The sequence below is a fragment of the Triturus cristatus genome, chromosome 1_2 (genome assembly GCF_964204655.1).
Source record: "Triturus cristatus chromosome 1_2, aTriCri1.1, whole genome shotgun sequence".
Classification (NCBI taxonomy): domain Eukaryota; kingdom Metazoa; phylum Chordata; class Amphibia; order Caudata; family Salamandridae; genus Triturus; species Triturus cristatus.
In genome coordinates this window covers 798,745,576-798,816,424 of record NC_140580.1, presented here as the reverse complement: position 1 = coordinate 798,816,424, position 70,849 = coordinate 798,745,576, and positions in this window count along the sequence as shown.

Here is a 70,849-nt window from a genome sequence, read left to right as displayed (position 1 = left end):
ATAGAGGATGACTGGCCCTAGAGCATCGGCAAACACAGGTAAAAACAAATACAAATAGTGAACAAGTATTTCTGTGCAAATGAGCATAAAAGGTTAAAAGTTAACAAAGTCAACACCCCCGGCTTCCGGCTCAAGGGTAGCTTGTAGTAACACCGGCTCGTGAATCAGCAGCGGCGTTTAAATGCGTCGGGAAGGGGGCGTGGCTAACTAAAAGGGGCGTGGCCAGGCGATTCGTGGCCGGCAATGGCGGGAAAGGACTCGCCCTCCTCGTCCCAGCACTGGCTCTGCTAAAATAGAGGATGACTGGCCCTAGAGCACCGGCAAACACAGGTAAAAACAAATACAAATAGTGAACAAGTAATTCTGTGCAAATGAGCATAAAAGGTTAAAAGTTAACAAAGTCAACACCCCCGGCTTCCGCCTCAAGGGTAGCTTGTAGTAACAGCGGCTCGTGAATCAGCAGCGGCGTTTAAATGCGTCGGGAAGGGGGCGTGGCTAACTAAAAGGGGCGTGGCCAGGCGATTCGTGGCCGGCAATGGCGGGAAAGGACTCGCCCTCCTCGTCCCAGCACTGGCTCTGCTAAAATAGAGGATGACTGGCCCTAGAGCACCGGCAAACACAGGTAAAAACAAATACAAATAGTGAACAAGTAATTCTGTGCAAATGAGCATAAAAGGTTAAAAGTTAACAAAGTCAACACCCCCGGCTTCCGCCTCAAGGGTAGCTTGTAGTAACACCGGCTCGTGAATCAGCAGCGGCGTTTAAATGCGTCGGGAAGGGGGCGTGGCTAACTAAAAGGGGCGTGGCCAGGCGATTCGTGGCCGGCAATGGCGGGAAAGGACTCGCCCTCCTCGTCCCAGCACTGGCTCTGCTAAAATAGAGGATGACTGGCCCTAGAGCACCGGCAAACACAGGTAAAAACAAATACAAATAGTGAACAAGTAATTCTGTGCAAATGAGCATAAAAGGTTAAAAGTTAACAAAGTCAACACCCCCGGCTTCCGCCTCAAGGGTAGCTTGTAGTAACAGCGGCTCGTGAATCAGCAGCGGCGTTTAAATGCGTCGGCAACGGGGCGTGGCTAACTAAAAGGGGCGTGGCCAGGCGATTGGTGGCCGGCAATGGCAGGAAAGGACTCGCCCTCCTCGTCCCAGCACTGGCTCTGCTAAAATAGAGGATGACTGGCCCTAGAGCACCGGCAAACACAGGTAAAAACAAATACAAATAGTGAACAAGTAATTCTGTGCAAATGAGCATAAAAGGTTAAAAGTTAACAAAGTCAACACCCCCGGCTTCCGCCTCAAGGGTAGCTTGTAGTAACACCGGCTCGTGAATCAGCAGCGGCGTTTAAATGCGTCGGGAAGGGGGCGTGGCTAACTAAAAGGGGCGTGGCCAGGCGATTCGGGGCCGGCAATGGTGGGAAAGGACTCGCCCTCCTCGTCCCAGCACTGGCTCTGCTAAAATAGAGGATGACTGGCCCTAGAGCACCAGCAAACACAGGTAAAAACAAATACAAATAGTGAACAAGTAATTCTGTGCAAATGAGCATAAAAGGTTAAAAGTTAACAAAGTCAACACCCCCGGCTTCCGCCTCAAGGGTAGCTTGTAGTAACACCGGCTCGTAAATCAGCAGCGGCGTTTAAATGCGTCAGGAAGGGGGCGTGGCTAACTAAAAGGGGCGTGGCCAGGCGATTCGTGGCCGGCAATGGCGGGAAAGGACGCGCCCTCCTCGTCCCAGGACTGGCTCTGCTAAAATAGAGGATGACTGGCCCTAGAGCACCGGCAAACACAGGTAAAAACAAATGCAAATAGTGAACAAGTAATTCTGTGCAAATGAGCATAAAAGGTTAAAAGTTAACAAAGTCAACACCCCCGGCTTCCGCCTCAAGGGTAGCTTGTAGTAACACCGGCTCGTGAATCAGCAGCGGCGTTTAAATGCGTCGGGAAGGGGGCGTGGCTAACTAAAAGGGGCGTGGCCAGGCGATTCGGTGGCAGCAATGGCGGGAAAGGACTTGCCCTCCTCGTCCCAGCACTGGCTCTGCTAAAATAGAGGATGACTGGCCCTAGAGCACCGGCAAACACAGGTAAAAACAAATACAAATAGTGAACAAGTAATTCTGTGCAAATGAGCATAAAAGGTTAAAAGTTAACAAAGTCAACACCCCCGGCTTCCGCCTCAAGGGTAGCTTGTAGTAACACCGGCTCATGAATCAGCAGCGGCGTTTAAATGCGTCGGGAAGGGGGCTTGGCTAACTAAAAGGGGCGTGGCCAGGCGATTCGTGGCCGGCAATGGCGGGAAAGGACTCGCCCTCCTCGTCCCAGCACTGGCTCTGCTAAAATAGAGGATGACTGGCCCTAGAGCACCGGCAAACACAGGTAAAAACAAATACAAATAGTGAACAAGTAATTCTGTGCAAATGAGCATAAAAGGTTAAAAGTTAACAAAGTCAACACCCCCGGCTTCCGGCTCAAGGGTAGCTTGTAGTAACACCGGCTCGTGAATCAGCAGCGGCGTTTAAATGCGTCGGGAAGGGGGCGTGGCTAACTAAAAGGGGCGTGGCCAGGCGATTCGTGGCCGGCAATGGCGGGAAAGGACTCGCCCTCCTCGTCCCAGCACTGGCTCTGCTAAAATAGAGGATGACTGGCCCTAGAGCACCGGCAAACACAGGTAAAAACAAATACAAATAGTGAACAAGTAATTCTGTGCAAATGAGCATAAAAGGTTAAAAGTTAACAAAGTCAACACCCCCGGCTTCCGCCTCAAGGGTAGCTTGTAGTAACAGCGGCTCGTGAATCAGCAGCGGCGTTTAAATGCGTCGGGAACGGGGCGTGGCTAACTAAAAGGGGCGTGGCCAGGCGATTCGTGGCCGGCAATGGCGGGAAAGGACTCGCCCTCCTCGTCCCAGCACTGGCTCTGCTAAAATAGAGGATGACTGGCCCTAGAGCACCGGCAAACACAGGTAAAAACAAATACAAATAGTGAACAAGTAATTCTGTGCAAATGAGCATAAAAGGTTAAAAGTTAACAAAGTCAACACCCCCGGCTTCCGCCTCAAGGGTAGCTTGTAGTAACACCGGCTCGTGAATCAGCAGCGGCGTTTAAATGCGTCGGGAAGGGGGCGTGGCTAACTAAAAGGGGCGTGGCCAGGCGATTCGTGGCCGGCAATGGCGGGAAAGGACTCGCCCTCCTCGTCCCAGCACTGGCTCTGCTAAAATAGAGGATGACTGGCCCTAGAGCACCGGCAAACACAGGTAAAAACAAATACAAATAGTGAACAAGTAATTCTGTGCAAATGAGCATAAAAGGTTAAAAGTTAACAAAGTCAACACCCCCGGCTTCCGCCTCAAGGGTAGCTTGTAGTAACACCGGCTCGTGAATCAGCAGCGGCGTTTAAATGCGTCGGGAAGGGGGCGTGGCTAACTAAGAGGGGCGTGGCCAGGCGATTCGTGGCCGGCAATGGCGGGAAAGGACTCGCCCTCCTCGTCCCAGCACTGGCTCTGCTAAAATAGAGGATGACTGGCCCTAGAGCACCGGCAAACACAGGTAAAAACAAATACAAATAGTGAACAAGTAATTCTGTGCAAATGAGCATAAAAGGTTAAAAGTTAACAAAGTCAACACCCCCGGCTTCCGCCTCAAGGGTAGCTTGTAGTAACAGCGGCTCGTGAATCAGCAGCGGCGTTTAAATGCGTCGGGAACGGGGCGTGGCTAACTAAAAGGGGCGTGGCCAGGCGATTCGTGGCCGGCAATGGCGGGAAAGGACTCGCCCTCCTCGTCCCAGCACTGGCTCTGCTAAAATAGAGGATGACTGGCCCTAGAGCACCGGCAAACACAGGTAAAAACAAATACAAATAGTGAACAAGTAATTCTGTGCAAATGAGCATAAAAGGTTAAAAGTTAACAAAGTCAACACCCCCGGCTTCAGCCTCAAGGGTAGCTTGTAGTAACACCGGCTCGTGAATCAGCAGCAGCGTTTAAATGCGTCGGGAAGGGGGCGTGGCTAACTAAAAGGGGCGTGGCCAGGCGATTCGTGGCCGGCAATGGCGGGAAAGGACTCGCCCTCCTCGTCCCAGCACTGGCTCTGCTAAAATAGAGGATGACTGGCCCTAGAGCATCGGCAAACACAGGTAAAAACAAATACAAATAGTGAACAAGTATTTCTGTGCAAATGAGCATAAAAGGTTAAAAGTTAACAAAGTCAACACCCCCGGCTTCCGCCTCAAGGGTAGCTTGTAGTAACACCGGCTCGTGAATCAGCAGCGGCGTTTAAATGCGTCGGGAAGGGGGCGTGGCTAACTAAGAGGGGCGTGGCCAGGCGATTCGGGGCCGGCAATGGCGGGAAAGGACTCGCCCTCCTCGTCCCAGCACTGGCTCTGCTAAAATAGAGGATGACTGGCCCTAGAGCACCGGCAAACACAGGTAAAAACAAATACAAATAGTGAACAAGTAATTCTGTGCAAATGAGCATAAAAGGTTAAAAGTTAACAAAGTCAACACCCCCGGCTTCCGCCTCAAGGGTAGCTTGTAGTAACAGCGGCTCGTGAATCAGCAGCGGCGTTTAAATGCGTCGGGAACGGGGCGTGGCTAACTAAAAGGGGCGTGGCCAGGCGATTCGTGGCCGGCAATGGCGGGAAAGGACTCGCCCTCCTCGTCCCAGCACTGGCTCTGCTAAAATAGAGGATGACTGGCCCTAGAGCACCGGCAAACACAGGTAAAAACAAATACAAATAGTGAACAAGTAATTCTGTGCAAATGAGCATAAAAGGTTAAAAGTTAACAAAGTCAACACCCCCGGCTTCCGCCTCAAGGGTAGCTTGTAGTAACACCGGCTCGTGAATCAGCAGCGGCGTTTAAATGCGTCGGGAAGGGGGCGTGGCTAACTAAAAGGGGCGTGGCCAGGCGATTCGTGGCCGGCAATGGCGGGAAAGGACTCGCCCTCCTCGTCCCAGCACTGGCTCTGCTAAAATAGAGGATGACTGGCCCTAGAGCACCGGCAAACACAGGTAAAAACAAATACAAATAGTGAACAAGTAATTCTGTGCAAATGAGCATAAAAGGTTAAAAGTTAACAAAGTCAACACCCCCGGCTTCCGCCTCAAGGGTAGCTTGTAGTAACACCGGCTCGTGAATCAGCAGCGGCGTTTAAATGCGTCGGGAAGGGGGCGTGGCTAACTAAAAGGGGCGTGGCCAGGCGATTCGGGGCCGGCAATGGCGGGAAAGGACTCGCCCTCCTCGTCCCAGCACTGGCTCTGCTAAAATAGAGGATGACTGGCCCTAGAGCACCGGCAAACACAGGTAAAAACAAATACAAATAGTGAACAAGTAATTCTGTGCAAATGAGCATAAAAGGTTAAAAGTTAACAAAGTCAACACCCCCGGCTTCCGCCTCAAGGGTAGCTTGTAGTAACACCGGCTCGTGAATCAGCAGCGGTGTTTAAATGCGTCGGGAAGGGGGCGTGGCTAACGAAAAGGGGCGTGGCCAGGCGATTCGTGGCCGGCAATGGCGGGAAAGGACGCGCCCTCCTCGTCCCAGCACTGGCTCTTCTAAAATAGAGGATGACTGGCCCTAGAGCACCGGCAAACAGAGGTAAAAACAAATACAAATAGTGGACAAGTAATTCTGTGCAAATGAGCATAAAAGGTTAAAAGTTAACAAAGTCAACACCCCCGGCTTCCGCCTCAAGGGTAGCTTGTAGTAACACCGGTTCGTGAATCAGCAGCGGCGTTTAAATGCGTCGGGAAGGGGGCGTGGCTAACTAAAAGGGGCGTGGCCAGGCGATTCGTGGGCGGCAATGGCGGGAAAGGACTCGCCCTCCTCGTCCCAGCACTAGCTCTGCTAAAATAGAGGATGACTGGCCCTAGAGCACCGGCAAACACAGGTAAAAACAAATACAAATAGTGAACAAGTAATTCTGTGCAAATGAGCATAAAAGGTTAAAAGTTAACAAAGTCAACACCCCCGGCTTCCGCCTCAAGGGTAGCTTGTAGTAACACCGGCTCGTGAATCAGCAGCAGCGTTTAAATGCGTCGGGAAGGGGGCGTGGCTAACTAAAAGGGGCGTGGCCAGGCGATTCGTGGCCGGCAATGGCGGGAAAGGACTCGCCCTCCTCGTCCCAGCACTGGCTCTGCTAAAATAGAGGATGACTGGCCCTAGAGCATCGGCAAACACAGGTAAAAACAAATACAAATAGTGAACAAGTATTTCTGTGCAAATGAGCATAAAAGGTTAAAAGTTAACAAAGTCAACACCCCCGGCTTCCGGCTCAAGGGTAGCTTGTAATAACACCGGCTCGTGAATCAGCAGCGGCGTTTAAATGCGTCGGGAAGGGGGCGTGGCTAACTAAAAGGGGCGTGGCCAGGCGATTCGTGGCCGGCAATGGCGGGAAAGGACTCGCCCTCCTCGTCCCAGCACTGGCTCTGCTAAAATAGAGGATGACTGGCCCTAGAGCACCGGCAAACACAGGTAAAAACAAATACAAATAGTGAACAAGTAATTCTGTGCAAATGAGCATAAAAGGTTAAAAGTTAACAAAGTCAACACCCCCGGCTTCCGCCTCAAGGGTAGCTTGTAGTAACAGCGGCTCGTGAATCAGCAGCGGCGTTTAAATGCGTCGGGAACGGGGCGTGGCTAACTAAAAGGGGCGTGGCCAGGCGATTCGTGGCCGGCAATGGCGGGAAAGGACTCGCCCTCCTCGTCCCAGCACTGGCTCTGCTAAAATAGAGGATGACTGGCCCTAGAGCACCGGCAAACACAGGTAAAAACAAATACAAATAGTGAACAAGTAATTCTGTGCAAATGAGCATAAAAGGTTAAAAGTTAACAAAGTCAACACCCCCGGCTTCCGCCTCAAGGGTAGCTTGTAGTAACACCGGCTCGTGAATCAGCAGCGGCGTTTAAATGCGTCGGGAAGGGGGCGTGGCTAACTAAAAGGGGCGTGGCCAGGCGATTCGTGGCCGGCAATGGCGGGAAAGGACTCGCCCTCCTCGTCCCAGCACTGGCTCTGCTAAAATAGAGGATGACTGGCCCTAGAGCACCGGCAAACACAGGTAAAAACAAATACAAATAGTGAACAAGTAATTCTGTGCAAATGAGCATAAAAGGTTAAAAGTTAACAAAGTCAACACCCCCGGCTTCCGCCTCAAGGGTAGCTTGTAGTAACACCGGCTCGTGAATCAGCAGCGGCGTTTAAATGCGTCGGGAAGGGGGCGTGGCTAACTAAAAGGGGCGTGGCCAGGCGATTCGTGGCCGGCAATGGCGGGAAAGGACTCGCCCTCCTCGTCCCAGCACTGGCTCTGCTAAAATAGAGGATGACTGGCCCTAGAGCACCGGCAAACACAGGTAAAAACAAATACAAATAGTGAACAAGTAATTCTGTGCAAATGAGCATAAAAGGTTAAAAGTTAACAAAGTCAACACCCCCGGCTTCCGCCTCAAGGGTAGCTTGTAGTAACAGCGGCTCGTGAATCAGCAGCGGCGTTTAAATGCGTCGGCAACGGGGCGTGGCTAACTAAAAGGGGCGTGGCCAGGCGATTGGTGGCCGGCAATGGCAGGAAAGGACTCGCCCTCCTCGTCCCAGCACTGGCTCTGCTAAAATAGAGGATGACTGGCCCTAGAGCACCGGCAAACACAGGTAAAAACAAATACAAATAGTGAACAAGTAATTCTGTGCAAATGAGCATAAAAGGTTAAAAGTTAACAAAGTCAACACCCCCGGCTTCCGCCTCAAGGGTAGCTTGTAGTAACACCGGCTCGTGAATCAGCAGCGGCGTTTAAATGCGTCGGGAAGGGGGCGTGGCTAACTAAAAGGGGCGTGGCCAGGCGATTCGGGGCCGGCAATGGCGGGAAAGGACTCGCCCTCCTCGTCCCAGCACTGGCTCTGCTAAAATAGAGGATGACTGGCCCTAGAGCACCAGCAAACACAGGTAAAAACAAATACAAATAGTGAACAAGTAATTCTGTGCAAATGAGCATAAAAGGTTAAAAGTTAACAAAGTCAACACCCCCGGCTTCCGCCTCAAGGGTAGCTTGTAGTAACACCGGCTCGTAAATCAGCAGCGGCGTTTAAATGCGTCAGGAAGGGGGCGTGGCTAACTAAAAGGGGCGTGGCCAGGCGATTCGTGGCCGGCAATGGCGGGAAAGGACGCGCCCTCCTCGTCCCAGGACTGGCTCTGCTAAAATAGAGGATGACTGGCCCTAGAGCACCGGCAAACACAGGTAAAAACAAATACAAATAGTGAACAAGTAATTCTGTGCAAATGAGCATAAAAGGTTAAAAGTTAACAAAGTCAACACCCCCGGCTTCCGCCTCAAGGGTAGCTTGTAGTAACACCGGCTCGTGAATCAGCAGCGGCGTTTAAATGCGTCGGGAAGGGGGTGTGGCTAACTAAAAGGGGCGTGGCCAGGCGATTCGGTGGCGGCAATGGCGGGAAAGGACTTGCCCTCCTCGTCCCAGCACTGGCTCTGCTAAAATAGAGGATGACTGGCCCTAGAGCACCGGCAAACACAGGTAAAAACAAATACAAATAGTGAACAAGTAATTCTGTGCAAATGAGCATAAAAGGTTAAAAGTTAACAAAGTCAACACCCCCGGCTTCCGCCTCAAGGGTAGCTTGTAGTAACACCGGCTCATGAATCAGCAGCGGCGTTTAAATGCGTCGGGAAGGGGGCGTGGCTAACTAAAAGGGGCGTGGCCAGGCGATTCGTGGCCGGCAATGGCGGGAAAGGACTCGCCCTCCTCGTCCCAGCACTGGCTCTGCTAAAATAGAGGATGACTGGCCCTAGAGCACCGGCAAACACAGGTAAAAACAAATACAAATAGTGAACAAGTAATTCTGTGCAAATGAGCATAAAAGGTTAAAAGTTAACAAAGTCAACACCCCCGGCTTCCGGCTCAAGGGTAGCTTGTAGTAACACCGGCTCGTGAATCAGCAGCGGCGTTTAAATGCGTCGGGAAGGGGGCGTGGCTAACTAAAAGGGGCGTGGCCAGGCGATTCGTGGCCGGCAATGGCGGGAAAGGACTCGCCCTCCTCGTCCCAGCACTGGCTCTGCTAAAATAGAGGATGACTGGCCCTAGAGCACCGGCAAACACAGGTAAAAACAAATACAAATAGTGAACAAGTAATTCTGTGCAAATGAGCATAAAAGGTTAAAAGTTAACAAAGTCAACACCCCCGGCTTCCGCCTCAAGGGTAGCTTGTAGTAACAGCGGCTCGTGAATCAGCAGCGGCGTTTAAATGCGTCGGGAACGGGGCGTGGCTAACTAAAAGGGGCGTGGCCAGGCGATTCGTGGCCGGCAATGGCGGGAAAGGACTCGCCCTCCTCGTCCCAGCACTGGCTCTGCTAAAATAGAGGATGACTGGCCCTAGAGCACCGGCAAACACAGGTAAAAACAAATACAAATAGTGAACAAGTAATTCTGTGCAAATGAGCATAAAAGGTTAAAAGTTAACAAAGTCAACACCCCCGGCTTCCGCCTCAAGGGTAGCTTGTAGTAACACCGGCTCGTGAATCAGCAGCGGCGTTTAAATGCGTCGGGAAGGGGGCGTGGCTAACTAAAAGGGGCGTGGCCAGGCGATTCGTGGCCGGCAATGGCGGGAAAGGACTCGCCCTCCTCGTCCCAGCACTGGCTCTGCTAAAATAGAGGATGACTGGCCCTAGAGCACCGGCAAACACAGGTAAAAACAAATACAAATAGTGAACAAGTAATTCTGTGCAAATGAGCATAAAAGGTTAAAAGTTAACAAAGTCAACACCCCCGGCTTCCGCCTCAAGGGTAGCTTGTAGTAACACCGGCTCGTGAATCAGCAGCGGCGTTTAAATGCGTCGGGAAGGGGGCGTGGCTAACTAAGAGGGGCGTGGCCAGGCAATTCGGGGCCGGCAATGGCGGGAAAGGACTCGCCCTCCTCGTCCCAGCACTGGCTCTGCTAAAATAGAGGATGACTGGCCCTAGAGCACCGGCAAACACAGGTAAAAACAAATACAAATAGTGAACAAGTAATTCTGTGCAAATGAGCATAAAAGGTTAAAAGTTAACAAAGTCAACACCCCCGGCTTCCGCCTCAAGGGTAGCTTGTAGTAACAGCGGCTCGTGAATCAGCAGCGGCGTTTAAATGCGTCGGGAACGGGGCGTGGCTAACTAAAAGGGGCGTGGCCAGGCGATTCGTGGCCGGCAATGGCAGGAAAGGACTCGCCCTCCTCGTCCCAGCACTGGCTCTGCTAAAATAGAGGATGACTGGCCCTAGAGCACCGGCAAACACAGGTAAAAACAAATACAAATAGTGAACAAGTAATTCTGTGCAAATGAGCATAAAAGGTTAAAAGTTAACAAAGTCAACACCCCCGGCTTCCGCCTCAAGGGTAGCTTGTAGTAACACCGGCTCGTGAATCAGCAGCGGCGTTTAAATGCGTCGGGAAGGGGGCATGGCTAACTAAAAGGGGCGTGGCCAGGCGATTCGTGGCCGGCAATGGCGGGAAAGGACTCGACCTCCTCGTCCCAGCACTGGCTCTGCTAAAATAGAGGATGACTGGCCCTAGAGCACCGGCAAACACAGGTAAAAACAAATACAAATAGTGAACAAGTAATTCTGTGCAAATGAGCATAAAAGGTTAAAAGTTAACAAAGTCAACACCCCCGGCTTCCACCTCAAGGGTAGCTTGTAGTAACACCGGCTCGTTAATCAGCAGCGGCGTTTAAATGCGTCGGGAAGGGGGTGTGGCTAACTAAAAGGGGCGTGGCCAGGCGATTCGTGGCCGGCAATGGCGGGAAAGGACGCGCCCTCCTCGTCCCAGCACTGGCTCTGCTAAAATAGAGGATGACTGGCCCTAGAGCACCGGCAAACACAGGTAAAAACAAATACAAATAGTGAACAAGTAATTCTGTGCAAATGAGCATAAAAGGTTAAAAGTTAACAAAGTCAACACCCCCGGCTTCCGCCTCAAGGGTAGCTTGTAGTAACACCGGCTCGTGAATCAGCAGCGGCGTTTAAATGCGTCGGGAAGGGGGCATGGCTAACTAAAAGGGGCGTGGCCAGGCGAGACGTGGCCGGCAATGGCGGGAAAGGACTCGCCCTCCTCGTCCCAGCACTGGCTCTGCTAAAATAGAGGATGACTGGCCCTAGAGCACCGGCAAACACAGGTAAAAACAAATACAAATAGTGAACAAGTAATTCTGTGCAAATGAGCATAAAAGGTTAAAAGTTAACAAAGTCAACACCCCCGACTTCCGCCTCAAGTGTAGCTTGTAGTAACACCGGCTCGTGAATCAGCAGCGGCGTTTAAATGCGTCGGGAAGGGGTCGTGGCTAACTAAAAGGGGCGTGGCCAGGCGATTCGTGGCCGGCAATGGCGGGAAAGGACTCGCCCTCCTCGTCCCAGCACTGGCTCTGCTAAAATAGAGGATGACTGGCCCTAGAGCACCGGCAAACACAGGTAAAAACAAATACAAATAGTGAACAAGTAATTCTGTGCAAATGAGCATAAAAGTTTAAAAGTTAACAAAGTCAACACCCCCGGCTTCCGCCTCAAGGGTAGCTTGTAGTAACACCGGCTCGTGAATCAGCAGCGGCGTTTAAATGCGTCGGGAAGGGGGCGTGGCTAACTAAAAGGGGCGTGGCCAGGCGATTCGTGGCCGGCAATGGCGGGAAAGGACTCGCCCTCCTCGTCCCAGCACTGGCTCTGCTAAAATAGAGGATGACTGGCCCTAGAGCACCGGCAAACACAGGTAAAAACAAATACAAATAGTGAACAAGTAATTCTGTGCAAATGAGCATAAAAGGTTAAAAGTTAATAAAGTCAACACCCCCGGCTTCCGCCTCAAGGGTAGCTTGTAGTAACACCGGCTCGTGAATCAGCAGCGGCGTTTAAATGCGTCGGGAAGGGGGCGTGGCTAACTAAAAGGGGCGTGGCCAGGCGATTCGTGGCCGGCAATGGCGGGAAAGGACTCGACCTCCTCGTCCCAGCACTGGCTCTGCTAAAATAGAGGATGACTGGCCCTAGAGCACCGGCAAACACAGGTAAAAACAAATACAAATAGTGAACAAGTAATTCTGTGCAAATGAGCATAAAAGGTTAAAAGTTAACAAAGTCAACACCCCCGGCTTCCGCCTCAAGGGTAGCTTGTAGTAACACCGGCTCGTGAATCAGCAGCGGCGTTTAAATGCGTCGGGGAAGGGGGCGTGGCTAACTAAAAGGGGCGTGGCCAGGCGATTCGTGGCCGGCAATGGCGGGAAAGGACTCGCCCTTTTCGTCCCAGCACTGGCTCTGCTAAAATAGAGGATGACTGGCCCTAGAGCACCGGCAAACACAGGTAAAAACAAATACAAATAGTGAACAAGTAATTCTGTGCAAATGAGCATTACAGGTTAAAAGTTAACAAAGTCAACACCCCCGGCTTCCACCTCAAGGGTAGCTTGTAGTAACACCGGCTCGTGAATCAGCAGCGGTGTTTAAATGCGTCGGGAAGGGGGCGTGGCTAACGAAAAGGGGCGTGGCCAGGCGATTCGTGGCCGGCAATGGCGGGAAAGGACGCGCCCTCCTCGTCCCAGCACTGGCTCTTCTAAAATAGAGGATGACTGGCCCTAGAGCACCGGCAAACACAGGTAAAAACAAATACAAATAGTGGACAAGTAATTCTGTGCAAATGAGCATAAAAGGTTAAAAGTTAACAAAGTCAACACCCCCGGCTTCCGCCTCAAGGGTAGCTTGTAGTAACACCGGTTCGTGAATCAGCAGCGGCGTTTAAATGCGTCGGGAAGGGGGCGTGGCTAACTAAAAGGGGCGTGGCCAGGCGATTCGTGGGCGGCAATGGCGGGAAAGGACTCGCCCTCCTCGTCCCAGCACTGGCTCTGCTAAAATAGAGGATGACTGGCCCTAGAGCACCGGCAAACACAGGTAAAAACAAATACAAATAGTGAACAAGTAATTCTGTGCAAATGAGCATAAAAGGTTAAAAGTTAAAAAAGTCAACACCCCCGGCTTCCGCCTCAAGGGTAGCTTGTAGTAACACCGGCTCGTGAATCAGCAGCGGCGTTTAAATGCGTCGGGAAGGGGGCGTGGCTAACTAAAAGGGGCGTGGCCAGGCGATTCGTGGCCGGCAATGGCGGGAAAGGACTCGCCCTCCTCGTCCCATCACTGGCTCTGCTAAAATAGAGGATGACTGGCCCTAGAGCACCGGCAAACACAGGTAAAAACAAATACAAATAGTGAACAAGTAATTCTGTGCAAATGAGCATAAAAGGTTAAAAGTTAACAAAGTCAACACCCCCGGCTTCCGCCTCAAGGGTAGCTTGTAGTAACAGCGGCTCGTGAATCAGCAGCGGCGTTTAAATGCGTCGGTAACGGGGCGTGGCTAACTAAAAGGGGCGTGGCCAGGCGATTCGTGGCCGGCAATGGCGGGAAAGGACTCGCCCTCCTCGTCCCAACACTGGCTCTGCTAAAATAGAGGATGACTGGCCCTAGAGCACCGGCAAACACAGGTAAAAACAAATACAAATAGTGAACAAGTAATTCTGTGCAAATGAGCATAAAAGGTTAAAAGTTAACAAAGTCAACACCCCCGGCTTCCGCCTCAAGGGTAGCTTGTAGTAACACCGGCTCGTGAATCAGCAGCAGCGTTTAAATGCGTCGGGAAGGGGGCGTGGCTAACTAAAAGGGGCGTGGCCAGGCGATTCGTGGCCGGCAATGGCGGGAAAGGACTCGCCCTCCTCGTCCCAGCACTGGCTCTGCTAAAATAGAGGATGACTGGCCCTAGAGCACCGGCAAACACAGGTAAAAACAAATACAAATAGTGAACAAGTAATTCTGTGCAAATGAGCATAAAAGGTTAAAAGTTAACAAAGTCAACACCCCCGGCTTCCGCCTCAAGGGTAGCTTGTAGTAACACCGGCTCGTGAATCAGCAGCGGCGTTTAAATGCGTCGGGAAGGGGGCGTGGCTAACTAAAAGGGGCGTGGCCAGGCGATTCGTGGCCGGCAATGGCGGGAAAGGACTCGCCCTCCTCGTCCCAGCACTGGCTCTGCTAAAATAGAGGATGACTGGCCCTAGAGCACCGGCAAACACAGGTAAAAACAAATACAAATAGTTAACAAGTAATTCTGTGCAAATGAGCATAAAAGGTTAAAAGTTAACAAAGTCAACACCCCCGGCTTCCGCCTCAAGGGTAGCTTGTAGTAACAGCGGCTCGTGAATCAGCAGCGGCGTTTAAATGCGTCGGGAACGGGGCGTGGCTAACTAAAAGGGGCGTGGCCAGGCGATTCGTGGCCGGCAATGGCAGGAAAGGACTCGCCCTCCTCGTCCCAGCACTGGCTCTGCTAAAATAGAGGATGACTGGCCCTAGAGCACCGGCAAACACAGGTAAAAACAAATACAAATAGTGAACAAGTAATTCTGTGCAAATGAGCATAAATGGTTAAAAGTTAACAAAGTCAACACCCCCGGCTTCCGCCTCAAGGGTAGCTTGTAGTAACACCGGCTCGTGAATCAGCAGCGGCGTTTAAATGCGTCAGGAAGGGGGCGTGGCTAACTAAAAGGGGCGTGGCCAGGCGATTCGGGGCCGGCAATGGCGGGAAAGGACTCGCCCTCCTCGTCCCAGCACTGGCTCTGCTAAAATAGAGGATGACTGGCCCTAGAGCACCAGCAAACACAGGTAAAAACAAATACAAATAGTGAACAAGTAATTCTGTGCAAATGAGCATAAAAGGTTAAAAGTTAACAAAGTCAACACCCCCGGCTTCCGCCTCAAGGGTAGCTTGTAGTAACACCGGCTCGTGAATCAGCAGCGGCGTTTAAATGCGTCAGGAAGGGGGCGTGGCTAACTAAAAGGGGCGTGGCCAGGCGATTCGTGGCCGGCAATGGCGGGAAAGGACGCGCCCTCCTCGTCCCAGGACTGGCTCTGCTAAAATAGAGGATGACTGGCCCTAGAGCACCGGCAAACACAGGTAAAAACAAATACAAATAGTGAACAAGTAATTCTGTGCAAATGAGCATAAAAGGTTAAAAGTTAACAAAGTCAACACCCCCGGCTTCCGCCTCAAGGGTAGCTTGTAGTAACACCGGCTCGTGAATCAGCAGCGGCGTTTAAATGCGTCGGGAAGGGGGCGTGGCTAACTAAAAGGGGCGTGGCCAGGCGATTCGGTGGCGGCAATGGCGGGAAAGGACTCGCCCTCCTCGTCCCAGCACTGGCTCTGCTAAAATAGAGGATGACTGGCCCTAGAGCACCGGCAAACACAGGTAAAAACAAATACAAATAGTGAACAAGTAATTCTGTGCAAATGAGCATAAAAGGTTAAAAGTTAACAAAGTCAACACCCCCGGCTTCCGCCTCAAGGGTAGCTTGTAGTAACACCGGCTCATGAGTCAGCAGCGGCGTTTAAATGCGTCGGGAAGGGGGCGTGGCTAACTAAAAGGGGCGTGGCCAGGCGATTCGTGGCCGGCAATGGCGGGAAAGGACTCGCCCTCCTCGTCCCAGCACTGGCTCTGCTAAAATAGAGGATGACTGGCCCTAGAGCACCGGCAAACACAGGTAAAAACAAATACAAATAGTGAACAAGTAATTCTGTGCAAATGAGCATAAAAGGTTAAAAGTTAACAAAGTCAACACCCCCGGCTTCCGGCTCAAGGGTAGCTTGTAGTAACACCGGCTCGTGAATCAGCAGCGGCGTTTAAATGCGTCGGGAAGGGGGCGTGGCTAACTAAAAGGGGCGTGGCCAGGCGATTCGTGGCTGGCAATGGCGGGAAAGGACTCGCCCTCCTCGTCCCAGCACTGGCTCTGCTAAAATAGAGGATGACTGGCCCTAGAGCACCGGCAAACACAGGTAAAAACAAATACAAATAGTGAACAAGTAATTCTGTGCAAATGAGCATAAAAGGTTAAAAGTTAACAAAGTCAACACCCCCGGCTTCCGCCTCAAGGGTAGCTTGTAGTAACAGCGGCTCGTGAATCAGCAGCGGCGTTTAAATGCGTCGGGAACGGGGCGTGGCTAACTAAAAGGGGCGTGGCCAGGCGATTCGTGGCCGGCAATGGCGGGAAAGGACTCGCCCTCCTCGTCCCAGCACTGGCTCTGCTAAAATAGAGGATGACTGGCCCTAGAGCACCGGCAAACACAGGTAAAAACAAATACAAATAGTGAACAAGTAATTCTGTGCAAATGAGCATAAAAGGTTAAAAGTTAACAAAGTCAACACCCCCGGCTTCCGCCTCAAGGGTAGCTTGTAGTAACACCGGCTCGTGAATCAGCAGCGGCGTTTAAATGCGTCGGGAAGGGGGCGTGGCTAACTAAAAGGGGCGTGGCCAGGCGATTCGTGGCCGGCAATGGCGGGAAAGGACTCGCCCTCCTCGTCCCAGCACTGGCTCTGCTAAAATAGAGGATGACTGGCCCTAGAGCACCGGCAAACACAGGTAAAAACAAATACAAATAGTGAACAAGTAATTCTGTGCAAATGAGCATAAAAGGTTAAAAGTTAACAAAGTCAACACCCCCGGCTTCCGCCTCAAGGGTAGCTTGTAGTAACACCGGCTCGTGAATCAGCAGCGGCGTTTAAATGCGTCGGGAAGGGGGCGTGGCTAACTAAAAGGGGCGTGGCCAGGCGATTCGTGGCCGGCAATGGCGGGAAAGGACTCGCCCTCCTCGTCCCAGCACTGGCTCTGCTAAAATAGAGGATGACTGGCCCTAGAGCACCGGCAAACACAGGTAAAAACAAATACAAATAGTGAACAAGTAATTCTGTGCAAATGAGCATAAAAGGTTAAAAGTTAACAAAGTCAACACCCCCGGCTTCCGCCTCAAGGGTAGCTTGTAGTAACAGCGGCTCGTGAATCAGCAGCGGCGTTTAAATGCGTCGGCAACGGGGCGTGGCTAACTAAAAGGGGCGTGGCCAGGCGATTGGTGGCCGGCAATGGCAGGAAAGGACTCGCCCTCCTCGTCCCAGCACTGGCTCTGCTAAAATAGAGGATGACTGGCCCTAGAGCACCGGCAAACACAGGTAAAAACAAATACAAATAGTGAACAAGTAATTCTGTGCAAATGAGCATAAAAGGTTAAAAGTTAACAAAGTCAACACCCCCGGCTTCCGCCTCAAGGGTAGCTTGTAGTAACACCGGCTCGTGAATCAGCAGCGGCGTTTAAATGCGTCGGGAAGGGGGCGTGGCTAACTAAAAGGGGCGTGGCCAGGCGATTCGGGGCCGGCAATGGCAGGAAAGGACTCGCCCTCCTCGTCCCAGCACTGGCTCTGCTAAAATAGAGGATGACTGGCCCTAGAGCACCAGCAAACACAGGTAAAAACAAATACAAATAGTGAACAAGTAATTCTGTGCAAATGAGCATAAAAGGTTAAAAGTTAACAAAGTCAACACCCCCGGCTTCCGCCTCAAGGGTAGCTTGTAGTAACACCGGCTCGTAAATCAGCAGCGGCGTTTAAATGCGTCAGGAAGGGGGCGTGGCTAACTAAAAGGGGCGTGGCCAGGCGATTCGTGGCCGGCAATGGCGGGAAAGGACGCGCCCTCCTCGTCCCAGGACTGGCTCTGCTAAAATAGAGGATGACTGGCCCTAGAGCACCGGCAAACACAGGTAAAAACAAATACAAATAGTGAACAAGTAATTCTGTGCAAATGAGCATAAAAGGTTAAAAGTTAACAAAGTCAACACCCCCGGCTTCCGCCTCAAGGGTAGCTTGTAGTAACACCGGCTCGTGAATCAGCAGCGGCGTTTAAATGCGTCGGGAAGGGGGCGTGGCTAACTAAAAGGGGCGTGGCCAGGCGATTCGGTGGCGGCAATGGCGGGAAAGGACTCGCCCTCCTCGTCCCAGCACTGGCTCTGCTAAAATAGAGGATGACTGGCCCTAGAGCACCGGCAAACACAGGTAAAAACAAATACAAATAGTGAACAAGTAATTCTGTGCAAATGAGCATAAAAGGTTAAAAGTTAACAAAGTCAACACCCCCGGCTTCCGCCTCAAGGGTAGCTTGTAGTAACACCGGCTCATGAATCAGCAGCGGCGTTTAAATGCGTCGGGAAGGGGGCGTGGCTAACTAAAAGGGGCGTGGCCAGGCAATTCGTGGCCGGCAATGGTGGGAAAGGACTCGCCCTCCTCGTCCCAGCACTGGCTCTGCTAAAATAGAGGATGACTGGCCCTAGAGCACCGGCAAACACAGGTAAAAACAAATACAAATAGTGAACAAGTAATTCTGTGCAAATGAGCATAAAAGGTTAAAAGTTAACAAAGTCAACACCCCCGGCTTCCGGCTCAAGGGTAGCTTGTAGTAACACCGGCTCGTGAATCAGCAGCGGCGTTTAAATGCGTCCGGAAGGGGGCGTGGCTAACTAAAAGGGGCGTGGCCAGGTGATTCGTGGCCGGCAATGGCGGGAAAGGACTCGCCCTCCTCGTCCCAGCACTGGCTCTGCTAAAATAGAGGATGACTGGCCCTAGAGCACCGGCAAACACAGGTAAAAACAAATACAAATAGTGAACAAGTAATTCTGTGCAAATGAGCATAAAAGGTTAAAAGTTAACAAAGTCAACACCCCCGGCTTCCGCCTCAAGGGTAGCTTGTAGTAACAGCGGCTCGTGAATCAGCAGCGGCGTTTAAATGCGTCGGGAACGGGGCGTGGCTAACTAAAAGGGGCGTGGCCAGGCGATTCGTGGCCGGCAATGGCGGGAAAGGACTCGCCCTCCTCGTCCCAGCACTGGCTCTGCTAAAATAGAGGATGACTGGCCCTAGAGCACCGGCAAACACAGGTAAAAACAAATACAAATAGTGAACAAGTAATTCTGTGCAAATGAGCATAAAAGGTTAAAAGTTAACAAAGTCAACACCCCCGGCTTCCGCCTCAAGGGTAGCTTGTAGTAACACCGGCTCGTGAATCAGCAGCGGCGTTTAAATGCGTCGGGAAGGGGGCGTGGCTAACTAAAAGGGGCGTGGCCAGGCGATTCGTGGCCGGCAATGGCGGGAAAGGACTCGCCCTCCTCGTCCCAGCACTGGCTCTGCTAAAATAGAGGATGACTGGCCCTAGAGCACCGGCAAACACAGGTAAAAACAAATACAAATAGTGAACAAGTAATTCTGTGCAAATGAGCATAAAAGGTTATAAGTTAACAAAGTCAACACCCCCGGCTTCCGCCTCAAGGGTAGCTTGTAGTAACACCGGCTCGTGAATCAGCAGCGGCGTTTAAATGCGTCGGGAAGGGGGCGTGGCTAACTAAAAGGGGCGTGGCCAGGCGATTCGGGGCCGGCAATGGCGGGAAAGGACTCGCCCTCCTCGTCCCAGCACTGGCTCTGCTAAAATAGAGGATGACTGGCCCTAGAGCACCGGCAAACACAGGTAAAAACAAATACAAATAGTGAACAAGTAATTCTGTGCAAATGAGCATAAAAGGTTAAAAGTTAACAAAGTCAACACCCCCGGCTTCCGCCTCAAGGGTAGCTTGTAGTAACAGCGGCTCGTGAATCAGCAGCGGCGTTTAAATGCGTCGGGAACGGGGCGTGGCTAACTAAAAGGGGCGTGGCCAGGCGATTCGTGGCCGGCAATGGCAGGAAAGGACTCGCCCTCCTCGTCCCAGCACTGGCTCTGCTAAAATAGAGGATGACTGGCCCTAGAGCACCGGCAAACACAGGTAAAAACAAATACAAATAGTGAACAAGTAATTCTGTGCAAATGAGCATAAAAGGTTAAAAGTTAACAAAGTCAACACCCCCGGCTTCCGCCTCAAGGGTAGCTTGTAGTAACACCGGCTCGTGAATCAGCAGCGGCGTTTAAATGCGTCGGGAAGGGGGCATGGCTAACTAAAAGGGGCGTGGCCAGGCGATTCGTGGCCGGCAATGGCGGGAAAGGACTCGACCTCCTCGTCCCAGCACTGGCTCTGCTAAAATAGAGGATGACTGGCCCTAGAGCACCGGCAAACACAGGTAAAAACAAATACAAATAGTGAACAAGTAATTCTGTGCAAATGAGCATAAAAGGTTAAAAGTTAACAAAGTCAACACCCCCGGCTTCCACCTCAAGGGTAGCTTGTAGTAACACCGGCTCGTTAATCAGCAGCGGCGTTTAAATGCGTCGGGAAGGGGGTGTGGCTAACTAAAAGGGGCGTGGCCAGGCGATTCGTGGCCGGCAATGGCGGGAAAGGACGCGCCCTCCTCGTCCCAGCACTGGCTCCGCTAAAATAGAGGATGACTGGCCCTAGAGCACCGGCAAACACAGGTAAAAACAAATACAAATAGTGAACAAGTAATTCTGTGCAAATGAGCATAAAAGGTTAAAAGTTAACAAAGTCAACACCCCCGGCTTCCGCCTCAAGGGTAGCTTGTAGTAACACCGGCTCGTGAATCAGCAGCGGCGTTTAAATGCGTCGGGAAGGGGGCATGGCTAACTAAAAGGGGCGTGGCCAGGCGATTCGTGGCCGGCAATGGCGGGAAAGGACTCGCCCTCCTCGTCCCAGCACTGGCTCTGCTAAAATAGAGGATGACTGGCCCTAGAGCACCGGCAAACACAGGTAAAAACAAATACAAATAGTGAACAAGTAATTCTGTGCAAATGAGCATAAAAGGTTAAAAGTTAACAAAGTCAACACCCCCGGCTTCCGCCTCAAGTGTAGCTTGTAGTAACACCGGCTCGTGAATCAGCAGCGGCGTTTAAATGCGTCGGGAAGGGGTCGTGGCTAACTAAAAGGGGCGTGGCCAGGCGATTCGTGGCCGGCAATGGCGGGAAAGGACTCGCCCTCCTCGTCCCAGCACTGGCTCTGCTAAAATAGAGGATGACTGGCCCTAGAGCACCGGCAAACACAGGTAAAAACAAATACAAATAGTGAACAAGTAATTCTGTGCAAATGAGCATAAAAGTTTAAAAGTTAACAAAGTCAACACCCCCGGCTTCCGCCTCAAGGGTAGCTTGTAGTAACACCGGCTCGTGAATCAGCAGCGGCGTTTAAATGCGTCGGGAAGGGGGCGTGGCTAACTAAAAGGGGCATGGCCAGGCGATTCGTGGCCGGCAATGGCGGGAAAGGACTCGCCCTCCTCGTCCCAGCACTGGCTCTGCTAAAATAGAGGATGACTGGCCCTAGAGCACCGGCAAACACAGGTAAAAACAAATACAAATAGTGAACAAGTAATTCTGTGCAAATGAGCATAAAAGGTTAAAAGTTAACAAAGTCAACACCCCCGGCTTCCGCCTCAAGGGTAGCTTGTAGTAACACCGGCTCGTGAATCAGCAGCGGCGTTTAAATGCGTCGGGAAGGGGGCGTGGCTAACTAAAAGGGGCGTGGCCAGGCGATTCGTGGCCGGCAATGGCGGGAAAGGACTCGACCTCCTCGTCCCAGCACTGGCTCTGCTAAAATAGAGGATGACTGGCCCTAGAGCACCGGCAAACACAGGTAAAAACAAATACAAATAGTGAACAAGTAATTCTGTGCAAATGAGCATAAAAGGTTAAAAGTTAACAAAGTCAACACCCCCGGCTTCCGCCTCAAGGGTAGCTTGTAGTAACACCGGCTCGTGAATCAGCAGCGGCGTTTAAATGCGTCGGGGAAGGGGGCGTGGCTAACTAAAAGGGGCGTGGCCAGGCGATTCGTGGCCGGCAATGGCGGGAAAGGACTCGCCCTTTTCGTCCCAGCACTGGCTCTGCTAAAATAGAGGATGACTGGCCCTAGAGCACCGGCAAACACAGGTAAAAACAAATACAAATAGTGAACAAGTAATTCTGTGCAAATGAGCATAAAAGGTTAAAAGTTAATAAAGTCAACACCCCCCGCTTCCGCCTCAAGGGTAGCTTGTAGTAACACCGGCTCGTGAATCAGCAGCGGCGTTTAAATGCGTCGGGAAGGGGGCGTGGCTAACTAAAAGGGGCGTGGCCAGGCGATTCGTGGCCGGCAATGGCGGGAAAGGACTCGCCCTCCTCGTCCCAGCACTGGCTCTGCTAAAATAGAGGATGACTGGCCCTAGAGCACCGGCAAACACAGGTAAAAACAAATACAAATAGTGAACAAGTAATTCTGTGCAAATGAGCATAAAAGGTTAAAAGTTAACAAAGTCAACACCCCCGGCTTCCGCCTCAAGGGTAGCTTGTAGTAACACCGGCTCGTGAATCAGCAGCGGCCTTTAAATGCGTCGGGAAGGGGGCGTGGCTAACTAAAAGGGGCGTGGCCAGGTGATTCGTGGCCGGCAATGGCGGGAAAGGACTCGCCCTCCTCGTCCCAGCACTGGCTCTGCTAAAATAGAGGATGACTGGCCCTAGAGCAGCGGCAAACACAGGTAAAAACAAATACAAATAGTGAACAAGTAATTCTGTGCAAATGAGCATAAAAGGTTAAAAGTTAACAAAGTCAACACCCCCGGCTTCCGCCTCAAGGGTAGCTTGTAGTAACACCGGCTCCTGAATCAGCAGCGGCGTTTAAATGCGTCGGGAAGGGGGCGTGGCTAACTAAAAGGGGCGTGGCCAGGCGTTTCGTGGCCGGCAATGGCGGGAAAGGACTCGCCCTCCTCGTCCCAGCACTGGCTCTGCTAAAATAGAGGATGACTGGCCCTAGAGCACCAGCAAACACAGGTAAAAACAAATACAAATAGTGAACAAGTAATTCTGTGCAAATGAGCATAAAAGGTTAAAAGTTAACAAAGTCAACACCCCCGGCTTCCGCCTCAAGGGTAGCTTGTAGTAACACCGGCTCGTGAATCAGCAGCGGCGTTTAAATGCGTCGGGAAGGGGGCGTGGCTAACTAAAAGGGGCGTGGCCAGGCGTTTCGTGGCCGGCAATGGCGGGAAAGGACTCGCCCTCCTCGTCCCAGCACTGGCTCTGCTAAAATAGAGGATGACTGGCCCTAGAGCACCAGCAAACACAGGTAAAAACAAATACAAATAGTGAACAAGTAATTCTGTGCAAATGAGCATAAAAGGTTAAAAGTTAACAAAGTCAACACCCCCGGCTTCCGCCTCAAGGGTAGCTTGTAGTAACACCGGTTCGTGAATCAGCAGCGGCGTTTAAATGCGTCGGGAAGGGGGCGTGGCTAACTAAAAGGGGCGTGGCCAGGCGATTCGTGGGCGGCAATGGCGGGAAAGGACTCGCCCTCCTCGTCCCAGCACTGGCTCTGCTAAAATAGAGGATGATTGGCCCTAGAGCACCGGCAAACACAGGTAAAAACAAATACAAATAGTGAACAAGTAATTCTGTGCAAATGAGCATAAAAGGTTAAAAGTTAACAAAGTCAACACCCCCGGCTTCCGCCTCAAGGGTAGCTTGTAGTAACACCGGCTCGTGAATCAGCAGCGGCGTTTAAATGCGTCGGGAAGGGGGCGTGGCTAACTAAAAGGGGCGTGGCCAGGCGATTCGTGGCCGGCAATGGCGGGAAAGGACTCGCCCTCCTCGTCCCAGCACTGGCTCTGCTAAAATAGAGGATGACTGGCCCTAGAGCACCGGCAAACACAGGTAAAAACAAATACAAATAGTGAACAAGTAATTCTGTGCAAATGAGCATAAAAGGTTAAAAGTTAACAAAGTCAACACCCCCGGCTTCCGGCTCAAGGGTAGCTTGTAGTAACACCGGCTCGTGAATCAGCAGCGGCGTTTAAATGCGTCGGGAAGGGGGCGTGGCTAACTAAAAGGGGCGTGGCCAGGCGATTCGTGGCCGGCAATGGCGGGAAAGGACTCGCCCTCCTCGTCCCAGCACTGGCTCTGCTAAAATAGAGGATGACTGGCCCTAGAGCACCGGCAAACACAGGTAAAAACAAATACAAATAGTGAACAAGTAATTCTGTGCAAATGAGCATAAAAGGTTAAAAGTTAACAAAGTCAACACCCCCGGCTTCCGCCTCAAGGGTAGCTTGTAGTAACAGCGGCTCGTGAATCAGCAGCGGCGTTTAAATGCGTCGGGAACGGGGCGTGGCTAACTAAAAGGGGCGTGGCCAGGCGATTCGTGGCCGGCAATGGCGGGAAAGGACTCGCCCTCCTCGTCCCAGCACTGGCTCTGCTAAAATAGAGGATGACTGGCCCTAGAGCACCGGCAAACACAGGTAAAAACAAATACAAATAGTGAACAAGTAATTCTGTGCAAATGAGCATAAAAGGTTAAAAGTTAACAAAGTCAACACCCCCGGCTTCCGCCTCAAGGGTAGCTTGTAGTAACACCGGCTCGTGAATCAGCAGCGGCGTTTAAATGCGTCGGGAAGGGGGCGTGGCTAACTAAAAGGGCGTGGCCAGGCGATTCGTGGCCGGCAATGGCGGGAAAGGACTCGCCCTCCTCGTCCCAGCACTGGCTCTGCTAAAATAGAGGATGACTGGCCCTAGAGCACCGGCAAACACAGGTAAAAACAAATACAAATAGTGAACAAGTAATTCTGTGCAAATGAGCATAAAAGGTTAAAAGTTAACAAAGTCAACACCCCCGGCTTCCGCCTCAAGGGTAGCTTGTAGTAACACCGGCTCGTGAATCAGCAGCGGCGTTTAAATGCGTCGGGAAGGGGGCGTGGCTAACTAAAAGGGGCGTGGCCAGGCGATTCGTGGCCGGCAATGGCGGGAAAGGACTCGCCCTCCTCGTCCCAGCACTGGCTCTGCTAAAATAGAGGATGACTGGCCCTAGAGCACCGGCAAACACAGGTAAAAACAAATACAAATAGTGAACAAGTAATTCTGTGCAAATGAGCATAAAAGGTTAAAAGTTAACAAAGTCAACACCCCCGGCTTCCGCCTCAAGGGTAGCTTGTAGTAACAGCGGCTCGTGAATCAGCAGCGGCGTTTAAATGCGTCGGGAACGGGGCGTGGCTAACTAAAAGGGGCGTGGCCAGGCGATTCGTGGCCGGCAATGGCAGGAAAGGACTCGCCCTCCTCGTCCCAGCACTGGCTCTGCTAAAATAGAGGATGACTGGCCCTAGAGCACCGGCAAACACAGGTAAAAACAAATACAAATAGTGAACAAGTAATTCTGTGCAAATGAGCATAAAAGGTTAAAAGTTAACAAAGTCAACACCCCCGGCTTCCGCCTCAAGGGTAGCTTGTAGTAACACCGGCTCGTGAATCAGCAGCGGCGTTTAAATGCGTCAGGAAGGGGGCGTGGCTAACTAAAAGGGGCGTGGCCAGGCGATTCGGGGCCGGCAATGGCGGGAAAGGACTCGCCCTCCTCGTCCCAGCACTGGCTCTGCTAAAATAGAGGATGACTGGCCCTAGAGCACCAGCAAACACAGGTAAAAACAAATACAAATAGTGAACAAGTAATTCTGTGCAAATGAGCATAAAAGGTTAAAAGTTAACAAAGTCAACACCCCCGGCTTCCGCCTCAAGGGTAGCTTGTAGTAACACCGGCTCGTGAATCAGCAGCGGCGTTTAAATGCGTCAGGAAGGGGGCGTGGCTAACTAAAAGGGGCGTGGCCAGGCGATTCGTGGCCGGCAATGGCAGGAAAGGACGCGCCCTCCTCGTCCCAGGACTGGCTCTGCTAAAATAGAGGATGACTGGCCCTAGAGCACCGGCAAACACAGGTAAAAACAAATACAAATAGTGAACAAGTAATTCTGTGCAAATGAGCATAAAAGGTTAAAAGTTAACAAAGTCAACACCCCCGGCTTCCGCCTCAAGGGTAGCTTGTAGTAACACCGGCTCATGAGTCAGCAGCGGCGTTTAAATGCGTCGGGAAGGGGGCGTGGCTAACTAAAAGGGGCGTGGCCAGGCGATTCGTGGCCGGCAATGGCGGGAAAGGACTCGCCCTCCTCGTCCCAGCACTGGCTCTGCTAAAATAGAGGATGACTGGCCCTAGAGCACCGGCAAACACAGGTAAAAACAAATACAAATAGTGAACAAGTAATTCTGTGCAAATGAGCATAAAAGGTTAAAAGTTAACAAAGTCAACACCCCCGGCTTCCGCCTCAAGGGTAGCTTGTAGTAACACCGGCTCGTGAATCAGCAGCGGCGTTTAAATGCGTCGGGAAGGGGGCGTGGCTAACTAAAAGGGGCGTGGCCAGGCGATTCGTGGCCGGCAATGGCGGGAAAGGACTCGCCCTCCTCGTCCCAGCACTGGCTCTGCTAAAATAGAGGATGACTGGCCCTAGAGCACCGGCAAACACAGGTAAAAACAAATACAAATAGTGAACAAGTAATTCTGTGCAAATGAGCATAAAAGGTTAAAAGTTAACAAAGTCAACACCCCCGGCTTCCGCCTCAAGGGTAGCTTGTAGTAACAGCGGCTCGTGAATCAGCAGCGGCGTTTAAATGCGTCGGGAACGGGGCGTGGCTAACTAAAAGGGGCGTGGCCAGGCGATTCGTGGCCGGCAATGGCAGGAAAGGACTCGCCCTCCTCGTCCCAGCACTGGCTCTGCTAAAATAAAGGATGACTGTCCCTAGAGCACCAGCAAACACAGGTAAAAACAAATACAAATAGTGAACAAGTAATTCTGTGCAAATGAGCATAAAAGGTTAAAAGTTAACAAAGTCAACACCCCCGGCTTCCGCCTCAAGGGTAGCTTGTAGTAACACCGGCTCGTGAATCAGCAGCGGCGTTTAAATGCGTCAGGAAGGGGGCATGGCTAACTAAAAGGGGCGTGGCCAGGCGATTCGTGGCCGGCAATGGCAGGAAAGGACGCGCCCTCCTCGTCCCAGGACTGGCTCTGCTAAAATAGAGGATGACTGGCCCTAGAGCACCGGCAAACACAGGTAAAAACAAATACAAATAGTGAACAAGTAATTCTGTGCAAATGAGCATAAAAGGTTAAAAGTTAACAAAGTCAACACCCCCGGCTTCCGCCTCAAGGGTAGCTTGTAGTAACACCGGCTCATGAGTCAGCAGCGGCGTTTAAATGCGTCGGGAAGGGGGCGTGGCTAACTAAAAGGGGCGTGGCCAGGCGATTCGTGGCCGGCAATGGCGGGAAAGGACTCGCCCTCCTCGTCCCAGCACTGGCTCTGCTAAAATAGAGGATGACTGGCCCTAGAGCACCGGCAAACACAGGTAAAAACAAATACAAATAGTGAACAAGTAATTCTGTGCAAATGAGCATAAAAGGTTAAAAGTTAACAAAGTCAACACCCCCGGCTTCCGGCTCAAGGGTAGCTTGTAGTAACACCGGCTCGTGAATCAGCAGCGGCGTTTAAATGCGTCGGGAAGGGGGCGTGGCTAACTAAAAGGGGCGTGGCCAGGCGATTCGTGGCCGGCAATGGCGGGAAAGGACTCGCCCTCCTCGTCCCAGCACTGGCTCTGCTAAAATAGAGGATGACTGGCCCTAGAGCACCGGCAAACACAGGTAAAAACAAATACAAATAGTTAACAAGTAATTCTGTGCAAATGAGCATAAAAGGTTAAAAGTTAACAAAGTCAACACCCCCGGCTTCCGCCTCAAGGGTAGCTTGTAGTAACAGCGGCTCGTGAATCAGCAGCGGCGTTTAAATGCGTCGGGAACGGGGCGTGGCTAACTAAAAGGGGCGTGGCCAGGCGATTCGTGGCCGGCAATGGCAGGAAAGGACTCGCCCTCCTCGTCCCAGCACTGGCTCTGCTAAAATAGAGGATGACTGGCCCTAGAGCACCGGCAAACACAGGTAAAAACAAATACAAATAGTGAACAAGTAATTCTGTGCAAATGAGCATAAAAGGTTAAAAGTTAACAAAGTCAACACCCCCGGCTTCCGCCTCAAGGGTAGCTTGTAGTAACACCGGCTCGTGAATCAGCAGCGGCGTTTAAATGCGTCAGGAAGGGGGCGTGGCTAACTAAAAGGGGCGTGGCCAGGCGATTCGGGGCCGGCAATGGCGGGAAAGGACGCGCCCTCCTCGTCCCAGGACTGGCTCTGCTAAAATAGAGGATGACTGGCCCTAGAGCACCGGCAAACACAGGTAAAAACAAATACAAATAGTGAACAAGTAATTCTGTGCAAATGAGCATAAAAGGTTAAAAGTTAACAAAGTCAACACCCCCGGCTTCCGCCTCAAGGGTAGCTTGTAGTAACACCGGCTCGTGAATCAGCAGCGGCGTTTAAATGCGTCGGGAAGGGGGCGTGGCTAACTAAAAGGGGCGTGGCCAGGCGATTCGGTGGCGGCAATGGCGGGAAAGGACTCGCCCTCCTCGTCCCAGCACTGGCTCTGCTAAAATAGAGGATGACTGGCCCTAGAGCACCGGCAAACACAGGTAAAAACAAATACAAATAGTGAACAAGTAATTCTGTGCAAATGAGCATAAAAGGTTAAAAGTTAACAAAGTCAACACCCCCGGCTTCCGCCTCAAGGGTAGCTTGTAGTAACACCGGCTCATGAGTCAGCAGCGGCGTTTAAATGCGTCGGGAAGGGGGCGTGGCTAACTAAAAGGGGCGTGGCCAGGCGATTCGTGGCCGGCAATGGCGGGAAAGGACTCGCCCTCCTCGTCCCAGCACTGGCTCTGCTAAAATAGAGGATGACTGGCCCTAGAGCACCGGCAAACACAGGTAAAAACAAATACAAATAGTGAACAAGTAATTCTGTGCAAATGAGCATAAAAGGTTAAAAGTTAACAAAGTCAACACCCCTGGCTTCCGGCTCAAGGGTAGCTTGTAGTAACACCGGCTCGTGAATCAGCAGCGGCGTTTAAATGCGTCGGGAAGGGGGCGTGGCTAACTAAAAGGGGCGTGGCCAGGCGATTCGTGGCTGGCAATGGCGGGAAAGGACTCGCCCTCCTCGTCCCAGCACTGGCTCTGCTAAAATAGAGGATGACTGGCCCTAGAGCACCGGCAAACACAGGTAAAAACAAATACAAATAGTGAACAAGTAATTCTGTGCAAATGAGCATAAAAGGTTAAAAGTTAACAAAGTCAACACCCCCGGCTTCCGCCTCAAGGGTAGCTTGTAGTAACAGCGGCTCGTGAATCAGCAGCGGCGTTTAAATGCGTCGGGAACGGGGCGTGGCTAACTAAAAGGGGCGTGGCCAGGCGATTCGTGGCCGGCAATGGCGGGAAAGGACTCGCCCTCCTCGTCCCAGCACTGGCTCTGCTAAAATAGAGGATGACTGGCCCTAGAGCACCGGCAAACACAGGTAAAAACAAATACAAATAGTGAACAAGTAATTCTGTGCAAATGAGCATAAAAGGTTAAAAGTTAACAAAGTCAACACCCCCGGCTTCCGCCTCAAGGGTAGCTTGTAGTAACACCGGCTCGTGAATCAGCAGCGGCGTTTAAATGCGTCGGGAAGGGGGCGTGGCTAACTAAAAGGGGCGTGGCCAGGCGATTCGTGGCCGGCAATGGCGGGAAAGGACTCGCCCTCCTCGTCCCAGCACTGGCTCTGCTAAAATAGAGGATGACTGGCCCTAGAGCACCGGCAAACACAGGTAAAAACAAATACAAATAGTGAACAAGTAATTCTGTGCAAATGAGCATAAAAGGTTAAAAGTTAACAAAGTCAACACCCCCGGCTTCCGCCTCAAGGGTAGCTTGTAGTAACACCGGCTCGTGAATCAGCAGCGGCGTTTAAATGCGTCGGGAAGGGGCGTGGCTAACTAAAAGGGGCGTGGCCAGGCGATTCGTGGCCGGCAATGGCGGGAAAGGACTCGCCCTCCTCGTCCCAGCACTGGCTCTGCTAAAATAGAGGATGACTGGCCCTAGAGCACCGGCAAACACAGGTAAAAACAAATACAAATAGTGAACAAGTAATTCTGTGCAAATGAGCATAAAAGGTTAAAAGTTAACAAAGTCAACACCCCCGGCTTCCGCCTCAAGGGTAGCTTGTAGTAACAGCGGCTCGTGAATCAGCAGCGGCGTTTAAATGCGTCGGCAACGGGGCGTGGCTAACTAAAAGGGGCGTGGCCAGGCGATTGGTGGCCGGCAATGGCAGGAAAGGACTCGCCCTCCTCGTCCCAGCACTGGCTCTGCTAAAATAGAGGATGACTGGCCCTAGAGCACCGGCAAACACAGGTAAAAACAAATACAAATAGTGAACAAGTAATTCTGTGCAAATGAGCATAAAAGGTTAAAAGTTAACAAAGTCAACACCCCCGGCTTCCGCCTCAAGGGTAGCTTGTAGTAACACCGGCTCGTGAATCAGCAGCGGCGTTTAAATGCGTCGGGAAGGGGGCGTGGCTAACTAAAAGGGGCGTGGCCAGGCGATTCGGGGCCGGCAATGGCAGGAAAGGACTCGCCCTCCTCGTCCCAGCACTGGCTCTGCTAAAATAGAGGATGACTGGCCCTAGAGCACCAGCAAACACAGGTAAAAACAAATACAAATAGTGAACAAGTAATTCTGTGCAAATGAGCATAAAAGGTTAAAAGTTAACAAAGTCAACACCCCCGGCTTCCGCCTCAAGGGTAGCTTGTAGTAACACCGGCTCGTAAATCAGCAGCGGCGTTTAAATGCGTCAGGAAGGGGGCGTGGCTAACTAAAAGGGGCGTGGCCAGGCGATTCGTGGCCGGCAATGGCGGGAAAGGACGCGCCCTCCTCGTCCCAGGACTGGCTCTGCTAAAATAGAGGATGACTGGCCCTAGAGCACCGGCAAACACAGGTAAAAACAAATACAAATAGTGAACAAGTAATTCTGTGCAAATGAGCATAAAAGGTTAAAAGTTAACAAAGTCAACACCCCCGGCTTCCGCCTCAAGGGTAGCTTGTAGTAACACCGGCTCGTGAATCAGCAGCGGCGTTTAAATGCGTCGGGAAGGGGGCGTGGCTAACTAAAAGGGGCGTGGCCAGGCGATTCGGTGGCGGCAATGGCGGGAAAGGACTCGCCCTCCTCGTCCCAGCACTGGCTCTGCTAAAATAGAGGATGACTGGCCCTAGAGCACCGGCAAACACAGGTAAAAACAAATACAAATAGTGAACAAGTAATTCTGTGCAAATGAGCATAAAAGGTTAAAAGTTAACAAAGTCAACACCCCCGGCTTCCGCCTCAAGGGTAGCTTGTAGTAACACCGGCTCATGAATCAGCAGCGGCGTTTAAATGCGTCGGGAAGGGGGCGTGGCTAACTAAAAGGGGCGTGGCCAGGCGATTCGTGGCCGGCAATGGTGGGAAAGGACTCGCCCTCCTCGTCCCAGCACTGGCTCTGCTAAAATAGAGGATGACTGGCCCTAGAGCACCGGCAAACACAGGTAAAAACAAATACAAATAGTGAACAAGTAATTCTGTGCAAATGAGCATAAAAGGTTAAAAGTTAACAAAGTCAACACCCCCGGCTTCCGGCTCAAGGGTAGCTTGTAGTAACACCGGCTCGTGAATCAGCAGCGGCGTTTAAATGCGTCCGGAAGGGGGCGTGGCTAACTAAAAGGGGCGTGGCCAGGTGATTCGTGGCCGGCAATGGCGGGAAAGGACTCGCCCTCCTCGTCCCAGCACTGGCTCTGCTAAAATAGAGGATGACTGGCCCTAGAGCACCGGCAAACACAGGTAAAAACAAATACAAATAGTGAACAAGTAATTCTGTGCAAATGAGCATAAAAGGTTAAAAGTTAACAAAGTCAACACCCCCGGCTTCCGCCTCAAGGGTAGCTTGTAGTAACAGCGGCTCGTGAATCAGCAGCGGCGTTTAAATGCGTCGGGAACGGGGCGTGGCTAACTAAAAGGGGCGTGGCCAGGCGATTCGTGGCCGGCAATGGCGGGAAAGGACTCGCCCTCCTCGTCCCAGCACTGGCTCTGCTAAAATAGAGGATGACTGGCCCTAGAGCACCGGCAAACACAGGTAAAAACAAATACAAATAGTGAACAAGTAATTCTGTGCAAATGAGCATAAAAGGTTAAAAGTTAACAAAGTCAACACCCCCGGCTTCCGCCTCAAGGGTAGCTTGTAGTAACACCGGCTCGTGAATCAGCAGCGGCGTTTAAATGCGTCGGGAAGGGGGCGTGGCTAACTAAAAGGGGCGTGGCCAGGCGATTCGTGGCCGGCAATGGCGGGAAAGGACTCGCCCTCCTCGTCCCAGCACTGGCTCTGCTAAAATAGAGGATGACTGGCCCTAGAGCACCGGCAAACACAGGTAAAAACAAATACAAATAGTGAACAAGTAATTCTGTGCAAATGAGCATAAAAGGTTAAAAGTTAACAAAGTCAACACCCCCGGCTTCCGCCTCAAGGGTAGCTTGTAGTAACACCGGCTCGTGAATCAGCAGCGGCGTTTAAATGCGTCGGGAAGGGGGCGTGGCTAACTAAAAGGGGCGTGGCCAGGCGATTCGGGGCCGGCAATGGCGGGAAAGGACTCGCCCTCCTCGTCCCAGCACTGGCTCTGCTAAAATAGAGGATGACTGGCCCTAGAGCACCGGCAAACACAGGTAAAAACAAATACAAATAGTGAACAAGTAATTCTGTGCAAATGAGCATAAAAGGTTAAAAGTTAACAAAGTCAACACCCCCGGCTTCCGCCTCAAGGGTAGCTTGTAGTAACAGCGGCTCGTGAATCAGCAGCGGCGTTTAAATGCGTCGGGAACGGGGCGTGGCTAACTAAAAGGGGCGTGGCCAGGCGATTCGTGGCCGGCAATGGCAGGAAAGGACTCGCCCTCCTCGTCCCAGCACTGGCTCTGCTAAAATAGAGGATGACTGGCCCTAGAGCACCGGCAAACACAGGTAAAAACAAATACAAATAGTGAACAAGTAATTCTGTGCAAATGAGCATAAAAGGTTAAAAGTTAACAAAGTCAACACCCCCGGCTTCCGCCTCAAGGGTAGCTTGTAGTAACACCGGCTCGTGAATCAGCAGCGGCGTTTAAATGCGTCGGGAAGGGGGCATGGCTAACTAAAAGGGGCGTGGCCAGGCGATTCGTGGCCGGCAATGGCGGGAAAGGACTCGACCTCCTCGTCCCAGCACTGGCTCTGCTAAAATAGAGGATGACTGGCCCTAGAGCACCGGCAAACACAGGTAAAAACAAATACAAATAGTGAACAAGTAATTCTGTGCAAATGAGCATAAAAGGTTAAAAGTTAACAAAGTCAACACCCCCGGCTTCCACCTCAAGGGTAGCTTGTAGTAACACCGGCTCGTTAATCAGCAGCGGCGTTTAAATGCGTCGGGAAGGGGGTGTGGCTAACTAAAAGGGGCGTGGCCAGGCGATTCGTGGCCGGCAATGGCGGGAAAGGACGCGCCCTCCTCGTCCCAGCACTGGCTCTGCTAAAATAGAGGATGACTGGCCCTAGAGCACCGGCAAACACAGGTAAAAACAAATACAAATAGTGAACAAGTAATTCTGTGCAAATGAGCATAAAAGGTTAAAAGTTAACAAAGTCAACACCCCCGGCTTCCGCCTCAAGGGTAGCTTGTAGTAACACCGGCTCGTGAATCAGCAGCGGCGTTTAAATGCGTCGGGAAGGGGGCATGGCTAACTAAAAGGGGCGTGGCCAGGCGATTCGTGGCCGGCAATGGCGGGAAAGGACTCGCCCTCCTCGTCCCAGCACTGGCTCTGCTAAAATAGAGGATGACTGGCCCTAGAGCACCGGCAAACACAGGTAAAAACAAATACAAATAGTGAACAAGTAATTCTGTGCAAATGAGCATAAAAGGTTAAAAGTTAACAAAGTCAACACCCCCGGCTTCCGCCTCAAGTGTAGCTTGTAGTAACACCGGCTCGTGAATCAGCAGCGGCGTTTAAATGCGTCGGGAAGGGGTCGTGGCTAACTAAAAGGGGCGTGGCCAGGCGATTCGTGGCCGGCAATGGCGGGAAAGGACTCGCCCTCCTCGTCCCAGCACTGGCTCTGCTTAAATAGAGGATGACTGGCCCTAGAGCACCGGCAAACACAGGTAAAAACAAATACAAATAGTGAACAAGTAATTCTGTGCAAATGAGCATAAAAGTTTAAAAGTTAACAAAGTCAACACCCCCGGCTTCCGCCTCAAGGGTAGCTTGTAGTAACTAGGGGTGGGCGGAATTTGCGGAATTAACCTTCGCAAATTATCGCGAGAATGTTTAAAATTATCGCAAACAAGCAGAAATATCGCGAAGATGCGGAAGTTTTTTTCCGGCATGTTCGCGCGATTTTCTGCATGGTTGCGGGTCGCCAACTTACCCATGTGGCTGCTTGCGGGCGCGGCCATCTTGTTTTGAGTTGTTCTCGCGGTGCATGATCGCGAGAAGAAAGACGTGATCGCGCGACGCATGACGTCACTGCGGGCGCGAACTGTCGCGAGACAGCGCAAATGGCTAAAAACAATACAACATCTCATGGAGAACGCGACCGGATCAAGAAAACTTGTCGGCGAACGCAGGGATTCAGGTAAGGCGATCGCGCGCGCGCGAGAATGTATCATTTTACAGCGCGAGCAAGAAACAAATTATCGCCAAGCTGCGGAAACCGGAATTTTTGACATTTTCGCGCTCTCCGCGGAACGCAAAAATGTCAAATTATCGCAAATTCCGCGAACGGAACGGAAATTTTGCCCAGGCCTAGTAGTAACACCGGCTCGTGAATCAGCAGCGGCGTTTAAATGCGTCGGGAAGGGGGCGTGGCTAACTAAAAGGGGCGTGGCCAGGCGATTCGTGGCCGGCAATGGCGGGAAAGGACTCGCCCTCCTCGTCCCAGCACTGGCTCTGCTAAAATAGAGGATGACTGGCCCTAGAGCACCGGCAAACACAGGTAAAAACAAATACAAATAGTGAACAAGTAATTCTGTGCAAATGAGCATAAAAGGTTAAAAGTTAACAAAGTCAACACCCCCGGCTTCCGCCTCAAGGGTAGCTTGTAGTAACACCGGCTCGTGAATCAGCAGCGGCGTTTAAATGCGTCGGGAAGGGGGCGTGGCTAACTAAAAGGGGCGTGGCCAGGCGATTCGTGGCCGGCAATGGCGGGAAAGGACTCGACCTCCTCGTCCCAGCACTGGCTCTGCTAAAATAGAGGATGACTGGCCCTAGAGCACCGGCAAACACAGGTAAAAACAAATACAAATAGTGAACAAGTAATTCTGTGCAAATGAGCATAAAAGGTTAAAAGTTAACAAAGTCAACACCCCCGGCTTCCGCATCAAGGGTAGCTTGTAGTAACACCGGCTCGTGAATCAGCAGCGGCGTTTAAATGCGTCGGGGAAGGGGGCGTGGCTAACTAAAAGGGGCGTGGCCAGGCGATTCGTGGCCGGCAATGGCGGGATTGGACTCGCCCTTTTCGTCCCAGCACTGGCTCTGCTAAAATAGAGGATGACTGGCCCTAGAGCACCGGCAAACACAGGTAAAAACAAATACAAATAGTGAACAAGTAATTCTGTGCAAATGAGCATAAAAGGTTAAAAGTTAACAAAGTCAACACCCCCGGCTTCCACCTCAAGGGTAGCTTGTAGTAACACCGGCTCGTGAATCAGCAGCGGTGTTTAAATGCGTCGGGAAGGGGGCGTGGCTAACGAAAAGGGGCGTGGCCAGGCGATTCGTGGCCGGCAATGGCGGGAAAGGACGCGCCCTCCTCGTCCCAGCACTGGCTCTTCTAAAATAGAGGATGACTGGCCCTAGAGCACCGGCAAACACAGGTAAAAACAAGTACAAATAGTGGACAAGTAATTCTGTGCAAATGAGCATAAAAGGTTAAAAGTTAACAAAGTCAACACCCCCGGCTTCCGCCTCAAGGGTAGCTTGTAGTAACACCGGTTCGTGAATCAGCAGCGGCGTTTAAATGCGTCGGGAAGGGGGCGTGGCTAACTAAAAGGGGCGTGGCCAGGCGATTCGTGGGCGGCAATGGCGGGAAAGGACTCGCCCTCCTCGTCCCAGCACTGGCTCTGCTAAAATAGAGGATGATTGGCCCTAGAGCACCGGCAAACACAGGTAAAAACAAATACAAATAGTGAACAAGTAATTCTGTGCAAATGAGCATAAAAGGTTAAAAGTTAACAAAGTCAACACCCCCGGCTTCCGCCTCAAGGGTAGCTTGTAGTAACACCGGCTCGTGAATCAGCAGCGGCGTTTAAATGCGTCGGGAAGGGGGCGTGGCTAACTAAAAGGGGCGTGGCCAGGCGATTCGTGGCCGGCAATGGCGGGAAAGGACTCGCCCTCCTCGTCCCAGCACTGGCTCTGCTAAAATAGAGGATGACTGGCCCTAGAGCACCGGCAAACACAGGTAAAAACAAATACAAATAGTGAACAAGTAATTCTGTGCAAATGAGCATAAAAGGTTAAAAGTTAACAAAGTCAACACCCCCGGCTTCCGGCTCAAGGGTAGCTTGTAGTAACACCGGCTCGTGAATCAGCAGCGGCGTTTAAATGCGTCGGGAAGGGGGCGTGGCTAACTAAAAGGGGCGTGGCCAGGCGATTCGTGGCCGGCAATGGCGGGAAAGGACTCGCCCTCCTCGTCCCAGCACTGGCTCTGCTAAAATAGAGGATGACTGGCCCTAGAGCACCGGCAAACACAGGTAAAAACAAATACAAATAGTGAACAAGTAATTCTGTGCAAATGAGCATAAAAGGTTAAAAGTTAACAAAGTCAACACCCCCGGCTTCCGCCTCAAGGGTAGCTTGTAGTAACAGCGGCTCGTGAATCAGCAGCGGCGTTTAAATGCGTCGGGAACGGGGCGTGGCTAACTAAAAGGGGCGTGGCCAGGCGATTCGTGGCCGGCAATGGCGGGAAAGGACTCGCCCTCCTCGTCCCAGCACTGGCTCTGCTAAAATAGAGGATGACTGGCCCTAGAGCACCGGCAAACACAGGTAAAAACAAATACAAATAGTGAACAAGTAATTCTGTGCAAATGAGCATAAAAGGTTAAAAGTTAACAAAGTCAACACCCCCGGCTTCCGCCTCAAGGGTAGCTTGTAGTAACACCGGCTCGTGAATCAGCAGCGGCGTTTAAATGCGTCGGGAAGGGGGCGTGGCTAACTAAAAGGGGCGTGGCCAGGCGATTCGTGGCCGGCAATGGCGGGAAAGGACTCGCCCTCCTCGTCCCAGCACTGGCTCTGCTAAAATAGAGGATGACTGGCCCTAGAGCACCGGCAAACACAGGTAAAAACAAATACAAATAGTGAACAAGTAATTCTGTGCAAATGAGCATAAAAGGTTAAAAGTTAACAAAGTCAACACCCCCGGCTTCCGCCTCAAGGGTAGCTTGTAGTAACACCGGCTCGTGAATCAGCAGCGGCGTTTAAATGCGTCGGGAAGGGGGCGTGGCTAACTAAAAGGGGCGTGGCCAGGCGATTCGTGGCCGGCAATGGCGGGAAAGGACTCGCCCTCCTCGTCCCAGCACTGGCTCTGCTAAAATAGAGGATGACTGGCCCTAGAGCACCGGCAAACACAGGTAAAAACAAATACAAATAGTGAACAAGTAATTCTGTGCAAATGAGCATAAAAGGTTAAAAGTTAACAAAGTCAACACCCCCGGCTTCCGCCTCAAGGGTAGCTTGTAGTAACAGCGGCTCGTGAATCAGCAGCGGCGTTTAAATGCGTCGGGAACGGGGCGTGGCTAACTAAAAGGGGCGTGGCCAGGCGATTCGTGGCCGGCAATGGCAGGAAAGGACTCGCCCTCCTCGTCCCAGCACTGGCTCTGCTAAAATAGAGGATGACTGGCCCTAGAGCACCGGCAAACACAGGTAAAAACAAATACAAATAGTGAACAAGTAATTCTGTGCAAATGAGCATAAAAGGTTAAAAGTTAACAAAGTCAACACCCCCGGCTTCCGCCTCAAGGGTAGCTTGTAGTAACACCGGCTCGTGAATCAGCAGCGGCGTTTAAATGCGTCAGGAAGGGGGCGTGGCTAACTAAAAGGGGCGTGGCCAGGCGATTCGGGGCCGGCAATGGCGGGAAAGGACTCGCCCTCCTCGTCCCAGCACTGGCTCTGCTAAAATAGAGGATGACTGGCCCTAGAGCACCAGCAAACACAGGTAAAAACAAATACAAATAGTGAACAAGTAATTCTGTGCAAATGAGCATAAAAGGTTAAAAGTTAACAAAGTCAACACCCCCGGCTTCCGCCTCAAGGGTAGCTTGTAGTAACACCGGCTCGTGAATCAGCAGCGGCGTTTAAATGCGTCAGGAAGGGGGCGTGGCTAACTAAAAGGGGCGTGGCCAGGCGATTCGTGGCCGGCAATGGCAGGAAAGGACGCGCCCTCCTCGTCCCAGGACTGGCTCTGCTAAAATAGAGGATGACTGGCCCTAGAGCACCGGCAAACACAGGTAAAAACAAATACAAATAGTGAACAAGTAATTCTGTGCAAATGAGCATAAAAGGTTAAAAGTTAACAAAGTCAACACCCCCGGCTTCCGCCTCAAGGGTAGCTTGTAGTAACACCGGCTCATGAGTCAGCAGCGGCGTTTAAATGCGTCGGGAAGGGGGCGTGGCTAACTAAAAGGGGCGTGGCCAGGCGATTCGTGGCCGGCAATGGCGGGAAAGGACTCGCCCTCCTCGTCCCAGCACTGGCTCTGCTAAAATAGAGGATGACTGGCCCTAGAGCACCGGCAAACACAGGTAAAAACAAATACAAATAGTGAACAAGTAATTCTGTGCAAATGAGCATAAAAGGTTAAAAGTTAACAAAGTCAACACCCCCGGCTTCCGCCTCAAGGGTAGCTTGTAGTAACACCGGCTCGTGAATCAGCAGCGGCGTTTAAATGCGTCGGGAAGGGGGCGTGGCTAACTAAAAGGGGCGTGGCCAGGCGATTCGTGGCCGGCAATGGCGGGAAAGGACTCGCCCTCCTCGTCCCAGCACTGGCTCTGCTAAAATAGAGGATGACTGGCCCTAGAGCACCGGCAAACACAGGTAAAAACAAATACAAATAGTGAACAAGTAATTCTGTGCAAATGAGCATAAAAGGTTAAAAGTTAACAAAGTCAACACCCCCGGCTTCCGCCTCAAGGGTAGCTTGTAGTAACAGCGGCTCGTGAATCAGCAGCGGCGTTTAAATGCGTCGGGAACGGGGCGTGGCTAACTAAAAGGGGCGTGGCCAGGCGATTCGTGGCCGGCAATGGCAGGAAAGGACTCGCCCTCCTCGTCCCAGCACTGGCTCTGCTAAAATAGAGGATGACTGGCCCTAGAGCACCAGCAAACACAGGTAAAAACAAATACAAATAGTGAACAAGTAATTCTGTGCAAATGAGCATAAAAGGTTAAAAGTTAACAAAGTCAACACCCCCGGCTTCCGCCTCAAGGGTAGCTTGTAGTAACACCGGCTCGTGAATCAGCAGCGGCGTTTAAATGCGTCAGGAAGGGGGCGTGGCTAACTAAAAGGGGCGTGGCCAGGCGATTCGTGGCCGGCAATGGCAGGAAAGGACGCGCCCTCCTCGTCCCAGGACTGGCTCTGCTAAAATAGAGGATGACTGGCCCTAGAGCACCGGCAAACACAGGTAAAAACAAATACAAATAGTGAACAAGTAATTCTGTGCAAATGAGCATAAAAGGTTAAAAGTTAACAAAGTCAACACCCCCGGCTTCCGCCTCAATGGTAGCTTGAAGTAACACCGGCTCATGAGTCAGCAGCGGCGTTTAAATGCGTCGGGAAGGGGGCGTGGCTAACTAAAAGGGGCGTGGCCAGGCGATTCGTGGCCGGCAATGGCGGGAAAGGACTCGCCCTCCTCGTCCCAGCACTGGCTCTGCTAAAATAGAGGATGACTGGCCCTAGAGCACCGGCAAACACAGGTAAAAACAAATACAAATAGTGAACAAGTAATTCTGTGCAAATGAGCATAAAAGGTTAAAAGTTAACAAAGTCAACACCCCCGGCTTCCGGCTCAAGGGTAGCTTGTAGTAACACCGGCTCGTGAATCAGCAGCGGCGTTTAAATGCGTCGGGAAGGGGGCGTGGCTAACTAAAAGGGGCGTGGCCAGGCGATTCGTGGCCGGCAATGGCGGGAAAGGACTCGCCCTCCTCGTCCCAGCACTGGCTCTGCTAAAATAGAGGATGACTGGCCCTAGAGCACCGGCAAACACAGGTAAAAACAAATACAAATAGTGAACAAGTAATTCTGTGCAAATGAGCATAAAAGGTTAAAAGTTAACAAAGTCAACACCCCCGGCTTCCGCCTCAAGGGTAGCTTGTAGTAACAGCGGCTCGTGAATCAGCAGCGGCGTTTAAATGCGTCGGGAACGGGGCGTGGCTAACTAAAAGGGGCGTGGCCAGGCGATTCGTGGCCGGCAATGGCGGGAAAGGACTCGCCCTCCTCGTCCCAGCACTGGCTCTGCTAAAATAGAGGATGACTGGCCCTAGAGCACCGGCAAACACAGGTAAAACCAAATACAAATAGTGAACAAGTAATTCTGTGCAAATGAGCATAAATGGTTAAAAGTTAACAAAGTCAACACCACCGGCTTCCGCCTCAAGGGTAGCTTGTAGTAACACCGGCTCGTGAATCAGCAGCGGCGTTTAAATGCGTCGGGAAGGGGGCGTGGCTAACTAAAAGGGGCGTGGCCAGGCGATTCGTGGCCGGCAATGGCGGGAAAGGACTCGCCCTCCTCGTCCCAGCACTGGCTCTGCTAAAATAGAGGATGACTGGCCCTAGAGCACCGGCAAACACAGGTAAAAACAAATACAAATAGTGAACAAGTAATTCTGTGCAAATGAGCATAAAAGGTTAAAAGTTAACAAAGTCAACACCCCCGGCTTCCGCCTCAAGGGTAGCTTGTAGTAACACCGGCTCGTGAATCAGCAGCGGCGTTTAAATGCGTCGGGAAGGGGGCGTGGCTAACTAAAAGGGGCGTGGCCAGGCGATTCGGTGGCGGCAATGGCAGGAAAGGACTCGCCCTCCTCGTCCCAGCACTGGCTCTGCTAAAATAGAGGATGACTGGCCCTAGAGCACCGGCAAACACAGGTAAAAACAAATACAAATAGTGAACAAGTAATTCTGTGCAAATGAGCATAAAAGGTTAAAAGTTAACAAAGTCAACACCCCCGGCTTCCGCCTCAAGGGTAGCTTGTAGTAACACCGGCTCTTGAATCAGCAGCGGCGTTTAAATGCGTCGGGAAGGGGGCGTGGCTAACTAAAAGGGGCGTGGCCAGGCGATTCGTGGCCGGCAATGGCGGGAAAGGACTCGCCCTCCTCGTCCCAGCACTGGCTCTACTAAAATAGAGGATGACTGGCCCTAGAGCACCGGCAAACACAGGTAAAAACAAATACAAATAGTGAACAAGTAATTCTGTGCAAATGAGCATAAAAGTTTAAAAGTTAACAAAGTCAACACCCCCGGCTTCCGCCTCAAGGGTAGCTTGTAGTAACACCGGCTCGTGAATCAGCAGCGGCGTTTAAATGCGTCGGGAAGGGGGCGTGGCTAACTAAAAGGGGCGTGGCCAGGCGATTCGTGGCCGGCAATGGCGGGAAAGGACTCGACCTCCTCGTCCCAGCACTGGCTCTGCTAAAATAGAGGATGACTGGCCCTAGAGCACCGGCAAACACAGGTAAAAACAAATACAAATAGTGAACAAGTAATTCTGTGCAAATGAGCATAAAAGGTTAAAAGTTAACAAAGTCAACACCCCCGGCTTCCGCCTCAAGGGTAGCTTGTAGTAACACCGGCTCGTGAATCAGCAGCGGCGTTTAAATGCGTCGGGGAAGGGGGCGTGGCTAACTAAAAGGGGCGTGGCCAGGCGATTCGTGGCCGGCAATGGCGGGAAAGGACACGCCCTCCTCGTCCCAGCACTGGCTCTTCTAAAATAGAGGATGACTCTCCCTAGAGCACCGGCAAACACAGGTAAAAACAAATACAAATAGTGGACAAGTAATTCTGTGCAAATGAGCATAAAAGGTTAAAAGTTAACAAAGTCAACACCCCCGGCTTCCGCCTCAAGGGTAGCTTGTAGTAACACCGGTTCATGAATCAGCAGCGGCGTTTAAATGCGTCGGGAAGGGGGCGTGGCTAACTAAAAGGGGCGTGGCCAGGCGATTCGTGGGCGGCAATGGCGGGAAAGGACTCGCCCTCCTCGTCCCAGCACTGGCTCTGCTAAAATAGAGGATGACTGGCCCTAGAGCACCGGCAAACACAGGTAAAAACAAATACAAATAGTGAACAAGTAATTCTGTGCAAATGAGCATAAAAGGTTAAAAGTTAACAAAGTCAACACCCCCGGCTTCCGCCTCAAGGGTAGCTTGTAGTAACACCGGCTCGTGAATCAGCAGCGGCGTTTAAATGCGTCGGGAAGGGGGCGTGGCTAACTAAAAGGGGCGTGGTCAGGCGATTCGTGGCCGGCAATGGCGGGAAAGGACTCGCCCTCCTCGTCCCAGCACTGGCTCTGCTAAAATAGAGAATGACTGGCCCTAGAGCACCAGCAAACACAGGTAAAAACAAATACAAATAGTGAACAAGTAATTCTGTGCAAATGAGCATAAAAGGTTAAAAGTTAACAAAGTCAACACCCCCGGCTTCCGCCTCAAGGGTAGCTTGTAGTAACACCGGCTCGTGAATCAGCAGCGGCGTTTAAATGCGTCAGGAAGGGGGCGTGGCTAACTAAAAGGGGCGTGGCCAGGCGATTCGTGGCCGGCAATGGCGGGAAAGGACGCGCCCTCCTCGTCCCAGGACTGGCTCTGCTAAAATAGAGGATGACTGGCCCTAGAGCACCGGCAAACACAGGTAAAAACAAATACAAATAGTGAACAAGTAATTCTGTGCAAATGAGCATAAAAGGTTAAAAGTTAACAAAGTCAACACCCCCGGCTTCCGCCTCAAGGGTAGCTTGTAGTAACACCGGCTCGTGAATCAGCAGCGGCGTTTAAATGCGTCGGGAAGGGGGCGTGGCTAACTAAAAGGGGCGTGGCCAGGCGATTCGGTGGCGGCAATGGCGGGAAAGGACTCGCCCTCCTCGTCCCAGCACTGGCTCTGCTAAAATAGAGGATGACTGGCCCTAGAGCACCGGCAAACACAGGTAAAAACAAATACAAATAGTGAACAAGTAATTCTGTGCAAATGAGCATAAAAGGTTAAAAGTTAACAAAGTCAACACCCCCGGCTTCCGCCTCAAGGGTAGCTTGTAGTAACACCGGCTCATGAATCAGCAGCGGCGTTTAAATGCGTCGGGAAGGGGGCGTGGCTAACTAAAAGGGGCGTGGCCAGGCGATTCGTGGCCGGCAATGGCGGGAAAGGACTCGCCCTCCTCGTCCCAGCACTGGCTCTGCTAAAATAGAGGATGACTGGCCCTAGAGCACCGGCAAACACAGGTAAAAACAAATACAAATAGTGAACAAGTAATTCTGTGCAAATGAGCATAAAAGTTTAAAAGTTAACAAAGTCAACACCCCCGGCTTCCGCCTCAAGGGTAGCTTGTAGTAACACCGGCTCGTGAATCAGCAGCGGCGTTTAAATGCGTCGGGAAGGGGGCGTGGCTAACTAAAAGGGGCGTGGCCAGGCGATTCGTGGCCGGCAATGGCGGGAAAGGACTCGCCCTCCTCGTCCCAGCACTGGCTCTGCTAAAATAGAGGATGACTGGCCCTAGAGCACCGGCAAACACAGGTAAAAACAAATACAAATAGTGAACAAGTAATTCTGTGCAAATGAGCATAAAAGGTTAAAAGTTAACAAAGTCAACACCCCCGGCTTCCGCCTCAAGGGTAGCTTGTAGTAACACCGGCTCGTGAATCAGCAGCGGCGTTTAAATGCGTCGGGAAGGGGGCGTGGCTAACTAAAAGGGGCGTGGCCAGGCGATTCGTGGCCGGCAAAGGCGGGAAAGGACTCGACCTCCTCGTCCCAGCACTGGCTCTGCTAAAATAGAGGATGACTGGCCCTAGAGCACCGGCAAACACAGGTAAAAACAAATACAAATAGTGAACAAGTAATTCTGTGCAAATGAGCATAAAAGGTTAAAAGTTAACAAAGTCAACACCCCCGGCTTCCGCCTCAAGGGTAGCTTGTAGTAACACCGGCTCGTGAATCAGCAGCGGCGTTTAAATGCGTCGGAGAAGGGGGCGTGGCTAACTAAAAGGGGCGTGGCCAGGCGATTCGTGGCCGGCAATGGCGGGAAAGGACTCGCCCTTTTCGTCCCAGCACTGGCTCTGCTAAAATAGAGGATGACTGGCCCTAGAGCACCGGCAAACACAGGTAAAAACAAATACAAATAGTGAACAAGTAATTCTGTGCAAATGAGCATAAAAGGTTAAAAGTTAACAAAGTCAACACCCCCGGCTTCCACCTCAAGGGTAGCTTGTAGTAACACCGGCTCGTGAATCAGCAGCGGTGTTTAAATGCGTCGGGAAGGGGGCGTGGCTAACGAAAAGGGGCGTGGCCAGGCGATTCGTGGCCGGCAATGGCGGGAAAGGACACGCCCTCCTCGTCCCAGCACTGGCTCTTCTAAAATAGAGGATGACTGGCCCTAGAGCACCGGCAAACACAGGTAAAAACAAATACAAATAGTGGACAAGTAATTTTGTGCAAATGAGCATAAAAGGTTAAAAGTTAACAAAGTCAACACCCCCGGCTTCCGCCTCAAGGGTAGCTTGTAGTAACACCGGTTCGTGAATCAGCAGCGGCGTTTAAATGCGTCGGGAAGGGGGCGTGGCTAACTAAAAGGGGCGTGGCCAGGCGATTCGTGGGCGGCAATGGCGGGAAAGGACTCGCCCTCCTCGTCCCAGCACTGGCTCTGCTAAAATAGAGGATGACTGGACCTAGAGCACCGGCAAACACAGGTAAAAACAAATACAAATAGTGAACAAGTAATTCTGTGCAAATGAGCATAAAAGGTTAAAAGTTAACAAAGTCAACACCCCCGGCTTCCGGCTCAAGGGTAGCTTGTAGTAACACCGGCTCGTGAATCAGCAGCGGCGTTTAAATGCGTCGGGAAGGGGGCGTGGCTAACTAAAAGGGGCGTGGCCAGGCGATTCGTGGCCGGCAATGGCGGGAAAGGACTCGCCCTCCTCGTCCCAGCACTGGCTCTGCTAAAATAGAGGATGACTGGCCCTAGAGCACCGGCAAACACAGGTAAAAACAAATACAAATAGTGAACAAGTAATTCTGTGCAAATGTGCATAAAAGGTTAAAAGTTAACAAAGTCAACACCCCCGGCTTCCGCCTCAAGGGTAGCTTGTAGTAACAGCGGCTCGTGAATCAGCAGCGGCGTTTAAATGCGTCGGGAACGGGGCGTGGCTAACTAAAAGGGGCGTGGCCAGGCGATTCGTGGCCGGCAATGGCGGGAAAGGACTCGCCCTCCTCGTCCCAGCACTGGCTCTGCTAAAATAGAGGATGACTGGCCCTAGAGCACCGGCAAACACAGGTAAAAACAAATACAAATAGTGAACAAGTAATTCTGTGCAAATGAGCATAAAAGGTTAAAAGTTAACAAAGTCAACACCCCCGGCTTCCGCCTCAAGGGTAGCTTGTAGTAACACCGGCTCGTGAATCAGCAGCGGCGTTTAAATGCGTCGGGAAGGGGGCGTGGCTAACTAAAAGGGGCGTGGCCAGGCGATTCGTGGCCGGCAATGGCGGGAAAGGACTCGCCCTCCTCGTCCCAGCACTGGCTCTGCTAAAATAGAGGATGACTGGCCCTAGAGCACCGGCAAACACAGGTAAAAACAAATACAAATAGTGAACAAGTAATTCTGTGCAAATGAGCATAAAAGGTTAAAAGTTAACAAAGTCAACACCCCCGGCTTCCGCCTCAAGGTTAGCTTGTAGTAACACCGGCTCGTGAATCAGCAGCGGCGTTTAAATGCGTCGGGAAGGGGGCGTGGCTAACTAAAAGGGGCGTGGCCAGGCGATTCGTGGCCGGCAATGGCGGGAAAGGACTCGCCCTCCTCGTCCCAGCACTGGCTCTGCTAAAATAGAGGATGACTGGCCCTAGAGCACCGGCAAACACAGGTAAAAACAAATACAAATAGTGAACAAGTAATTCTGTGCAAATGAGCATAAAAGGTTAAAAGTTAACAAAGTCAACACCCCCGGCTTCCGCCTCAAGGGTAGCTTGTAGTAACAGCGGCTCGTGAATCAGCAGCGGCGTTTAAATGCGTCGGGAACGGGGCGTGGCTAACTAAAAGGGGCGTGGCCAGGCGATTCGTGGCCGGCAATGGCAGGAAAGGACTCGCCCTCCTCGTCCCAGCACTGGCTCTGCTAAAATAGAGGATGACTGGCCCTAGAGCACCGGCAAACACAGGTAAAAACAAATACAAATAGTGAACAAGTAATTCTGTGCAAATGAGCATAAAAGGTTAAAAGTTAACAAAGTCAATACCCCCGGCTTCCGCCTCAAGGGTAGCTTGTAGTAACACCGGCTCGTGAATCAGCAGCGGCGTTTAAATGCGTCGGGAAGGGGGCGTGGCTAACTAAAAGGGGCGTGGCCAGGCGATTCGTGGCCGGCAATGGCGGGAAAGGACTCGCCCTCCTCGTCCCAGCACTGGCTCTGCTAAAATAGAGGATGACTGGCCCTAGAGCACCGGCAAACACAGGTAAAAACAAATACAAATAGTGAACAAGTAATTCTGTGCAAATGAGCATAAAAGGTTAAAAGTTAACAAAGTCAACACCCCCGGCTTCCGGCTCAAGGGTAGCTTGTAGTAACATCGGCTCGTGAATCAGCAGCGGCGTTTAAATGCGTCGGGAAGGGGGCGTGGCTAACTAAAAGGGGCGTGGCCAGGCGATTCGTGGCCGGCAATGGCGGGAAAGGACTCGCCCTCCTCGTCCCAGCACTGGCTCTGCTAAAATAGAGGATGACTGGCCCTAGAGCACCGGCAAACACAGGTAAAAACAAATACAAATAGTGAACAAGTAATTCTGTGCAAATGAGCATAAAAGGTTAAAAGTTAACAAAGTCAACACCCCCGGCTTCCGCCTCAAGGGTAGCTTGTAGTAACAGCGGCTCGTGAATCAGCAGCGGCGTTTAAATGCGTCGGGAACGGGGCGTGGCTAACTAAAAGGGGCGTGGCCAGGCGATTCGTGGCCGGCAATGGCGGGAAAGGACTCGCCCTCCTCGTCCCAGCACTGGCTCTGCTAAAATAGAGGATGACTGGCCCTAGAGCACCGGCAAACACAGGTAAAAACAAATACAAATAGTGAACAAGTAATTCTGTGCAAATGAGCATAAAAGGTTAAAAGTTAACAAAGTCAACACCCCCGGCTTCCGCCTCAAGGGTAGCTTGTAGTAACACCGGCTCGTGAATCAGCAGCGGCGTTTAAATGCGTCGGGAAGGGGGCGTGGCTAACTAAAAGGGGCGTGGCCAGGCGATTCGTGGCCGGCAATGGCGGGAAAGGACTCGCCCTCCTTGTCCCAGCACTGGCTCTGCTAAAATAGAGGATGACTGGCCCTAGAGCACCGGCAAACACAGGTAAAAACAAATACAAATAGTGAACAAGTAATTCTGTGCAAATGAGCATAAAAGGTTAAAAGTTAACAAAGTCAACACCCCCGGCTTCCGCCTCAAGGGTAGCTTGTAGTAACACCGGCTCGTGAATCAGCAGCGGCGTTTAAATGCGTCGGGAAGGGGGCGTGGCTAACTAAAAGGGGCGTGGCCAGGCGCTTCGTGGCCGGCAATGGCGGGAAAGGACTCGCCCTCCTCGTCCCAGCACTGGCTCTGCTAAAATAGAGGATGACTGGCCCTAGAGCACCGGCAAACACAGGTAAAAACAAATACAAATAGTGAACAAGTAATTCTGTGCAAATGAGCATAAAAGGTTAAAAGTTAACAAAGTCAACACCCTCGGCTTCCGCCTCAAGGGTAGCTTGTAGTAACAGCGGCTCGTGAATCAGCAGCGGCGTTTAAATGCGTCGGGAACGGGGCGTGGCTAACTAAAAGGGGCGTGGCCAGGCGATTTGTGGCCGGCAATGGCAGGAAAGGACTCGCCCTCCTCGTCCCAGCACTGGCTCTGCTAAAATAGAGGATGACTGGCCCTAGAGCACCGGCAAATACAGGTAAAAACAAATACAAATAGTGAACAAGTAATTCTGTGCAAATGAGCATAAAAGGTTAAAAGTTAACAAAGTCAACACCCCCGGCTTCCGCCTCAAGGGTAGCTTGTAGTAACACCGGCTCGTGAATCAGCAGCGGCGTTTAAATGCGTCGGGAAGGGGGCGTGGCTAACTAAAAGGGGCGTGGCCAGGCGATTCGTGGCCGGCAATGGCGGGAAAGGACTCGCCCTCCTCGTCCCAGCACTGGCTCTGCTAAAATAGAGGATGACTGGCCCTAGAGCACCAGCAAACACAGGTAAAAACAAATACAAATAGTGAACAAGTAATTCTGTGCAAATGAGCATAAAAGGTTAAAAGTTAACAAAGTCAACACCCCCGGCTTCCGCCTCAAGGGTAGCTTGTAGTAACACCGGCTCGTGAATCAGCAGCGGCGTTTAAATGCGTCAGGAAGGGGGCGTGGCTAACTAAAAGGGGCGTGGCCAGGCGATTCGTGGCCGGCAATGGCGGGAAAGGACGCGCCCTCCTCGTCCTAGGACTGGCTCTGCTAAAATAGAGGATGACTGGCCCTAGAGCACCGGCAAACACAGGTAAAAACAAATACAAATAGTGAACAAGTAATTCTGTGCAAATGAGCATAAAAGGTTAAAAGTTAACAAAGTCAACACCCCCGGCTTCCGCCTCAAGGGTAGCTTGTAGTAACACCGGCTCGTGAATCAGCAGCGACGTTTAAATGCGTCGGGAAGGGGGCGTGGCTAACTAAAAGGGGCGTGGCCAGGCGATTCGGTGGCGGCAATGGCGGGAAAGGACTCGCCCTCCTCGTCCCAGCACTGGCTCTGCTAAAATAGAGGATGACTGGCCCTAGAGCACCGGCAAACACAGGTAAAAACAAATACAAATAGTGAACAAGTAATTCTGTGCAAATGAGCATAAAAGGTTAAAAGTTAACAAAGTCAACACCCCCGGCTTCCGCCTCAAGGGTAGCTTGTAGTAACACCGGCTCGTGAATCAGCAGCGGCGTTTAAATGCGTCGGGAAGGGGGCGTGGCTAACTAAAAGGGGCGTGGCCAGGCGATTCGTGGCCGGCAATGGCGGGAAAGGACTCGCCCTCCTCGTCCCAGCACTGGCTCTGCTAAAATAGAGGATGACTGGCCCTAGAGCACCGGCAAACACAGGTAAAAACAAATACAAATAGTGAACAAGTAATTCTGTGCAAATGAGCATAAAAGGTTAAAAGTTAACAAAGTCAACACCCCCGGCTTCCGCCTCAAGGGTAGCTTGTAGTAACACCGGCTCGTGAATCAGCAGCGGCGTTTAAATGCGTCGGGAAGGGGGCGTGGCTAACTAAAAGGGGCGTGGCCAGGCGATTCGTGGCCGGCAATGGCGGGAAAGGACTCGACCTCCTCGTCCCAGCACTGGCTCTGCTAAAATAGAGGATGACTGGCCCTAGAGCACCGGCAAACACAGGTAAAAACAAATACAAATAGTGAACAAGTAATTCTGTGCAAATGAGCATAAAAGGTTAAAAGTTAACAAAGTCAACAACCCCGGCTTCCGCCTCAAGGGTAGCTTGTAGTAACACCGGCTCGTGAATCAGCAGTGGCGTTTAAATGCGTCGGGGAAGGGGGCGTGGCTAACTAAAAGGGGCGTGGCCAGGCGATTCGTGGCCGGCAATGGCGGGAAAGGACTCGCCCTCCTCGTCCCAGCACTGGCTCTGCTAAAATAGAGGCTGACTGGCCCTAGAGCACCGGCAAACACAGGTAAAAACAAATACAAATAGTGAACAAGTAATTCTGTGCAAATGAGCATAAAAGGTTAAAAGTTAACAAAGTCAACACCCCCGGCTTCCACCTCAAGGGTAGCTTGTAGTAACACCGGCTCGTGAATCAGCAGCGGCGTTTAAATGCGTCGGGAAGGGGGCGTGGCTAACGAAAAGGGGCGTGGCCAGGCGATTCATGGCCGGCAATGGCGGGAAAGGACGCGCCCTCCTCGTCCCAGCACTGGCTCGTCTAAAATAGAGGATGACTGGCCCTAAAGCACCGGCAAACACAGGTAAAAACAAATACAAATAGTGGACAAGTAATTCTGTGCAAATGAGCATAAAAGGTTAAAAGTTAACAAAGTCAACACCCCCGGCTTCCGCCTCAAGGGAAGCTTGTAGTAACACCGGTTCGTGAATCAGCAGCGGCGTTTAAATGCGTCGGGAAGGGGGCGTGGCTAACTAAAAGGGGCGTGGCCAGGCGATTCGTGGGCGGCAATGGCGGGAAAGGACTCGCCCTCCTCGTCCCAGCACTGGCTCTGCTAAAATAGAGGATGACTGGCCCTAGAGCACCGGCAAACACAGGTAAAAACAAATACAAATAGTGAACAAGTAATTCTGTGCAAATGAGCATAAAAGGTTAAAAGTTAACAAAGTCAACACCTCCGGCTTCCGCCTCAAGGGTAGCTTGTAGTAACACCGGCTCGTGAATCAGCAGCGGCGTTTAAATGCGTCGGGAAGGGGGCGTGGCTAACTAAAAGGGGCGTGGCCAGGAGATTCGTGGCCGGCAATGGCGGGAAAGGACTCGCCCTCCTCGTCCCAGCACTGGCTCTGCTAAAATAGAGGATGACTGGCCCTAGAGCACCGGCAAACACAGGTAAAAACAAATACAAGTAGTGAACAAGTAATTCTGCGCAAATGAGCATAAAAGGTTAAAAGTTAACAAAGTCAACACCCCCGGCTTCCGGCTCAAGGGTAGCTTGTAGTAACACCGGCTCGTGAATCAGCAGCGGCGTTTAAATGCGTCGGGAAGGGGGCGTGGCTAACTAAAAGGGGCGTGGCCAGGCGATTCGTGGCCGGCAATGGCGGGAAAGGACTCGCCCTCCTCGTCCCAGCACTGGCTCTGCTAAAATAGAGGATGACTGGCCCTAGAGCACCGGCAAACACAGGTAAAAACAAATACAAATAGTGAACAAGTAATTCTGTGCAAATGAGCATAAAAGGTTAAAAGTTAACAAAGTCAACACCCCCGGCTTCCGCCTCAAGGGTAGCTTGTAGTAACAGCGGCTCGTGAATCAGCAGCGGCGTTTAAATGCGTCGGGAACGGGGCGTGGCTAACTAAAAGGGGCGTGGCCAGGCGATTCGTGGCCGGCAATGGCGGGAAAGGACTCGCCCTCCTCGTCCCAGCACTGGCTCTGCTAAAATAGAGGATGACTGGCCCTAGAGCACCGGCAAACACAGGTAAAAACAAATACAAATAGTGAACAAGTAATTCTGTGCAAATGAGCATAAAAGGTTAAAAGTTAACAAAGTCAACACCCCCGGCTTCCGCCTCAAGGGTAGCTTGTAGTAACACCGGCTCGTGAATCAGCAGCGGCGTTTAAATGCGTCGGGAAGGGGGCGTGGCTAACTAAAAGGGGCGTGGCCAGGCGATTCGTGGCCGGCAATGGCGGGAAAGGACTCGCCCTCCTCGTCCCAGCACTGGCTCTGCTAAAATAGAGGATGACTGGCCCTAGAGCACCGGCAAACACAGGTAAAAACAAATACAAATAGTGAACAAGTAATTCTGTGCAAATGAGCATAAAAGGTTAAAAGTTAACAAAGTCAACACCCCTGGCTTCCGCCTCAAGGGTAGCTTGTAGTAACAGCGGCTCGTGAATCAGCAGCGGCGTTTAAATGCGTCGGGAACGGGGCGTGGCTAACTAAAAGGGGCGTGGCCAGGCGATTCGTGGCCGGCAATGGCGGGAAAGGACTCGCCCTCCTCGTCCCAGCACTGGCTCTGCTAAAATAGAGGATGACTGGCCCTAGAGCACCGGCAAACACAGGTAAAAACAAATACAAATAGTGAACAAGTAATTCTGTGCAAATGAGCATAAAAGGTTAAAAGTTAACAAAGTCAACACCCCCGGCTTCCGCCTCAAGGGTAGCTTGTAGTAACACCGGCTCGTGAATCAGCAGCGGCGTTTAAATGCGTCGGGAAGGGGGCGTGGCTAACTAAAAGGGGCGTGGCCAGGCGTTTCGTGGCCGGCAATGGCGGGAAAGGACTCGCCCTCCTCGTCCCAGCACTGGCTCTGCTAAAATAGAGGATGACTGGCCCTAGAGCACCAGCAAACACAGGTAAAAACAAATACAAATAGTGAACAAGTAATTCTGTGCAAATGAGCATAAAAGGTTAAAAGTTAACAAAGTCAACACCCCCGGCTTCCGCCTCAAGGGTAGCTTGTAGTAACACCGGCTCGTGAATCAGCAGCGGCGTTTAAATGTGTCAGGAAGGGGGCGTGGCTAACTAAAAGGGGCGTGGCCAGGCGATTCGTGGCAGGCAATGGCGGGAAAGGACGCGCCCTCCTCGTCCCAGCACTGGCTCTGCTAAAATGGAGGATGACTGGCCCTAGAGCACCGGCAAACACAGGTAAAAACAAATACAAATAGTGAACAAGTAATTCTGTGCAAATGAGCATAAAAGGTTAAAAGTTAACAAAGTCAACAGCCCCGGCTTCCGCCTCAAGGGTAGCTTGTAGTAACACCGGCTCGTGAATCAGCAGCGGCGTTTAAATGCGTCGGGAAGGGGGCGTGGCTAACTAAAAGGGGCGTGGCCAGGCGATTCGTGGGCGGCAATGGCGGGAAAGGACTCGCCCTCCTCGTCCCAGCACTGGCTCTGCTAAAATAGAGGATGACTGGCCCTAGAGCACCGGCAAACACAGGTAAAAACAAATACAAATAGTGAACAAGTAATTCTGTGCAAATGAGCATAAAAGGTTAAAAGTTAACAAAGTCAACACCCCCGGCTTCCGCCTCAAGGGTAGCTTGTAGTAACACCGGCTCATGAATCAGCAGCGGCGTTTAAATGCGTCGGGAAGGGGGCGTGGCTAACTAAAAGGGGCGTGGCCAGGCGATTCGTGGCCGGCAATGGCGGGAAAGGACTCGCCCTCCTCGTCCCAGCACTGGCTCTGCTAAAATAGAGGATGACTGGCCCTAGAGCACCGGCAAACACAGGTAAAAACAAATACAAATAGTGAACAAGTAATTCTGTGCAAATGAGCATAAAAGGTTAAAAGTTAACAAAGTCAACACCCCCGGCTTCCGCCTCAAGGGTAGCTTGTAGTAACACCGGCTCGTGAATCAGCAGCGGCGTTTAAATGCGTCGGGAAGGGGGCATGGCTAACTAAAAGGGGCGTGGCCAGGCGATTCGTGGCCGGCAATGGCGGGAAAGGACTCGCCCTCCTCGTCCCAGCACTGGCTCTGCTAAAATAGAGGATGACTGGCCCTAGAGCACCGGCAAACACAGGTAAAAACAAATACAAATAGTGAACAAGTAATTCTGTGCAAATGAGCATAAAAGGTTAAAAGTTAACAAAGTCAACACCCCCGGCTTCCGCCTCAAGTGTAGCTTGTAGTAACACCGGCTCGTGAATCAGCAGCGGCGTTTAAATGCGTCGGGAAGGGGGCGTGGCTAACTAAAAGGGGCGTGGCCAGGCGATTCGTGGCCGGCAATGGCGGGAAAGGACGCGCCCTCCTCATCCCAGCACTGGCTCTGCTAAAATAGAGGATGACTGGCCCTAGAGCACCGGCAAACACAGGTAAAAACAAATACAAATAGTGAACAAGTAATTCTGTGCAAATGAGCATAAAAGGTTAAAAGTTAACAAAGTCAACACCCCCGGCTTCCACCTCAAGGGTAGCTTGTAGTAACACCGGCTCGTGAATCAGCAGCGGCGTTTAAATGCGTCGGGAAGGGGGCGTGGCTAACGAAAAGGGGCGTGGCCAGGCGATTCATGGCCGGCAATGGCGGGAAAGGACGCGCCCTCCTCGTCCCAGCACTGGCTCGTCTAAAATAGAGGATGACTGGCTCTAAAGCACCGGCAAACACAGGTAAAAACAAATACAAATAGTGGACAAGTAATTCTGTGCAAATGAGCATAAAAGGTTAAAAGTTAACAAAGTCAACACCCCCGGCTTCCGCCTCAAGGGAAGCTTGTAGTAACACCGGTTCGTGAATCAGCAGCGGCGTTTAAATGCGTCGGGAAGGGGGCGTGGCTAACTAAAAGGGGCGTGGCCAGGCGATTCGTGGGCGGCAATGGCGGGAAAGGACTCGCCCTCCTCGTCCCAGCACTGGCTCTGCTAAAATAGAGGATGACTGGCCCTAGAGCACCGGCAAACACAGGTAAAAACAAATACAAATAGTGAACAAGTAATTCTGTGCAAATGAGCATAAAAGGTTAAAAGTTAACAAAGTCAACACCTCCGGCTTCCGCCTCAAGGGTAGCTTGTAGTAACACCGGCTCGTGAATCAGCAGCGGCGTTTAAATGCGTCGGGAAGGGGGCGTGGCTAACTAAAAGGGGCGTGGCCAGGCGATTCGTGGCCGGCAATGGCGGGAAAAGACTCGCCCTCCTCGTCCCAGCACTGGCTCTGCTAAAATAGAGGATGACTGGCCCTAGAGCACCGGCAAACACAGGTAAAAACAAATACAAGTAGTGAACAAGTAATTCTGTGCAAATGAGCATAAAAGGTTAAAAGTTAACAAAGTCAACACCCCCGGCTTCCGGCTCAAGGGTAGCTTGTAGTAACACCGGCTCGTGAATCAGCAGCGGCGTTTAAATGCGTCGGGAAGGGGGCGTGGCTAACTAAAAGGGGCGTGGCCAGGCGATTCGTGGCCGGCAATGGCGGGAAAGGACTCGCCCTCCTCGTCCCAGCACTGGCTCTGCTAAAATAGAGGATGACTGGCCCTAGAGCACCGGCAAACACAGGTAAAAACAAATACAAATAGTGAACAAGTAATTCTGTGCAAATGAGCATAAAAGGTTAAAAGTTAACAAAGTCAACACCCCCGGCTTCCGCCTCAAGGGTAGCTTGTAGTAACAGCGGCTCGTGAATCAGCAGCGGCGTTTAAATGCGTCGGGAACGGGGCGTGGCTAACTAAAAGGGGCGTGGCCAGGCGATTCGTGGCCGGCAATGGCGGGAAAGGACTCGCCCTCCTCGTCCCAGCACTGGCTCTGCTAAAATAGAGGATGACTGGCCCTAGAGCACCGGCAAACACAGGTATAAACAAATACAAATAGTGAACAAGTAATTCTGTGCAAATGAGCATAAAAGGTTAAAAGTTAACAAAGTCAACACCCCCGGCTTCCGCCTCAAGGGTAGCTTGTAGTAACACCGGCTCGTGAATCAGCAGCGGCATTTAAATGCGTCGGGAAGGGGGCGTGGCTAACTAAAAGGGGCGTGGCCAGGCGATTCGTGGCCGGCAATGGCGGGAAAGGACTCGCCCTCCTCGTCCCAGCACTGGCTCTGCTAAAATAGAGGATGACTGGCCCTAGAGCACCGGCAAACACAGGTAAAAACAAATACAAATAGTGAACAAGTAATTCTGTGCAAATGAGCATAAAAGGTTAAAAGTTAACAAAGTCAACACCCCTGGCTTCCGCCTCAAGGGTAGCTTGTAGTAACAGCGGCTCGTGAATCAGCAGCGGCGTTTAAATGCGTCGGGAACGGGGCGTGGCTAACTAAAAGGGGCGTGGCCAGGCGATTCGTGGCCGGCAATGGCGGGAAAGGACTCGCCCTCCTCGTCCCAGCACTGGCTCTGCTAAAATAGAGGATGACTGGCCCTAGAGCACCGGCAAACACAGGTAAAAACAAATACAAATAGTGAACAAGTAATTCTGTGCAAATGAGCATAAAAGGTTAAAAGTTAACAAAGTCAACACCCCCGGCTTCCGCCTCAAGGGTAGCTTGTAGTAACACCGGCTCGTGAATCAGCAGCGGCGTTTAAATGCGTCGGGAAGGGGGCGTGGCTAACTAAAAGGGGCGTGGCCAGGCGTTTCGTGGCCGGCAATGGCGGGAAAGGACTCGCCCTCCTCGTCCCAGCACTGGCTCTGCTAAAATAGAGGATGACTGGCCCTAGAGCACCAGCAAACACAGGTAAAAACAAATACAAATAGTGAACAAGTAATTCTGTGCAAATGAGCATAAAAGGTTAAAAGTTAACAAAGTCAACACCCCCGGCTTCCGCCTCAAGGGTAGCTTGTAGTAACACCGGCTCGTGAATCAGCAGCGGCGTTTAAATGTGTCAGGAAGGGGGCGTGGCTAACTAAAAGGGGCGTGGCCAGGCGATTCGTGGCCGGCAATGGCGGGAAAGGACGCGCCCTCCTCGTCCCAGCACTGGCTCTGCTAAAATAGAGGATGACTGGCCCTAGAGCACCGGCAAACACAGGTAAAAACAAATACAAATAGTGAACAAGTAATTCTGTGCAAATGAGCATAAAAGGTTAAAAGTTAACAAAGTCAACAGCCCCGGCTTCCGCCTCAAGGGTAGCTTGTAGTAACACCGGCTCGTGAATCAGCAGCGGCGTTTAAATGCGTCGGGAAGGGGGCGTGGCTAACTAAAAGGGGCGTGGCCAGGCGATTCGTGGGCGGCAATGGTGGGAAAGGACTCGCCCTCCTCGTCCCAGCACTGGCTCTGCTAAAATAGAGGATGACTGGCCCTAGAGCACCGGCAAACACAGGTAAAAACAAATACAAATAGTGAACAAGTAATTCTGTGCAAATGAGCATAAAAGGTTAAAAGTTAACAAAGTCAACACCCCCGGCTTCCGCCTCAAGGGTAGCTTGTAGTAACACCGGCTCATGAATCAGCAGCGGCGTTTAAATGCGTCGGGAAGGGGGCGTGGCTAACTAAAAGGGGCGTGGCCAGGCGATTCGTGGCCGGCAATGGCGGGAAAGGACTCGCCCTCCTCGTCCCAGCACTGGCTCTGCTAAAATAGAGGATGACTGGCCCTAGAGCACCGGCAAACACAGGTAAAAACAAATACAAATAGTGAACAAGTAATTCTGTGCAAATGAGCATAAAAGGTTAAAAGTTAACAAAGTCAACACCCCCGGCTTCCGCCTCAAGGGTAGCTTGTAGTAACACCGGCTCGTGAATCAGCAGCGGCGTTTAAATGCGTCGGGAAGGGGGCATGGCTAACTAAAAGGGGCGTGGCCAGGCGATTCGTGGCCGGCAATGGCGGGAAAGGACTCGCCCTCCTCGTCCCAGCACTGGCTCTGCTAAAATAGAGGATGACTGGCCCTAGAGCACCGGCAAACACAGGTAAAAACAAATACAAATAGTGAACAAGTAATTCTGTGCAAATGAGCATAAAAGGTTAAAAGTTAACAAAGTCAACACCCCCGGCTTCCGCCTCAAGTGTAGCTTGTAGTAACACCGGCTCGTGAATCAGCAGCGGCGTTTAAATGCGTCGGGAAGGGGGCGTGGCTAACTAAAAGGGGCGTGGCCAGGCGATTCGTGGCCGGCAATGGCGGGAAAGGACGCGCCCTCCTCATCCCAGCACTGGCTCTGCTAAAATAGAGGATGACTGGCCCTAGAGCACCGGCAAACACAGGTAAAAACAAATACAAATAGTGAACAAGTAATTCTGTGCAAATGAGCATAAAAGGTTAAAAGTTAACAAAGTCAACACCCCCGGCTTCCGCCTCAAGGGTAGCTTGTAGTAACACCAGCTCGTGAATCAGCAGCGGCGTTTAAATGTGTCAGGAAGGGGGCGTGGCTAACTAAAAGGGGCGTGGCCAGGCGATTCGTGGGCGACAATGGCGGGAAAGGACTCGCCCTCCTCGTCCCAGCACTGGCTCTGCTAAAATAGAGGATGACTGGCCCTAGAGCACCGGCAAACACAGGTAAAAACAAATACAAATAGTGAACAAGTAATTCTGTGCAAATGAGCATAAAAGGTTAAAAGTTAACAAAGTCAACACCCCCGGCTTCCGCCTCAAGGGTAGCTTGTAGTAACACCGGCTCGTGAATCAGCAGCGGCGTTTAAATGCGTCGGGAAGGGGGCGTGGCTAACTAAAAGGGGCGTGGCCAGGCGATTCGTGGCCGGCAATGGCGGGAAAGGACTCGCCCTCCTCGTCCCAGCACTGGCTCTGCTAAAATAGAGGATGACTGGCCCTAGAGCACCGGCAAACACAGGTAAAAACAAATACAAATAGTGAACAAGTAATTCTGTGCAAATGAGCATAAAAGGTTAAAAGTTAACAAAGTCAACACCCCCGGCTTCCGCCTCAAGGGTAGCTTGTAGTAACAGCGGCTCGTGAATCAGCAGCGGCGTTTAAATGCGTCGGGAACGGGGCGTGGCTAACTAAAAGGGGCGTGGCCAGGCGATTCGTGGCCGGCAATGGCGGGAAAGGACTCGCCCTCATCGTCCCAGCACTGGCTCTGCTAAAATAGAGGATGACTGGCCCTAGAGCACCGGCAAACACAGGTAAAAACAAATACAAATAGTGAACAAGTAATTCTGTGCAAATGAGCATAAAAGGTTAAAAGTTAACAAAGTCAACACCCCTGGCTTCCGCCTCAAGGGTAGCTTGTAGTAACAGCGGCTCGTGAATCAGCAGCGGCGTTTAAATGCGTCGGGAACGGGGCGTGGCTAACTAAAAGGGGCGTGGCCAGGCGATTCGTGGCCGGCAATGGCGGGAAAGGACTCGCCCTCCTCGTCCCAGCACTGGCTCTGCTAAAATAGAGGATGACTGGCCCTAGAGCACCGGCAAACACAGGTAAAAACAAATACAAATAGTGAACAAGTAATTCTGTGCAAATGAGCATAAAAGGTTAAAAGTTAACAAAGTCAACACCCCCGGCTTCCGCCTCAAGGGTAGCTTGTAGTAACACCAGCTCGTGAATCAGCAGCGGCGTTTAAATGCGTCGGGAAGGGGGCGTGGCTAACTAAAAGGGGCGTGGCCAGGCGATTCGTGGCCGGCAATGGCGGGAAAGGACTCGCCCTCCTCGTCCCAGCACTGGCTCTGCTAAAATAGAGGATGACTGGCCCTAGAGCACCAGCAAACACAGGTAAAAACAAATACAAATAGTGAACAAGTAATTCTGTGCAAATGAGCATAAAAGGTTAAAAGTTAACAAAGTCAACACCCCCGGCTTCCGCCTCAAGGGTAGCTTGTAGTAACACCGGCTCGTGAATCAGCAGCGGCGTTTAAATGTGTCAGGAAGGGGGCGTGGCTAACTAAAAGGGGCGTGGCCAGGCGATTCGTGGCCGGCAATGGCGGGAAAGGACGCGCCCTCCTCGTCCCAGCACTGGCTCTGCTAAAATAGAGGATGACTGGCCCTAGAGCACCGGCAAACACAGGTAAAAACAAATACAAATAGTGAACAAGTAATTCTGTGCAAATGAGCATAAAAGGTTAAAAGTTAACAAAGTCAACACCCCCGGCTTCCGCCTCAAGGGTAGCTTGTAGTAACACCGGCTCGTGAATCAGCAGCGGCGTTTAAATGCGTCGGGAAGGGGGCGTGGCTAACTAAAAGGGGCGTGGCCAGGCGATTCGTGGGCGGCAATGGCGGGAAAGGACTCGCCCTCCTCGTCCCAGCACTGGCTCTGCTAAAATAGAGGATGACTGGCCCTAGAGCACCGGCAAACACAGGTAAAAACAAATACAAATAGTGAACAAGTAATTCTGTGCAAATGAGCATAAAAGGTTAAAAGTTAACAAAGTCAACACCCCCGGCTTCCGCCTCAAGGGTAGCTTGTAGTAACACCGGCTCATGAATCAGCAGCGGCGTTTAAATGCGTCGGGAAGGGGGCGTGGCTAACTAAAAGGGGCGTGGCCAGGCGATTCGTGGCCGGCAATGGCGGGAAAGGACTCGCCCTCCTCGTCCCAGCACTGGCTCTGCTAAAATAGAGGATGACTGGCCCTAGAGCACCGGCAAACACAGGTAAAAACAAATACAAATAGTGAACAAGTAATTCTGTGCAAATGAGCATAAAAGGTTAAAAGTTAACAAAGTCAACACCCCCGGCTTCCGCCTCAAGGGTAGCTTGTAGTAACACCGGCTCGTGAATCAGCAGCGGCGTTTAAATGCGTCGGGAAGGGGGCATGGCTAACTAAAAGGGGCGTGGCCAGGCGATTCGTGGCCGGCAATGGCGGGAAAGGACTCGCCCTCCTCGTCCCAGCACTGGCTCTGCTAAAATAGAGGATGACTGGCCCTAGAGCACCGGCAAACACAGGTAAAAACAAATACAAATAGTGAACAAGTAATTCTGTGCAAATGAGCATAAAAGGTTAAAAGTTAACAAAGTCAACACCCCCGGCTTCCGCCTCAAGGGTAGCTTGTAGTAACACCGGCTCGTGAATCAGCAGCGGCGTTTAAATGCGTCGGGAAGGGGGCGTGGCTAACTAAAAGGGGCGTGGCCAGGCGATTCGTGGCCGGCAATGGCGGGAAAGGACTCGCCCTCCTCGTCCCAGCACTGGCTCTGCTAAAATAGAGGATGACTGGCCCTAGAGCACCGGCAAACACAGGTAAAAACAAATACAAATAGTGAACAAGTAATTCTGTGCAAATGAGCATAAAAGGTTAAAAGTTAACAAAGTCAACACCCCCGGCTTCCGCCTCAAGGGTAGCTTGTAGTAACAGCGGCTCGTGAATCAGCAGCGGCGTTTAAATGCGTCGGGAACGGGGCGTGGCTAACTAAAAGGGGCGTGGCCAGGCGATTCGTGGCCGGCAATGGCGGGAAAGGACTCGCCCTCCTCGTCCCAGCACTGGCTCTGCTAAAATCGAGGATGACTGGCCCTAGAGCACCGGCAAACACAGGTAAAAACAAATACAAATAGTGAACAAGTAATTCTGTGCAAATGAGCATAAAAGGTTAAAAGTTAATAAAGTCAACACCCCCGGCTTCCGCCTCAAGGGTAGCTTGTAGTAACACCGGCTCGTGAATCAGCAGCGGCGTTTAAATGCGTCGGGAAGGGGGCGTGGCTAACTAAAAGGGGCGTGGCCAGGCGATTCGTGGCCGGCAATGGCGGGAAAGGACTCGCCCTCCTCGTCCCAGCACTGGCTCTGCTAAAATAGAGGATGACTGGCCCTAGAGCACCGGCAAACACAGGTAAAAACAAATACAAATAGTGAACAAGTAATTCTGTGCAAATGAGCATAAAAGGTTAAAAGTTAACAAAGTCAACACCCCCGGCTTCCGCCTCAAGGGTAGCTTGTAGTAACACCGGCTCGTGAATCAGCAGCGGCCTTTAAATGCGTCGGGAAGGGGGCGTGGCTAACTAAAAGGGGCGTGGCCAGGTGATTCGTGGCCGGCAATGGCGGGAAAGGACTCGCCCTCCTCGTCCCAGCACTGGCTCTGCTAAAATAGAGGATGACTGGCCCTAGAGCAGCGGCAAACACAGGTAAAAACAAATACAAATAGTGAACAAGTAATTCTGTGCAAATGAGCATAAAAGGTTAAAAGTTAACAAAGTCAACACCCCCGGCTTCCGCCTCAAGGGTAGCTTGTAGTAACACCGGCTCGTGAATCAGCAGCGGCGTTTAAATGCGTCGGGAAGGGGGCGTGGCTAACTAAAAGGGGCGTGGCCAGGCGATTCGTGGCCGGCAATGGCGGGAAAGGACTCGCCCTCCTCGTCCCAGCACTGGCTCTGCTAAAATAGAGGATGACTGGCCCTAGAGCACCGGCAAACACAGGTAAAAACAAATACAAGTAGTGAACAAGTAATTCTGTGCAAATGAGCATAAAAGGTTAAAAGTTAACAAAGTCAACACCCCCGGCTTCCGGCTCAAGGGTAGCTTGTAGTAACACCGGCTCGTGAATCAGCAGCGGCGTTTAAATGCGTCGGGAAGGGGGCGTGGCTAACTAAAAGGGGCGTGGCCAGGCGATTCGTGGCCGGCAATGGCGGGAAAGGACTCGCCCTCCTCGTCCCAGCACTGGCTCTGCTAAAATAGAGGATGACTGGCCCTAGAGCACCGGCAAACACAGGTAAAAACAAATACAAATAGTGAACAAGTAATTCTGTGCAAATGAGCATAAAAGGTTAAAAGTTAACAAAGTCAACACCCCCGGCTTCCGCCTCAAGGGTAGCTTGTAGTAACAGCGGCTCGTGAATCAGCAGCGGCGTTTAAATGCGTCGGGAACGGGGCGTGGCTAACTAAAAGGGGCGTGGCCAGGCGATTCGTGGCCGGCAATGGCGGGAAAGGACTCGCCCTCCTCGTCCCAGCACTGGCTCTGCTAAAATAGAGGATGACTGGCCCTAGAGCACCGGCAAACACAGGTAAAAACAAATACAAATAGTGAACAAGTAATTCTGTGCAAATGAGCATAAAAGGTTAAAAGTTAACAAAGTCAACACCCCCGGCTTCCGCCTCAAGGGTAGCTTGTAGTAACACCGGCTCGTGAATCAGCAGCGGCATTTAAATGCGTCGGGAAGGGGGCGTGGCTAACTAAAAGGGGCGTGGCCAGGCGATTCGTGGCCGGCAATGGCGGGAAAGGACTCGCCCTCCTCGTCCCAGCACTGGCTCTGCTAAAATAGAGGATGACTGGCCCTAGAGCACCGGCAAACACAGGTAAAAACAAATACAAATAGTGAACAAGTAATTCTGTGCAAATGAGCATAAAAGGTTAAAAGTTAACAAAGTCAACACCCCTGGCTTCCGCCTCAAGGGTAGCTTGTAGTAACAGCGGCTCGTGAATCAGCAGCGGCGTTTAAATGCGTCGGGAACGGGGCGTGGCTAACTAAAAGGGGCGTGGCCAGGCGATTCGTGGCCGGCAATGGCGGGAAAGGACTCGCCCTCCTCGTCCCAGCACTGGCTCTGCTAAAATAGAGGATGACTGGCCCTAGAGCACCGGCAAACACAGGTAAAAACAAATACAAATAGTGAACAAGTAATTCTGTGCAAATGAGCATAAAAGGTTAAAAGTTAACAAAGTCAACACCCCCGGCTTCCGCCTCAAGGGTAGCTTGTAGTAACACCGGCTCGTGAATCAGCAGCGGCGTTTAAATGCGTCGGGAAGGGGGCGTGGCTAACTAAAAGGGGCGTGGCCAGGCGTTTCGTGGCCGGCAATGGCGGGAAAGGACTCGCCCTCCTCGTCCCAGCACTGGCTCTGCTAAAATAGAGGATGACTGGCCCTAGAGCACCAGCAAACACAGGTAAAAACAAATACAAATAGTGAACAAGTAATTCTGTGCAAATGAGCATAAAAGGTTAAAAGTTAACAAAGTCAACACCCCCGGCTTCCGCCTCAAGGGTAGCTTGTAGTAACACCGGCTCGTGAATCAGCAGCGGCGTTTAAATGTGTCAGGAAGGGGGCGTGGCTAACTAAAAGGGGCGTGGCCAGGCGATTCGTGGCCGGCAATGGCGGGAAAGGACGCGCCCTCCTCGTCCCAGCACTGGCTCTGCTAAAATAGAGGATGACTGGCCCTAGAGCACCGGCAAACACAGGTAAAAACAAATACAAATAGTGAACAAGTAATTCTGTGCAAATGAGCATAAAAGGTTAAAAGTTAACAAAGTCAACAGCCCCGGCTTCCGCCTCAAGGGTAGCTTGTAGTAACACCGGCTCGTGAATCAGCAGCGGCGTTTAAATGCGTCGGGAAGGGGGCGTGGCTAACTAAAAGGGGCGTGGCCAGGCGATTCGTGGCCGGCAATGGCGGGAAAGGACGCGCCCTCCTCGTCCCAGCACTGGCTCTGCTAAAATAGAGGATGACTGGCCCTAGAGCACCGGCAAACACAGGTAAAAACAAATACAAATAGTGAACAAGTAATTCTGTGCAAATGAGCATAAAAGGTTAAAAGTTAACAAAGTCAACACCCCCGGCTTCCGCCTCAAGTGTAGCTTGTAGTAACACCGGCTCGTGAATCAGCAGCGGCGTTTAAATGCGTCGGGAAGGGGGCGTGGCTAACTAAAAGGGGCGTGGCCAGGCGATTCGTGGCCGGCAATGGCGGGAAAGGACGCGCCCTCCTCATCCCAGCACTGGCTCTGCTAAAATAGAGGATGACTGGCCCTAGAGCACCGGCAAACACAGGTAAAAACAAATACAAATAGTGAACAAGTAATTCTGTGCAAATGAGCATAAAAGGTTAAAAGTTAACAAAGTCAACACCCCCGGCTTCCGCCTCAAGGGTAGCTTGTAGTAACACCAGCTCGTGAATCAGCAGCGGCGTTTAAATGTGTCAGGAAGGGGGCGTGGCTAACTAAAAGGGGCGTGGCCAGGCGATTCGTGGGCGACAATGGCGGGAAAGGACTCGCCCTCCTCGTCCCAGCACTGGCTCTGCTAAAATAGAGGATGACTGGCCCTAGAGCACCGGCAAACACAGGTAAAAACAAATACAAATAGTGAACAAGTAATTCTGTGCAAATGAGCATAAAAGGTTAAAAGTTAACAAAGTCAACACCCCCGGCTTCCGCCTCAAGGGTAGCTTGTAGTAACACCGGCTCGTGAATCAGCAGCGGCGTTTAAATGCGTCGGGAAGGGGGCGTGGCTAACTAAAAGGGGCGTGGCCAGGCGATTCGTGGCCGGCAATGGCGGGAAAGGACTCGCCCTCCTCGTCCCAGCACTGGCTCTGCTAAAATAGAGGATGACTGGCCCTAGAGCACCGGCAAACACAGGTAAAAACAAATACAAATAGTGAACAAGTAATTCTGTGCAAATGAGCATAAAAGGTTAAAAGTTAACAAAGTCAACACCCCCGGCTTCCGCCTCAAGGGTAGCTTGTAGTAACAGCGGCTCGTGAATCAGCAGCGGCGTTTAAATGCGTCGGGAACGGGGCGTGGCTAACTAAAAGGGGCGTGGCCAGGCGATTCGTGGCCGGCAATGGCGGGAAAGGACTCGCCCTCATCGTCCCAGCACTGGCTCTGCTAAAATAGAGGATGACTGGCCCTAGAGCACCGGCAAACACAGGTAAAAACAAATACAAATAGTGAACAAGTAATTCTGTGCAAATGAGCATAAAAGGTTAAAAGTTAACAAAGTCAACACCCCTGGCTTCCGCCTCAAGGGTAGCTTGTAGTAACAGCGGCTCGTGAATCAGCAGCGGCGTTTAAATGCGTCGGGAACGGGGCGTGGCTAACTAAAAGGGGCGTGGCCAGGCGATTCGTGGCCGGCAATGGCGGGAAAGGACTCGCCCTCCTCGTCCCAGCACTGGCTCTGCTAAAATAGAGGATGACTGGCCCTAGAGCACCGGCAAACACAGGTAAAAACAAATACAAATAGTGAACAAGTAATTCTGTGCAAATGAGCATAAAAGGTTAAAAGTTAACAAAGTCAACACCCCCGGCTTCCGCCTCAAGGGTAGCTTGTAGTAACACCAGCTCGTGAATCAGCAGCGGCGTTTAAATGCGTCGGGAAGGGGGCGTGGCTAACTAAAAGGGGCGTGGCCAGGCGATTCGTGGCCGGCAATGGCGGGAAAGGACTCGCCCTCCTCGTCCCAGCACTGGCTCTGCTAAAATAGAGGATGACTGGCCCTAGAGCACCAGCAAACACAGGTAAAAACAAATACAAATAGTGAACAAGTAATTCTGTGCAAATGAGCATAAAAGGTTAAAAGTTAACAAAGTCAACACCCCCGGCTTCCGCCTCAAGGGTAGCTTGTAGTAACACCGGCTCGTGAATCAGCAGCGGCGTTTAAATGTGTCAGGAAGGGGGCGTGGCTAACTAAAAGGGGCGTGGCCAGGCGATTCGTGGCCGGCAATGGCGGGAAAGGACGCGCCCTCCTCGTCCCAGCACTGGCTCTGCTAAAATAGAGGATGACTGGCCCTAGAGCACCGGCAAACACAGGTAAAAACAAATACAAATAGTGAACAAGTAATTCTGTGCAAATGAGCATAAAAGGTTAAAAGTTAACAAAGTCAACACCCCCGGCTTCCGCCTCAAGGGTAGCTTGTAGTAACACCGGCTCGTGAATCAGCAGCGGCGTTTAAATGCGTCGGGAAGGGGGCGTGGCTAACTAAAAGGGGCGTGGCCAGGCGATTCGTGGGCGGCAATGGCGGGAAAGGACTCGCCCTCCTCGTCCCAGCACTGGCTCTGCTAAAATAGAGGATGACTGGCCCTAGAGCACCGGCAAACACAGGTAAAAACAAATACAAATAGTGAACAAGTAATTCTGTGCAAATGAGCATAAAAGGTTAAAAGTTAACAAAGTCAACACCCCCGGCTTCCGCCTCAAGGGTAGCTTGTAGTAACACCGGCTCATGAATCAGCAGCGGCGTTTAAATGCGTCGGGAAGGGGGCATGGCTAACTAAAAGGGGCGTGGCCAGGCGATTCGTGGCCGGCAATGGCGGGAAAGGACTCGCCCTCCTCGTCCCAGCACTGGCTCTGCTAAAATAGAGGATGACTGGCCCTAGAGCACCGGCAAACACAGGTAAAAACAAATACAAATAGTGAACAAGTAATTCTGTGCAAATGAGCATAAAAGGTTAAAAGTTAACAAAGTCAACACCCCCGGCTTCCGCCTCAAGGGTAGCTTGTAGTAACACCGGCTCGTGAATCAGCAGCGGCGTTTAAATGCGTCGGGAAGGGGGCATGGCTAACTAAAAGGGGCGTGGCCAGGCGATTCGTGGCCGGCAATGGCGGGAAAGGACTCGCCCTCCTCGTCCCAGCACTGGCTCTGCTAAAATAGAGGATGACTGGCCCTAGAGCACCGGCAAACACAGGTAAAAACAAATACAAATAGTGAACAAGTAATTCTGTGCAAATGAGCATAAAAGGTTAAAAGTTAACAAAGTCAACACCCCCGGCTTCCGCCTCAAGGGTAGCTTGTAGTAACACCGGCTCGTGAATCAGCAGCGGCGTTTAAATGCGTCGGGAAGGGGGCGTGGCTAACTAAAAGGGGCGTGGCCAGGCGATTCGTGGCCGGCAATGGCGGGAAAGGACTCGCCCTCCTCGTCCCAGCACTGGCTCTGCTAAAATAGAGGATGACTGGCCCTAGAGCACCGGCAAACACAGGTAAAAACAAATACAAATAGTGAACAAGTAATTCTGTGCAAATGAGCATAAAAGGTTAAAAGTTAACAAAGTCAACACCCCCGGCTTCCGCCTCAAGGGTAGCTTGTAGTAACAGCGGCTCGTGAATCAGCAGCGGCGTTTAAATGCGTCGGGAACGGGGCGTGGCTAACTAAAAGGGGCGTGGCCAGGCGATTCGTGGCCGGCAATGGCGGGAAAGGACTCGCCCTCCTCGTCCCAGCACTGGCTCTGCTAAAATCGAGGATGACTGGCCCTAGAGCACCGGCAAACACAGGTAAAAACAAATACAAATAGTGAACAAGTAATTCTGTGCAAATGAGCATAAAAGGTTAAAAGTTAATAAAGTCAACACCCCCGGCTTCCGCCTCAAGGGTAGCTTGTAGTAACACCGGCTCGTGAATCAGCAGCGGCGTTTAAATGCGTCGGGAAGGGGGCGTGGCTAACTAAAAGGGGCGTGGCCAGGCGATTCGTGGCCGGCAATGGCGGGAAAGGACTCGCCCTCCTCGTCCCAGCACTGGCTCTGCTAAAATAGAGGATGACTGGCCCTAGAGCACCGGCAAACACAGGTAAAAACAAATACAAATAGTGAACAAGTAATTCTGTGCAAATGAGCATAAAAGGTTAAAAGTTAACAAAGTCAACACCCCCGGCTTCCGCCTCAAGGGTAGCTTGTAGTAACACCGGCTCGTGAATCAGCAGCGGCGTTTAAATGCGTCGGGAAGGGGGCGTGGCTAACTAAAAGGGGCGTGGCCAGGCGATTCGTGGCCGGCAATGGCGGGAAAGGACTCGCCCTCCTCGTCCCAGCACTGGCTCTGCTAAAATAGAGGATGACTGGCCCTAGAGCACCGGCAAACACAGGTAAAAACAAATACAAATAGTGAACAAGTAATTCTGTGCAAATGAGCATAAAAGGTTAAAAGTTAACAAAGTCAACACCCCCGGCTTCCGCCTCAAGGGTAGCTTGTAGTAACAGCGGCTCGTGAATCAGCAGCGGCGTTTAAATGCGTCGGGAACGGGGCGTGGCTAACTAAAAGGGGCGTGGCCAGGCGATTCGTGGCCGGCAATGGCGGGAAAGGACTCGCCCTCATCGTCCCAGCACTGGCTCTGCTAAAATAGAGGATGACTGGCCCTAGAGCACCGGCAAACACAGGTAAAAACAAATACAAATAGTGAACAAGTAATTCTGTGCAAATGAGCATAAAAGGTTAAAAGTTAACAAAGTCAACACCCCTGGCTTCCGCCTCAAGGGTAGCTTGTAGTAACAGCGGCTCGTGAATCAGCAGCGGCGTTTAAATGCGTCGGGAACGGGGCGTGGCTAACTAAAAGGGGCGTGGCCAGGCGATTCGTGGCCGGCAATGGCGGGAAAGGACTCGCCCTCCTCGTCCCAGCACTGGCTCTGCTAAAATAGAGGATGACTGGCCCTAGAGCACCGGCAAACACAGGTAAAAACAAATACAAATAGTGAACAAGTAATTCTGTGCAAATGAGCATAAAAGGTTAAAAGTTAACAAAGTCAACACCCCCGGCTTCCGCCTCAAGGGTAGCTTGTAGTAACACCAGCTCGTGAATCAGCAGCGGCGTTTAAATGCGTCGGGAAGGGGGCGTGGCTAACTAAAAGGGGCGTGGCCAGGCGATTCGTGGCCGGCAATGGCGGGAAAGGACTCGCCCTCCTCGTCCCAGCACTGGCTCTGCTAAAATAGAGGATGACTGGCCCTAGAGCACCAGCAAACACAGGTAAAAACAAATACAAATAGTGAACAAGTAATTCTGTGCAAATGAGCATAAAAGGTTAAAAGTTAACAAAGTCAACACCCCCGGCTTCCGCCTCAAGGGTAGCTTGTAGTAACACCGGCTCGTGAATCAGCAGCGGCGTTTAAATGTGTCAGGAAGGGGGCGTGGCTAACTAAAAGGGGCGTGGCCAGGCGATTCGTGGCCGGCAATGGCGGGAAAGGACGCGCCCTCCTCGTCCCAGCACTGGCTCTGCTAAAATAGAGGATGACTGGCCCTAGAGCACCGGCAAACACAGGTAAAAACAAATACAAATAGTGAACAAGTAATTCTGTGCAAATGAGCATAAAAGGTTAAAAGTTAACAAAGTCAACACCCCCGGCTTCCGCCTCAAGGGTAGCTTGTAGTAACACCGGCTCGTGAATCAGCAGCGGCGTTTAAATGCGTCGGGAAGGGGGCGTGGCTAACTAAAAGGGGCGTGGCCAGGCGATTCGTGGGCGGCAATGGCGGGAAAGGACTCGCCCTCCTCGTCCCAGCACTGGCTCTGCTAAAATAGAGGATGACTGGCCCTAGAGCACCGGCAAACACAGGTAAAAACAAATACAAATAGTGAACAAGTAATTCTGTGCAAATGAGCATAAAAGGTTAAAAGTTAACAAAGTCAACACCCCCGGCTTCCGCCTCAAGGGTAGCTTGTAGTAACACCGGCTCATGAATCAGCAGCGGCGTTTAAATGCGTCGGGAAGGGGGCGTGGCTAACTAAAAGGGGCGTGGCCAGGCGATTCGTGGCCGGCAATGGCGGGAAAGGACTCGCCCTCCTCGTCCCAGCACTGGCTCTGCTAAAATAGAGGATGACTGGCCCTAGAGCACCGGCAAACACAGGTAAAAACAAATACAAATAGTGAACAAGTAATTCTGTGCAAATGAGCATAAAAGGTTAAAAGTTAACAAAGTCAACACCCCCGGCTTCCGCCTCAAGGGTAGCTTGTAGTAACACCGGCTCGTGAATCAGCAGCGGCGTTTAAATGCGTCGGGAAGGGGGCATGGCTAACTAAAAGGGGCGTGGCCAGGCGATTCGTGGCCGGCAATGGCGGGAAAGGACTCGCCCTCCTCGTCCCAGCACTGGCTCTGCTAAAATAGAGGATGACTGGCCCTAGAGCACCGGCAAACACAGGTAAAAACAAATACAAATAGTGAACAAGTAATTCTGTGCAAATGAGCATAAAAGGTTAAAAGTTAACAAAGTCAACACCCCCGGCTTCCGCCTCAAGGGTAGCTTGTAGTAACACCGGCTCGTGAATCAGCAGCGGCGTTTAAATGCGTCGGGAAGGGGGCGTGGCTAACTAAAAGGGGCGTGGCCAGGCGATTCGTGGCCGGCAATGGCGGGAAAGGACTCGCCCTCCTCGTCCCAGCACTGGCTCTGCTAAAATAGAGGATGACTGGCCCTAGAGCACCGGCAAACACAGGTAAAAACAAATACAAATAGTGAACAAGTAATTCTGTGCAAATGAGCATAAAAGGTTAAAAGTTAACAAAGTCAACACCCCCGGCTTCCGCCTCAAGGGTAGCTTGTAGTAACAGCGGCTCGTGAATCAGCAGCGGCGTTTAAATGCGTCGGGAACGGGGCGTGGCTAACTAAAAGGGGCGTGGCCAGGCGATTCGTGGCCGGCAATGGCGGGAAAGGACTCGCCCTCCTCGTCCCAGCACTGGCTCTGCTAAAATCGAGGATGACTGGCCCTAGAGCACCGGCAAACACAGGTAAAAACAAATACAAATAGTGAACAAGTAATTCTGTGCAAATGAGCATAAAAGGTTAAAAGTTAATAAAGTCAACACCCCCGGCTTCCGCCTCAAGGGTAGCTTGTAGTAACACCGGCTCGTGAATCAGCAGCGGCGTTTAAATGCGTCGGGAAGGGGGCGTGGCTAACTAAAAGGGGCGTGGCCAGGCGATTCGTGGCCGGCAATGGCGGGAAAGGACTCGCCCTCCTCGTCCCAGCACTGGCTCTGCTAAAATAGAGGATGACTGGCCCTAGAGCACCGGCAAACACAGGTAAAAACAAATACAAATAGTGAACAAGTAATTCTGTGCAAATGAGCATAAAAGGTTAAAAGTTAACAAAGTCAACACCCCCGGCTTCCGCCTCAAGGGTAGCTTGTAGTAACACCGGCTCGTGAATCAGCAGCGGCCTTTAAATGCGTCGGGAAGGGGGCGTGGCTAACTAAAAGGGGCGTGGCCAGGTGATTCGTGGCCGGCAATGGCGGGAAAGGACTCGCCCTCCTCGTCCCAGCACTGGCTCTGCTAAAATAGAGGATGACTGGCCCTAGAGCAGCGGCAAACACAGGTAAAAACAAATACAAATAGTGAACAAGTAATTCTGTGCAAATGAGCATAAAAGGTTAAAAGTTAACAAAGTCAACACCCCCGGCTTCCGCCTCAAGGGTAGCTTGTAGTAACACCGGCTCCTGAATCAGCAGCGGCGTTTAAATGCGTCGGGAAGGGGGCGTGGCTAACTAAAAGGGGCGTGGCCAGGCGTTTCGTGGCCGGCAATGGCGGGAAAGGACTCGCCCTCCTCGTCCCAGCACTGGCTCTGCTAAAATAGAGGATGACTGGCCCTAGAGCACCAGCAAACACAGGTAAAAACAAATACAAATAGTGAACAAGTAATTCTGTGCAAATGAGCATAAAAGGTTAAAAGTTAACAAAGTCAACACCCCCGGCTTCCGCCTCAAGGGTAGCTTGTAGTAACACCGGCTCGTGAATCAGCAGCGGCGTTTAAATGCGTCGGGAAGGGGGCGTGGCTAACTAAAAGGGGCGTGGCC